Genomic DNA, 72,089 nt, shown 5'->3' with positions numbered 1-72,089 from the left:
ACAATGTATATATATTTATGTATATATTTCCATATTATATGTATATATTAGTAATATGTATGTGTAGAGAATATTATATTCTTTTCTTTGTCTGTCCGTATTCACATTAAGCAAAACATGTTCAGTTATTTAGCATAATAAGCTCTTTAGTCTGATAGGAGATAAGAAATAAGGTATAATAAAGCAGTATTGAATACGGAAGAAGGCCCAAATTTTGACATTGATTTGTAAGAAAACCTTACGTGACAGGGAAAAACGAATTCACTATTCGTAATCAGCTAGGAACAAAGAATTAAGTTCACCTATTAATCAAAAAACAACATAACTTTTTTTTCAATTTGCAGCCCTGTGTAACTTAATAACTCTTGAACTATCCGACCGATCTCAATCAAATTTTCAAGATACACGAGGTTCGGATCTGAAAATTTTGTAATTTTACTTTAACAGTAGATCCTACGGGGAGGAGACGGGAACTTATAAATAAAAACTAATAAAACCCAATAACCTTTGAACCACCCAACAAATCTCGATCAAATTTTCAACATATATGAGGGACCGGCCTTGAATGCTTTTTATACTTTTACTTTGACGAGCCAACGTAGGGGACGGGGGAGAAGATATATATGTAAAAAAAAATAAAATAAAAATGACTGCTTTTGAGATTTCACAATTCTTGAACCATCCGGCCGATCTCAATCAAATTTTCAACATACATGATGTTAGGGGCAGGAATTACTTTAGGATATTCACTTTGACGATGCAACGTAGGGGAGGGGGAGGGGAGAGAAATTTAAAATAAAAAAACGATATTAATTAGTGTTGAATCCATAGTTTTCGGCGTCGATGAGAGAAACAGTGATACTTCTGATGCTGTTCCAATCCAACTTTAGCCCTGATAGTTGGGAGGGGGAGAGTACTACGTAGGGGAGTGGATAAACATTTAAAAATGATTGAAAATGATCAAAATCAGTGTCGAATCCATAGTTTTAGGAGTACCTAAGATTAACAGTGACAATTCTGATGCTGTGTGCCGCAGCAACATTTTGGGGGCGCTATATATAATAATGGTCGAAAATGGCCAATATGAGTGTCTAATCCATAGTTTTCGGGATCATTCAAATGAGCAGTGACATTTCCGATCCAGTTTAGATCCAAAATCAGCTCCGCCACTTGGCGGAGGGCGAGAAAGATATATATATATATATATATATATATATATATATATATATATATATATATATATATATATATATATATATATATATATATATATATATATATATATATATACAGGGTTTGTATGATAAGTAATGAGACCAGGTCTGGAAACATTGTTTTATTGATCTGATCTGTACAGGGACTTAAAAGCTTTCGAAGTACTCTCCTCTTGCGTCGATGCACTTCTGCAATCGATGTTTCCACGCTGCAAACGCCCCCTGGAAGTCAGCAGCCGGCATGTCCTTTAGAAATGTGGTCACGGCTGCTTGGATGGCTGTGACGTCTGCAAAACGGGTTCCTTTCAAGCGTGGCTTCAGCTTCGGGAAGAGGAAGAAGTCGGCCGGGCTCACATCTGGGCTGTAGGGTGGTTGTGGAAGGACTTCCACCCCAATCCGGGTCAAAAAGGAGGTCACTAAGAAGGCGGTGTGGGCAGGGGCATTGTCGTGATGCAACTTCCACCGGCTAGCGATCGCCGGTCTTTTCCGCTTGACGCTCCTGTGCAGTCTCTCAAGGACTTGTTTGTAGAAGGCGGCGTTGACGGCTTGTCCTTGGGGTACAAACTCCTTGTGGACCACCCCCACATTGTCAAAAAAAACAATCAACATTGTTTTCACCTTTGACTTCGACATTCTGGCCTTCTTGGGGCGCGGGGACGCAGGAGTGTGCCACTCCGCGCTTTGACGTTTCGTTTCAGGGTCGTACTGGAACACCCACGACTCGTCACCTGTTATGACGTCATCTTCAAAGTTAGGGTCACTGTTCATGAGGTTCAACAGTTCCTGACAACAATCAACACGTCGTTGCTTTTGTTCGTCAGTCAACACTCGCGGCACCAGTTTCGCACAGATTTTTCTCATTCCCAATTGTTCCGTCACAATCTTGTGCACTGTTGTGTGGTTCATATCGAGTTCATCAGCAATCAATCTCAACGATAATCGACGGTCTGAGTTCAGGAGATCCCTCACTTTTGCCACAGTTTCGTCCGTAGTCACTGTTGTCGGGCGTCCAGCCCTCTCCAGATCCTCAACGCTTTCCCGGCCGTTCCGGAACGCACTGTGCCAACGAAACACCTGGGCTTTGGATAGGGCTTCCTCTTTGTAGGCCTCCGTGATGAGAGAAAGCGTCTGAGTAGCCGTTTTCCCCAGGCGAACGCAAAATTTGATCGCATAACGCTGTTCGATGGAACCCTCCATGTTTGTTGATTTTCCGCCGTGACAAGAATGTTCACAAGGGCTTTGTCCAAGGCTTGTCCGCGCTCCACTAAGGCTCGGAGCCAACTGACGCGCGGTGCGTTGCTTTGCTCGGACCCCCCCCTACATCCTCCATCACCGACAAACCCGCTCCAGCGACACGCGCGCCGCGGCGCGGCGAGTCTCATTACTTATCATACAGACCTTGTATATATATATATATATATATATATTATCAAAAATGGCCACTATCAGTGTCGAATTTATAGTTTTCTGGGTCGCTTAGATAAACAGTAATACTTTTGATCCCGTTTAAATCCAAATTCAAACCGTCAACTTGCGTGATATTAGTGTTGAATCTATAGTTCTTGCGGTCGCCAAGATGAACAGTGACACTAATTGAATTACGGAAGAAGTTAGTTATTTCTGCAGTATTACTACATCATAACGTTCCCAAACATTAACAAAGACTGTGCAATATATATATATATATATATATATATATATATATATATATATATATATATATATATATATATATATATATATATATATATATATATATATATATATATATATATATATGAGTTATTTCGAACTAATTGTAGAAGTGCACTTTATTCAATAGAGGGAAAAGAAAATCAAAATGAAATTAATTATCATATTGGTGCAAGCGACATAGCTCCGGCAAGTTTTCTTGTCTACCAGTTTGTGGATAAAAGAAGTATCACACAGACCATATTCGCTACATATTCCTGAACACAACATATTTGACTGATTTGGCTCCACAAGCTTCATGCTTTTCCTTAAATTCAAATCTCCCCTCAAAGGGGAGTATATTGAGGATATTGAAGCAATTTAAGCGAGTATAACGGTGGTGTTGAACAACATTTCAGTGTACAACAGAACCTCTACTACTGGCGCTCCCAGTGCTTGACGTGTGCCGGGAAGAGGCGCGTGTAGAAATCTAACGTAGTAATAAATTTTCTTGGCATCGTTATATGTATCATCTGAAGATAGTACCGCAACTTATAGAATGCATTGTGCAAGCTAACATTCGGAACTTATCGGAATATGTATTGCTAAGGGAAATTACTGTGCCGATTAAGAATATAGAGACTACTTCTCTTTTTTGTTTTAAATAATACTTTAATATAATTTGGAAAAAATGAAAATGAAATGAAATCTTTGAGTCTTTCGTTCCACGATTATGCCAGCTAGGCTAAAGGAGACGGTAATGATGAAAAATGTATTAAATCGTGGGATAATGGAACTGGGAGGAAACGGGAGAACCCTGAGAAAACCCACGCACACGGTATTTGTCCACTACAAAGTTCACTTGGCTCGAACTGGGATCGAACCAGGGACCCCATGCACCAGAGTTGAACAGCCCTCTATCACTGAGCCACCTTGGCCCTGTTAATATATTTTTGAGTCCTATTTCTTTTCAGCATTTGCAAATCATTGCGTTCAGAATGATACAGTGAGTTGTCATACAAATGATTACACACATGTTCAGAAAAAATCGAAGATGTTCAGTCTGCGAGATAGTGCTTATTTCGAGTAACTTTGGGGGAGGGGATATCAGGCATGTGTTGTTGTTGCCAGATGTTGTCTAGCAATATACCAATGAAGATTTTAATACAAATATAGTTGCCAAATAAATTTTGGAGTGCGACCCCCTAGGATTGATACCCTTGAATAGAGATGGTGGTAACTGCGTGAACTAAAATTTCCTTACAAATACGGTCACTACTGATATTTGAACGTAAAGCATGTGTTATCTTAGAAAGTAAAGAATTGCTATTAATATCATCAGCTGTATCGCAGTAGCTGAACGATAAGCTGTTGTAATTATCAAATTTGTTAGCAAAGCTTATACCATTTAACTTTATTTTTGTATTTCTCCCTTTGACCATCTGTCCGTCTGTTTTATATTACCTCTTGTAAAACTTACTTGATTTTAATGAAACGAAGGTGTATATACCTTCCTTTAAAATGTAGAAATAATAATTTTGCTTGCGATTGCAATCCACTAACAACAGTAAAGTTAAAGGGGTAAAATGAACCCCATGTTACAAGTTTAAACATTTGCATACAAAACAATTTTGCTGGATAATCTACAGAAAAGTTATTAGACTTTGAGAAAACGTGTTGTGCACTTCTTCCTGGAATTTAGATGATCGCCACAGTTTGGTGTTAAAATCTGTCAATAGTGAAAGAGTGAATCCCCTGTACACAAATTTGAGAAATGAGTTCAATGAAAAATAAATTAAAAAGTGTTTAGTGGAATATGCCGAATATTTTCGTTGAGGCTTCCAAATCATCACCTCTAGGTAGATCTGAGATCACGAAAGAGTTAAGGATAGATTATCCACCCCTATCAAATTTATTTTTAATTATTAAATTTTGTTAGAATGTATGGACATTTTCATCAAGACTTTTCCACAGTTTCAGTGCTTATAACTAAAGTCTATGAAGACTGTACAGTGCATTTATCTTCTCTGAAGTAGGGTGGATACCCCCTTTGATCTAAAAGAACAAGTAAGTTCCATAATAACGATCAAATAGATTTTGATTCAACATGACGTATATTTTTATAGGCTTTACAATCATCTCAGCCACTTGGATTTAAAATAAATTAACAACAAGAGAGTGAACTTTTCCCTGACCGATGTAATGTATATGCTTCATAATATCCTACGTATTAGTTATTCCTTTCTGATATAATATGATGTGTATGTTTATTAAAGCGCTCATACAACTAAAGTTTTGGAGTTGAAGTCTGTCAGTAGTATTAGTCTCCCCTCCCCGATCCCCGACACACACACACACACACACTTGTTATGAATTTTATTTTTAAAATTCTACCCTTGCTTTCGTAAAATGAAATCAATCGATTTTCATGAAATGTGGCGATTTTGTTTATGAGAAATCCTAATCTTCTTTGCTTATGAAGTGGAAATGGACCAATAATGAGAGTAGACCAATAATGGACCTCCCACCCCTCTTCCGTTGGTGAATTTTTGTAAATATATTTTTTCTGTGAAAACTTTGTAACGGTACTCCGAGTTCCTGTGAAACATACTGTGTATATGCTTGACATTAGAGGCTTACTCATATAATTCGAAGTTGATATTAGTGAGAAGGGAAAGGAAGAATCGCTTCAATAATGCATAATCTCTGGTTAATCGTTATTTGACAAATTATTATTAGTATGTAGAAATGTAGGAAAAAATCATTCCTTTATTTCTAGATCAAGCTTCACTGGAATATTAAGTGCCAACCTTATTTAAACTATAAATTGATAATGTATCAAGACTTTATATACGTCATCCTTTATACAGCAGCTCTAGTATTGCATATTTTTACATGTTTATAAAAGAAAACTTCCTCTTATTTTATTAAGTTTGCAATAAAATAAGAGCAAGTTTTCTTTCATAAACATGTAAAAATATGCAATACTCAATTACTTAATCAACGTATAAAATAATCTAAAAACTCATTAAAACTATACTTTCCGTTAAAAACTCGTTAAAAAGACTTGACGCTATGTAGATGGAAAAAACTACCTTAGTAATTGGCAGTTGGTTGAATATTTTATGCCACTGCCATTTAGTAACATACGAAAGAAATAGGTTTTAAAAGAGCTCAACAAGACAAGCTAAAAATCCATGTTGAAGACAATCACAACGGAAAAGCCATTTTGAACAAATCACTGGAAAGAATGATTGTCATTTCCCTCGTCTTAACACGTAGTATTTCCAAACCGCAGCCAAGCAGTGATCCAAGTCCTGCTCTTAAAAAAAATATATTTCGCGTTCCACCTTCAAGAAAAAGAACTAATATTTTATTCTTTTGTGTGTAGAGCGCCAAGGCCAAAGTGCCTACCTGTACGTTTAGTGATCCTTGAACGTAATCTTTGAGGAAAGCTTTGGACCAGAAGAAAATGCCTCTGGCGCTTTTCAGAACAAATTGCCCGTATCATGTCTAAGGTGACATGCATTGAGACGCAAAAACGGTAAATGACTCGTGAACAGCCAGCCATAATCAGGTCACTGCATTAGGAACTATTTTTCCTTTACTCTCTTTATACGTTTTTCCTCCTTCTTATGAACAGTTAACGTTGTTAATGATTGTTGCTTTCTTCCAAACATTCCTATGAGAACTGTAGGTAGTGATGATATTAAGATACGAATATTGGTATAGATATTATAATCATCATTATTGGTAGTTCACTTGCCGCAGTTGAGAAACTTCCATGCTACACAGTTTTTCAGCTAAGCTCTTCGTCTTCACGTACCATTTTTCTGTTTTCATATCATCTATTAAATGTAGTCTCCTTCGCCTTCTCCCTTTCTTTCCTGCCACTTTATCCTCTAGCACGTCCCTCATGATACAATTCCTTCTCAGTCAATGTCCCAATCAGTTTCTCTTCCTCTTCTTATTAATATATTGACATTTTCTCCCCTACCATTTGCTCCATAATCTCATTGATTTTCCGCTCGACCCACCTAGTACTCTCTATTCTTGTCCACACCATCACTTCAAAACTTTCCAGTCGCTTTCCATTATTTTTGCGTAATGTCCATTATTCTGCCCCATACAGTACAATACTCCAAACGAAGTATTTTATGAGTCTCTTCCTCAAATCTTTCTTCAAGGACGCACAAAATAGTATTTTCTTCTTGCTAAAGGCTTCTTTTAGCATACCTATCCTTGCTTTTATTTCACTTTCACACTTCATATCATCACTACTAATGCTAATCAGCTATCGGAAACTAGATACTTTTCTATTTTCTCAACTCCTACTTCTATATTTGACACCGACCGCTTCGTTCCTATTGTCTTTCGCACATTTATTTGCATCTCATATTCTTCACAGCACTTCCTAAAGTTTACTAACATTTTGTTGATTTTCTCTTCAGATTCTGCTAAGCCAATATGCATTAAAACACAAAAACTGTACATGACTTCTGAATATCCAGCCATAATCAGGTCACGAAATTAAGAACTATTTTTCTTTACTTTTTTTAAATTCAGTTTTCCCTCATTCTCATAAACAGTTAACGTTGTTAATGACTGTTACTTTCTTCCAAACATCGTAACAATAGATGTTCCAAATTATCATCAATTAGCGATAGATGGTCCCATTATTAAGGATTAAATAATCAATGTTATAACATAAATTGATCTGCAGTGAAAGATATCTACTTATTAGTAATCCTCTATGCCATGTGCATCAAAATTGTTCTTTCTGTATGCGTGTTTCTGGTAAGGAGTATTTATCTGGCTTCAGAGTGCATTTTAAACAATAAGTTCTCACCTCTTATAATTTCAATATTACAAAGTCGTCAAATTCCTGCCAGCCAATCTGCTAATTACTCGAATATCTCAAGTATACCTTTCTGACTATACTTTAAAAAGACACATCTTCAATAATGTAAACAAAGAATTTAATGAAGATGTCTAAGGAAACAAAGATTCTTATTAAAGATGCCATAAAATGTAATACCTCACTTTTAAAATTAATCATCATTAAACAATTCAACATCTGTATGATAGTGTACACTATGTGCGTATACTATATAGGGCAGTTTAGTACAAATTTATAATTTTAGTTACCTCTGTTAGTTGAATATTTTCAGACGAATTCAATGAAATCGTCAAAATGGTTAAACAGATTTCTCTGTATAAAATTTAAAAATACCTCTTTGAAACATACGTATAAGATTTTTTAAAATAAATTTTTCAAACAACATGTAAAAACAGACGACTCAAAGTAGAAAGGTACTTAAATCAGAACTTTATAATACGTACAATTCAGCAAACATCATACGTAAGATAAGAGTAAGAAGCCTACAATGTATGGCACACTTTCTTCATGTGCAAAACTTTATAGTTAGGTAAAACTTTTGGTATACCAAGAAAGGAATGAAATATATTAAACAAAATGATATTAGGAAGTAGGTTAATAACAATTCTAATTGGATAAAGACGTAGTTTCTAGTTACATTCTTGAAAATAAATTTAATAGCTTTTTAATTGCATCTTCTCTTTGGTAGTTTATTCCTAGTCACATAAGGATTTTTAATAAAAACTTTCTCTTCTTCAAATCGTCCTTCATTGTTCTTTGTTTTTAAAAAATCAATTTTCAGAAAGTTATGTGCCTTAAACAAATTCATCTGATCTTCAAATTTAGCATTATGTATCGTTCTTGACGTCATAGTACACGAGCAAAATATTTATTATTGATAGCCATTAAATGAATCATTTATGATATTTGTAATTTATTATTATATATCCGCAGAATTTACAGATAATCTAAATGTTAAGAAGCAATATTTTATTGTAATCAATATCCAATTTCCTGTGAAGATTGTCCACAGAACTGCATCACCTGGTTCGAAAAAGTAGACTTTTACATTATGAAAATTGCCCATGTTGATTAATCATTTGCTGCCTTGTATACTCATAGTAGTTTTGCTGAAAATAAGTGGAGTATGAATTTTTCTCGCTTGCTTTAAACTTATTTTATTTTATTTTAGAACCACGTTAGTGTACTTCAAGTTGAATTCTTAACGAAAATATCTATTTAAGTATAACATTTGCTGCATTAATGCAATTTTAAATGCATGAAATTATCTGTTTTGTAACTTTTTTTTATTTTTTGCTGACGTGTCATCTGAATACTCGTGATGGCTACTATTATTATGTTACTAATATCAACATTAAGGCTGATTGTTATGTTTTGCATATTATTTCAACATAAAATTTATTGTGGCTATTTTCTCAATGGTATAATATTGTCCGTTTGTCTAGCAGATTTAAAGTGAGTCATTAAGCCAGCAAACTAAGGATCAGATTATTATTTTTCTTATAATTGAAAAGTGTAGAATATGTTGCTAAAGTGAAAGAATAGATCGAATTAGAATCAGCTATATCACGAATACGAGTACTGAATAATATTATTTATATTACCCGTTATATGTCTGCACGTGTCAGCTAAAATTTTCATACTATATAAGGCTGTCTGACATCCTATAGTGATCAAGGTAAATTCTTAATAGAAATTCAATATAAAATGATGTAATACTGTATTATTTTCATTCCTAATCCCTAGTGCAGAAATGTTGATTTGGTTTCAAATCGTTTTTTGGCATAAATTATCTTATAATATTTCTTACTCCTTCTCCACATGGGGGCACGGTAGCTCAATGATAGAGCGCTTACGTCTGGTGTGTGGGTTACCTGGTTCGATCCCCGGTCAAGTAAGTTTGTGGTGAAGAAAATCGGGTTCGTTTGTTTCCCAAGTACTCCCGTTTCCTCCCACGTTTTCATTCCACCAATTCTTCCGTCATCATTCACTTACTTTAATCATTGTCTCCCTTAGCCTAACAAGCATAACGTAGGACGTTAAACTCAAAGATTTCATTTTCTCCTTCACCACATTGGTGGCATGTCAAGTATGGGTATTGCAATGCTATCTATAGTATATCAATACTACATCATAGGACTATTAGAAGTGTTGAAATATTTCAGTATTATAAGGAATGTAAAATGTTCAGAAACGTTGCCAGTACTGTCTCTGTTTCTACATTGTATCTTTAATTTTATGGAAATTCTTGTATATTGAAAGAGATAGAAGAATACGTTATTCTACTGGGTTACAAATTATACCATTACGCATCACAGATAGTATCACATGGGCGTCATAGGCAAAGTATAGTTACAAAGAGACGTTTGACATACTGTTGCTGCCACTCTGCCGTAGTCTAGCGCAGGTTTTCGAAATTATATGTTGATTGTGTTTCGTCTTTTAAATGTATGTTTAAAGTCTTTTTTTTTTTTTGTTTGTTTTTGAAAGTAGTGGGTTTTCACTTGAACAAATTGTTACTGAAAAATACATTAAAACACGTATTATTAGGAGACTAAAGAATGTTTACGGCATTCTACCGTGGTTTAACTATGGTCCTCAGAACCGCTGTAATTCAGGGTGTGAACACACAGAAAATGAGCCTCAAAGGATAGTGTAGCTTGTAGGATTTCAAGAATTCGTAGTGATATAACCAGATAAACAAGAAAATCAAATGCACAACATGATATATAGTATTAAAAAGAGTTTCAGTACTGATCCTGTTTTCAAGCTCATTTTGATATTCTTGTGCTTTGCTTGAAAGAACAAGACAACGCTAAACAAGTTAATAATTGCTTCTGGCTATTCTCGAGGTCATAAATTCTTAATTGTACCCCATGTTCATCTTTTGATAAACAATGGTTTCAACTGTCAGGTTATGTGATTGCCAGAAGGTCAGATATTGGTCACAGAATCACTCCACATAGTGCGTGAAGAATATATTTACATTAAGAATATAAGAGTTTGAGTGCTGTGGCAGGAATGTGCATTATTGGTCCTATATTCTTCATATAGTTACTTAATGTCACATATCTGAAGATGTTTGAACTATTCTATCTACAGTGAACTGGAAAGCAATATTGACAAGATTGTGTGAGTGCTAACACATTCAACTTAAGTATTGCTCGTCTTAGTGCAGTTTTCCCTAAACCGAAATCAGCAAAGACCTATGGTATCCTCGATTACCGAACTTTACGACCAGTTATTTTTATTTATTGCCGTATGTCAAATACAACCTTAATGATAATATCTCCTGTACAGTGATCAACGGAAAACATTACAGACTCCAGCTCCAACTTCAGAAGTGATGCCATTCATTTTTGTCCTTCTTACGCTGCTTTCAGTACATCTCAACTTACGAAGACATGTAAGGTACTTGCTTTAACCACTACCATTTTAACAATTTCCTTCAAAATCCAATGAAGTTGAAGAGTACCAGCCTTTTGCCGAAATTTAACACAACTAGAGTAACACAGAGTCACTGTGTTGAATTAACATAACCATTTTTACTGGATACATACAACCCTCGACTTCCATAAATACATTGTTCCAGGGCTCCTAGCTTTCTTCAAATTTTTGCCATAAGATTTGTCGAAATCATATATTTAAAAAATGGAAAATATGCTACTTAATATATAGGATACATAATCTTATATTCTTACAATGCCGATTCTAAAGCAATTAACTAATTCATTACAGATGAACAAAGACAGTTAAGACTGTGTTATGACTTACAATTGAAGCGTTTGGAGGATAAAGGTGTCATGTTGCATTTTTTTGAAACGTTGCATTCTGGTAGTTCATGCACGTGTTATATGTTAATCATGCTACGTAATACACCATTTAGTGAGTCCTCGTCTGGGTGCAGATATTTAGAAACGATGAAGGCAATATGTTAACGGACAAAGTTGTGAAAGTAAATTTTCCCGTCATATTCAATTTGTTGCATAACATCTTTATCCTCCAAACGCTTCAATTCAGACCCAACTTGTGTACAACTTATTCATGCTGTGACACGCAAGTGTATAGACAATTTCATTTCGCTAGCCGTTATGTTATTTACAGTGGTAGGAGAAGAGTGTGGTTGAATTACAGGACAATCAAGATGCCTGCCTAATCTGATTCTTATGCAACCCTTCATACAGAAAAGTTGTTTTGGTTGCATAAGAACAAACAATGCTGTGTGAAAATTTAGAATGATGATCTAAGTTCGAACATGTGGGTTGTATTCCAAACGTAAATATCAAAACACGATTTTAGAATTATTTTCTTTTTATTCCTTTTATTTCTATACATGTACATCGTTTAATAATATTGAAAGTGTTTTATTTGATAATTTAAACAGGGTACACTGTAATTTGGAAGAGTTGTGAAAATATAAACAATAACTGAGAAACTTATATGTATCCATGAATATGATAGAATGTTCAAAACTATTCATTTGGAACTGGATGCTCTATGATGTCATAGCTTCTGATCTGATTCTCAGTAAACCAAGCGGACATATCAAGGAATAGATAAAAGTTCTGCTCTTCATAAAGGCAGTTGACAAACTAACAAAAGCATGAATTACTAGTCAATGAATTTGGAGATACTACTCCTGAATTAATGACTATTCATGCATTGATAACACTTTTTACTTCTTTTATCTCGACCCCTCCTTTTGTCTATCTCATTTTCTCATTGTCTTTCTTCAGAATGTAAAAGATTTCTCCTACTTTGTAACTTAGCCAGTTGGAAATGACTGTATTGAAACAAAAGACAATTGTGTCACTTTGTATTTGCAGTGTTTAATGTGCTATATCAAACTAACATAATTCGATCCATCTAGTAATATCGAGTAAGTGTTGTCCAGTGATCACTTCTGTATATTTTTATCCGACTAAGGGGAAGAAAGTAAAATGTATTTTGTTTAATAAGAAAAAGAAAATACAAGGTATGTACGATGATTCGTCAGACAAAGATGTTTTCTCTTTACTTTATGGTTAATCATGCTCACCTACAGATGTCTTCTTCAAAGTAAAATAAAATAAGATTATAAAACATGAGTGGTTTCCGGCCTGTGAGGTGTGAAGAACTAGCAAGAGGAGCACACGCTACTGATAGAAATAAACTGTGAAATTGTGGATAAAGTGACGCTTTTAATGACAATTTACAATTCAGTTTTTGCAAGCTTCACAGACGATACATGTTCACCACAGGTCTCTTTGTATGTAACTCATAACTTTTCGTTTTTATTTATATATATATATATTTTTTTGGGGGGTAACAATGGCATTGGGTTCTTTTTTATTATTATCATCGCAATGGTTGTCGGTGTTGTTGGAAGTACTGAAGAAGCATAAAAGAACATTTAAACAATTTATAGCATATACAGAAAACCAAGAATGTATACATATAATGACTGGAACAAAACATTATGAAATATGGGCATCCTAAGTGCCTTATCGAAAGTAACCTGTCATAACAATATGCTTGTAGATTCTGCGAATGTGAGTATTGTCGTTATTTGTGACAGTTTGTGGCTGGTAAGATATGCATGCCGATGCAGTATCATTTCATTACAGGGCCGAAGAAGATTGGCAAAAGGGAGTCATTATCTTTGGGCGTGAACAAGGGCACATCTGAGGGAAGTAGCTTGCCCGAGGCCATGGTCAGCACTGTCCATGAAGAGTGGAGAACGTCTGGCAGAAACCAATCCTTTCGGAGCTACAATATCGGGAAACCCATCATGTCCGAGCGTGATGTAGACGTCTTGAAAGATTAGTGACCTCTAAATTGTTCCAAACCTGGCAGCATGCTGTTGCAGGCGTACAATGCAAGACCCAGTCGTCAAGTCTCTGAGCAAACCCTGCCACGAGAACTGAATGATGTAATTATATTCAGTCACATTGCCAGGATACGACCCAAGCTGATTGCTATACATAAGAAAAATCGCCTATCATGAACGAGAGAACACCGCGACTGGAATATAGACCATTTCAACGCATTCTCTGGTCAGGTGATTTCCGGTTCTGCCTCTATTCCAACGCACGGGTGCTCCATGATGACGCAGCAGGCCATAGAAACCTACAAAGCGGAATGTGCACAAAGAGCTGTACAAAAGAGGTGATATTGTCATGTTGGGAGTGAATTCTCCTCAAATACATTAGTTATTAATTTATGTACTTTAAATCAAAACATACATAATTAACTGAGTAGTTATACATCATTGTATTATTAATGTTTGATTACTCGTAATAGTGACACACATTGTACTTGTAATAAATAGTGTAAAATAAAATATTATTAAATTTTCTTATATCGGGATGTACTTCTATGGCGTTCGGTGGCTTTAAAACTAGCTATAACAATGTTTATAGATTTTGTAGTTTATATGAAAGACAGTGACACTGATGATCAATCATTGACAGCTTGTTTGCCAAATTAATTCACATTCATTTCCTCTGTTGACACTTCAAAGAAAATACATAGTGTTCTTTTCAAAATAATAATAATAATAATAATAATAATAATAATAATAATAATAATAATAATAATAATAATAATAATAATAATAATAATCATTATTATTATTATTATTATTATTATTATTATTATTATTATTATTATCCTTTTACTGCAATTTTATATCTCAAACCGTTCTGGAGATATCGTAAACACAGGTAAAGTTTGCAATACTGCTTAAAATTGTGTAATTCTGAGAATTGGTTGTAATTACACCTATCAAAAAGTATTGTTATAATGTTACAGAAAGAAAGTAAATAAAGATGTATTAAAATGTTACCACAAATAATTCATTTTAACACTGGAGTGATCGCATGGAGGAGAATAGTCTTCCAGATAGTTGTTTTCACCATTTCATTTCAGTAAATGCTGTTGTTATTACAATTTATTATTTTTTTATTACCTTAATACATCCTATTTCTTTTTAAAGTAGTTAAATATTCCATTGACATGGAATTAATTTACAATAAACGTTAACTGTATAAAAATTACAATGAAATATGGTTTTAAATGGAGGGCTACGCGACCACTGCAGTGTTAAGAAAATCAAATTTTACCATTTTTCATATCTCCAGAAAAGTCTTAGATATCAAATTGTTGTGTACACCATCATGATCCTTATGAATATTGAAAATCACCTACGTGGTTAAATGTGATGGTTATCTAAATACTATTTTGAAGTAAAGTGATATGAAAGAAATCATTTTTTAAAATTCGTTATAACTTTGCTTTTACTTGTTCGATACAAGTCATATAATAACCGTAATAATCGACACTAACCTACTTAAAGTGGGTATTATTTTGTCCTTCTCACCTGCATTATTACTGTTATAGGACCCTCCAAAATTTAGTTTTTTATGTTTGTGATAATGTAGTGTTCTTCGTATGCAGCACACCAGAACAAGTGTGGTATGTTCAGTTTACATTTTATGTGTAGATTTAAAATATGTAATAACATTACATAGTACTCTTTTAAAAAATAATTTTCTGTTGGTTTGGCAACATTCTTAACCCAAGTGGTTTCATTGAGTATGCCAAACAATGTCCTCCTTATCCCAACTATAAACAGAGAAATTAGTTGGCATCTTTACCGCAGATAAATCAAACCAGATAACCTTGAAAATTCTCACAGCTGTCCAAACTTCGTCATACTGTCCTCTAAAAAGACGTGCCGACCATTTCTCCTAGTCACAGTTATGATACACAAATGATAAAGTTTGTGTCCACCATTTTAGGTGAAATAAAGATTCTTGTTGTGCCTAATTCTTATTTAGCCTAAATCAGCGAACAATTAGAAAATCGCGGAAAAAAACCTGGAGGGAAATTACAAAAGAAAATTCCCTACTATGCGAAGAACTGAGTAATATTGATATTAATATTATATTGACCCCAGGTCAGTATTTTCGATTTTATGGAAAATTTAGCGTAAAGGACAAAGGAAAATCTATTAAGTTTTTTCAAAATGTAACCTAACGTTTATGTTATATAACTTTATGTAAAATGAATTAACGAACAGCAAATTAATTATGCATTAAAAGTAAACAAGTCAATTTACGAAGTAAACAAGTAAACTAAACATCTAATTAATCTTGTTTTCTCACGACCTTGCTTTCTTTCGATTTCTGAGTAACTGGATCACGTGTGTGGAAGCCCTTTTTCACTATACATATTCTTCATTCAGAATTACTGCAGCTTTTCATTCTTCTTTATATTTCCAGTAAGACTGTTCACCTATATCTTGATTAATTACATAATTCCCACAAAATACCATAATACAATTTACCATATTTTTTACTAGAAACAAATAGCATTGATAAGTTTAAACATGTACTAGTGTAATAATCACTTGTAATCACCTGTAGTTACTAATTGGACACTTTCGGTATATATATATATATTCTGTATGTAATCAATTACCCGCTTTGCTGTGTTGAAATAAGAAAAAAAATGGTAATATGTTCCTTTAGTCAGTCTCTCTCTGATATCGGTCCTTTTCTATAATTCTTATATATCTCCCCCTCTCGCAAGTTGCGGGTTTGAATTTGGAAAACAATGGTTATACTCACATTCTGTATATTTGGAGATTCTACCTAGGTACAAGTCATCTGTATATCATTATTTGGAAAAGATAAATGACTATCTTATAGTTGACAGTGTATTTTCCTACATATATAATACATAAAAGAAATTTAAAAAAAACTCTTCCAGCAAAATAAAAACTGTAAATTGTTATCGTCAACGAATAACAGGTTTTAGTACCAAAAAGGTACATTCTTTTTTATTTTTTTTTCGAAAATTACACATATGATAATTTATTAGTAACCCTATGTATTTACAAGTATGTTATTCTGTTCAACACTATGCGATTTATTGACAGGCATGTGTATCATATTTGGACAATATTTTACTTAAACAGAAATTAAAGTTTAAAACTTAATAAAAAAAATTAGGCTATATCTCATTACTCATACTATGTACTGTCGTCTTCCTACAGACATAATAAAGAGCATAATGAGAGTGTATTTCAGTTTCGCTTCAATAACTGGCATATTTCTAGTACAGTGTCAGTTCAGGTTTACAAATTATTCTTTTCTTCTCAATTTTTCTCGAAAACTATTCATGATGCGTGAACTTTTATTCATAATATAATTTTGTTCAGCTCCATAAGGACTATGGATTCATATCTCTCTTACCACATTTATTTTATTTTATTAAGTCCTGATAATATTTTAGAATTTTTTTCATCGCTGTAAATATATTAAGTATTTGAATTTTTTCCCTTGTACTCTTGAAATGTGATCACTATTAATTTAGAATTTTAAAAACACTTATTGGCTGTATGTTTCCGTTATGCTGTAGATAATCTTGTATTGCTTTTGCACTGTAGTGTACGTTTCAGTTTTATATCTCAACGTTTCTGCTCATTAGGTAAGCATATATAATATATTAGTATGTACTCTTACAAGGTTTAAATATAATACTATTTGTTTTATCAGTTCCATTTACAAATTAACTCTTTTTTTATTTGTTGGAGCAATTTCACTTCCATAAAGAGAAAGAAAAAACTACATAGACATGAAAATACTTAAAAAGTCCTCTCTTTTATCTTTTCTTATTGTTTACTTTTCCTCTCGGAGGACAATTTCCTCGTATCCCTACGATAAACACCAGAAGTTAAACTCATGCATCGAAATGGGTTTCTTTACAGTTTCAGAATCTAAAACTTTTGCATCCAGCAACGAGAGTCTAGAATGCGACTGGAAGGATTTTGTTTCTCTCTCTCTCTCTGTTTCTTATGTATGTGTATGTGAGCGAGCAAAATGGGAGGAGGACGAAATAGACCGAGTCGTTTTCCACAAGAGGAAAAACAATTGAATGGAATCTACACATGGCAGGTCATGCCATTTCCGACAGTTGTGCACAGAATGCAAATTCAAAATCCTTATCAATATGTGTAATCACAGTCGAGGTTGGTTGGGAGATCGGGAGGAAAGAGGTAAGTCATTGCTATACATGGAAAATCTGTTGTCCACGTATGTTATCCCTTTTCTTTAGCTTTTAGTCGATAACGTACATGCCAATTACTGATTGTAAGAGACTGCAAGAAAGATGAAGTTATTACTAATTTCAGTCCTGTTTACATTCCCAACTTAAGTAATTCTAAAACCAAATCAAAATATTTTTCTTCTTTAATTTGTAATATATAGAAAAGCAACATTTGTATTTGGCAAACGTGTCTATAATAATATTAGTTTTCTCAAATATATAGTATTTTGTATATTTTTATATTATTATTAATATATTATAATATGAGTTATTATATTTACACTGCAAACCTAACTTCCTAGCAGGCTCGTATCCAAGGGGGTCTACGGGGGAGGCTAAAATTTTCACGGTAGGCTTGTAAATGAACTGTAATATGGTGATGAACTATATAATGTGGTTGGATCGGGCCTCCTACATTCTTCGGCTGGCTATCGGCCTGCTTCCTCGTAGTACACCCTTGATACTGAATTCATTGTAATGCAGGCTAACGAGACTCTGGAGACTAATGACACAAGGATAAACATGTTATAATGAGAGGGGTAGAGATGACGTTTCTTGGGTTCGTTTTGTTTATGGCGGTCCGTTTCTTGTGCAATTGTGTTGATCGTGATGGGAGCAAATGACCTCGATGCAGACGTCCCCAGAAAAAAACGAATAATAACAATAATAATTTGGTATTTACAAATGACATATACAGGTGCTAGACAAAAAACATCTAAAAACACTTCATACAGAACCCGTAAGTTTGGCCCTCCAGTGTACAACACGTGTTGCGGTTGCCGATGTTTTTTGTTTTCAATGTGTCATGTGGACTTTCCTCTTCCGCCAGCAGTAACCAGTTCACCTGTGAGTGTCGTGGTGTGAAAGTGGTGGGGTAAAATGGGCGACCTTACAGACTTCCAAAGAGGCATGATCGTTGGTGCCCGTCTAGTTGGAGCTTCAGTGTCAACAGTGGCGAAGATTGTGGAGGTATCGAGAGATACTGTGTCCAATGTCACGAGGGCATACACAATTCATGGGCAAACGACGTCTGCAAAGCACAACAGTGGTCGAAAGACAATCATGTCAGATATGGACCGGAGGACATTAAAACGGATTGTAGCAGCTAAAAAGAAGACCACTGCATTAAAAATTACGTCTGAACTCAATTTCGGCCTACAGAACCAGGTTTCATCGAAAACAGTGCGACGGGAACTTCATAAAACTAAACTTCATGGTAGGGCCGTTATCGCCAAACCCCTGGTCACAGCAGTAAATGCGAAGAGGCGTATCTAGTGGTGCAGCGACCATAAGGCGTTTACTCATGAGCAGTGGAAACACGTAATGTAGTCCGATGAATCGACTTTCACCTTGTTTCCAACAACCGGTCGTGTTCACGTACGGAGAACACCGTCGCAGGCCTATGATACAGACTGTCTTCTCCCAACTGTAAAGAATGGGGTGCTTCTGTTAGAGTATGGGCAGTGAAATCGTTGTTTTCTGCAGGTCCCATCATAGCTCTGCATGGAATTATGAATGCTAAGGCGTGCAAGGCCATTTTGGGGAACCAGGTCCTACCCATGGCTCAAATATTGTTCCTGATGGTGATGGTATCTACCAAGATGATTTGGCACCCTGTCATGCTGCAAAAACGGTGAAATCACGGTTTGAGGAGCATGACCGGGAGCTATCACACCTCCCCTGGGTCCCACAATCTCTAGATCTGAACCCATTGAGCCATTGTGGTCTGAGTTAGAAATGCGTGTTCGATCTCATTAACCTCCACCAGCATCCCTTAAGGAACTGAAGCATGTTTTGGAGAAACAATGGTACAAATTTCCACACACCACGATTCAGGAGCTGCATTCGTCCATTCCACGTCGGATTCAAGCTATTTTGAACGCAAAAGGAGGCCCCACACCAATCTAGGTATGATTTGCAAATGTTTTTGATTTTTTTTGTCCACCCCTGTATGTCATAACATTGAATTTTATACATGAAATATTTCACAGCATAATTACACCAAACCATGGGAAAATTTCTCTCATGACACCATTATGAAATTACATTCTAGCAAAGTATAAAAGATGTAAATCATCCTAAATTCCACAATATTGTTAGGATTTAACGGGAAGAAATTTGTCCAAAGATGAAATAAATAGCAATAGATAGAATTTATTGAGATGAATAATATTATACACACACACACACACATATATATATATATATATATATATATATATATATATATATATATATATATATATATATATATATATATATATAACATGACTTTGTACAATAATTGCGTCATCTAGTAAGATGAAACTGAAGTATACCCTGACGAAGTTTTTCATTTTCATATTACTAAGATAATAGTATTATTATGTTTAAAAAGAGTAGATGAAAAGTAAGATTATTTCTTAAATTTTAGGATATGTTTGACTGTAAATGTTGTCCAAAAATAACACATACATCTCTCGATAGATCGCATGAATCTAAACGAAACAATATACTTGAAAATTAATTCTAACGCATAGTTCTTGTGAAGCTTGAGATAAATTATTTTTATGTCGTTTGCCACTAGTAATTGTTAGTTTCTATCCTGCTCGAAACGGATTGTTTGTGTTTTTATTTATTTGTTTATTGGCAAGTAGTATGTGCGTCACTGTTAGTAAGTCAGTTCACTGTTAATAATTGATGCAATAGTTCGTATTGATTAACGGTTCGTAATTTCCTTATATAGTTCATAAAATTAGTAATAACAAGCTTTACCACCAGAACAAAAATAAAACTATCATCAACTCAATTAGATTTTGGCAACGAACAGTATGCAATTTCACGCCATAGTTTCTCTCCATTAACTACGCATGATACCTTTAAGTTCAAGTATGTTATTTTGTTCATTACGATGAGTTCTGTCAATTGACATATTAATGGATTTAGTTGGAAAGAGATAATAACCAGTTTTTGATAATGAACTTTTCGTCGGATGATAGGTCTACGTGCCAACGGAAATCCGTACCTAAAGAAACTGAGTACCAACCTGTTTTCTTATAGTTCATAGCCACGTTCAAAGATGGCGTTTGCCATATGATTCTATGGTAAATATAAGAAGTTTTTTTGTTATTATCCGAAATTTTTACATTTGGCACTTAGCTCCTTTCGAACTAAATACCGGTACATTAATGTGTCTCCGTTTTGGACAGTATCATGGTAAAATAAAAAGTTCAAATATAAATCATAAGTTTAGGGATCTACTCTATCTCTTTGTGGTGGACAAACACCATGTGGGTGGGTTTCCTTTGGGTTCTCCCGTTTCCTCCCACTTTCTTCATTCCACCATTTCATTCATTTCTCATCATCACCGTCTCCTTTCGCCTAGCCAGCATAACCTTGGGACGTAAAACTCAAAGATTTCATTTTTAATTTTTATTTCTCACTAACTATACGTTATAAAGTTGTCTTGTTTGAGCCATTATGAAAAGCTTGATTACTGTATACTTCATGCAGTATACTTCATCTCAATATGTAACGTGCTAATCATATAGCATACATTTTTTAGATTTACAAGTAAGAAAGTTGTGTTATCAATTTTCTCGAAAGCTCGACATGAGGATGTACACTCATTAATATCGTTTGTTTCAGTTCAGTGATTTTTTTGTTTGTTAAATACCAATAATATTCTAGCATATTATTCCGTACTTATTGCTTGATCGTTTCATGAATACGGCATTTTGCTTCGCTTTTATATATTTCAAACAGTTAGAAGTATTTAACTACATATTGTAATTTTTCAGAAAATTCATTTGTTCTTTAGAAACTCACTTCATCATTAATTTATCTCGTATATTAGAATCTGAAATCATATGTGTACAGTACAACTTAGAATGATATTGAAGAAAAAAATAGACGGTAAAGCATCTAATTTATCACTTTTATACACAAAACCGTTGTAATGTTTTTGTGGTCGATTACCAGATGAAATAAGATATGAATATTTCATGTGTAACTGTCCTTTTCATTACAGAAGCTTTTCTTTCCTTGTGATGCTACCTCCCAGGTAATATACTATTCTTTCTTCTTGATGTCATAAAGTTTATTTATTAATTTGTATTGAATTGTGTTAAGATATTAAATTCCTACGTTTGTAATTGTTTGGAGTATGTATAGCACTGCTAGCAGTGTCTGTATTGCTATTAGAAGAAGACATGATCTGATATTGAACAGAGCATTTTCTTTTATATAACTACATAAATATAGATATAAACAATCTGTTTCCGCAGAACTATTAATTATTATAGACAATAAACTACATACTTTATAGTGGTAGATAAAGTTCATTTTTTGTCGATTTACTCGGAAACTATGCATCAGAATTTCTTTTTAAGCATGCCGTTTTCTTAACCTTGTTGTGATCTATCAACTGATCTACCTCTCATCTTTGGATAATATTTTACTTAACTAAAAAATAAAGTTTAAGAGTAAATCTTAGTTTTTGTATATGTCTCATTAACTATACTACGTAGAGTCATCTTTACTAGTGTCATTGTGAAGATTATCATAACAGTACAGTTTAATATCAGTCTCATCTCAATAGGTGGGGTGGTTTTAATGGAGCGTCAAGTTTTAAATATAGATAATAATTGGTTTCTTTCTATTTTCTCGAAAACTATACATTGACGCATATCATTTTGTTCTATTCATCAAGATCTAATGATTGACACATATCTCGTCTTTGAACATTTGTTTCCGCTAAGCACAGGGGTAAATGTGAGAGGCAAAGCGAAGGGACACGGTGCACCCACTTCCAGAAAATCTCTATGCGCCCTTCCACCACTTAAAAAATTACAATGGGCAAAGAAAGGTACGGGGCCCATTAAAAGAACATCAGGTATGTATGTCCAGAGGCATAACTAACGGCCCCGCAGACCTTGCCGTGCGAGAGGGCCCACAGGCTCCGAGGCCCATAAAGAGTAAGAGAAAGATGGAAAGAGGGGACCCAAGAATTAGAAAAGCAACTTTCCTAGGGTGCCCAAATACGCGTATTAATGCTTCCCCCCCCCCCAGAAAAAAATCTAAGTTACGGCGTTGGCTGCAGATAATCCTTCAGCAACTGTACCCTGTATGGACTTGCATTATTATTCTTTAAACAAAATTTAGGACCGTATGTACTATGAAACGTCTCAGTTGTTTATGTTCGCTGCTGGAACACATGAAGTAGTATACGGGCCTCTAATATAATGCTTTCCCATACCACGATACCAAGCCTTTCGTACCTGTCTCATTCAACAACATTTTGTTGATAGTAACCTGTTACTAGTATCCTCCATACAAACAGGAAGTGCGAATTACTTTCCAAACTGAATAGTGAATTCACACTGAAGAGTAAACTACCCCACTGTTTTGGGGCTACTGCAGTCTATACACCACTGTAGGCAAGCCTGATACTGCTGCTGTGTGACAGGAATGCGCCTGGTAGGTCGACGTGCATACGATGTGCATTCGTTTAACCGCCAGTATACAGTTTGTTGTAATAGGTGAGTCCAAGAGACAGCTGCAAAGTCTCAAACTAGTGTCCCTGCTGTACTTGTTGATCTTCGTTAGGCATTTAAGACCAGATAATGATCCTCACAAGACATTGTTGCACGTCGAAGACCTCTATCATACTACCTTTCAATCCTTTCCTCATTAGAAAAATGATTCCACAGTTGCGACACAAGACTGCAAAGAACATTCAAGTTTCTAAGCATATCCTGTTTACTTTGTCTTCTTTTTAATTTAAATATAATTCGACTTTGCATTACTTTATTCACATGTATACTCTGGGACACGTTCACTATGACCGATATGCACTGCACACTCAGAAAACCATAACTTACTAATTATATGTTTCTTTCGCTGCAGACATTCTTCGTGTTATCAGAATCATTGAGGGCCCTGTGCTGCCAAACGGATGGTATCTGCGTCATTTCACTCAGGAGTGCCAACCCGATATCTGCAATTCACTGAATGAACATGAGATGAGGATTACTTTTCGAAATTAACATTCTCTTAAGTTTTGGTCAGGAGTGAATTTGAATGTAACATAAGCGAGGGAAGTAAAGCTATTTTGACCGTTATCAAATAGTACAACCAAGTATCTTCGTAAAATTGAGGAAATGGCTATTTATTTCATATATAGTTTCTTGCTTAGAGTTAAACGCAGAACTACGCTTGCCAGGACACAGAAATAGTTGACTATTGTAATGACCGTAACAGTCAATGAAAACCCTTTGATTGCTTCGCTTTCGTACTATATTAAATAGGAAAATATATAATAAATCAAATGTTAAAAAGACTGTGTTGTTTATGTTTTCTCTTGGCTTGAGAAAACCCAAGAGAAAGAAAATATTGTTTTTCTTTTTTTGTGAGAAAGTCAATGTGAATGACGTTGGACATCGTAGGGCGGAAAGAAAGGTTAGAGCTTCTGTAAAGAAGGAGGTCAAGGGAAAAAGCAGTTGTCGTTCAGAGGTCCCCAAAGCCTCTGTAAATCGTTTCTCTTTCCTCTCCATTCACTCTTGAGGTCTCTCGGACGATGTGTTTGTTGGATTTGGACGTCTTTAAAAAGGATAAGAAAAAGTCAAGCAAAAACAATAAGAAACGAAAGGATCAAGAAGGATTTTCTTTCCCTTCGATGGTCAACCATAGGGGGAAAAGTAAGTAGAGAGCATTCGGAAAACCATCAACAAAGAACTAGCTGATTTCAAACACTAATGTTTGGTTGCCTAATTTTCTGCATAAAAGTATGACTTCGTTGCCCACTTGTTACGTTTGTTACTTAACAAACGATGGATCAGATTAGTATTTTTATGCATTTCTTTCTAAGCAAACGTTGCAAAGAGCTTTCAGCCCTTGTTGTTACCAATCTAGCTCGTGGAAAGAGGACTTTTTGAGCACATCTTAATACGAACAATAATTGTGGAATGAGTGGCAATTAGACATGTATAAATAGTTTACCACTGTCTGTTATTCAAATAAATGGCATTATCTTCTAAAATTATTACAGTATTCAACTGCTTAATGTAACTTAATTCACTATCCAATCTGGCTATCTATAATACACTATAATACTATAAATTCACCAATTTTTATCTTAAAATCAGAACTTTCAGACTGAATTCTCTGCTCCGGATTTTGTTCTTTTTTCCCGAAGTCTGTAAAATAGAGAGTTGAAGTATATAGAGAGATGAGAAATAGAATATAAAATAGAGAGATGAGAAATTCTTCGAAACTGCATACTGTAGTTCCCAAAGAGATCACACCCATCCTTTTAGGTCACCGATGATTAGCAAGAAGGAAATGCTGCCGGGAAAATGCAGATGAAACAGGATCTACAGTATTGACATCGACCTCTTTTTCCGGGATCCAGGATGTTTCGTGTATTTGAAGTTCACCAGTGTCGCCGATGCAAAAAAAAAATCTCTGACTGCACACGTGAAGGAGCAGGGACATATCGTTTGTGAACAAGCTTACAAGCATCCTCTTTGGACTTCAAACTTCAGTTTACCCATTTTCAAATTCTTCTTGCTCTAAATTATTGCCAGAGAACGTATAAACTCGAATTCTCCAGAAATATTCAAATCTAAAAATCAAAAGAAAAATTAGTACGAAATGAATATCCGACGAATTAGGTTTTTAATATTTTATTTTGTTCTGCAAATCGTGGATCGTTCCGTCGCAGAAAATATTATTTCAGGAACAAGAGTTTCTTCTATTTCACATGCAAAACCCTTTATAAGAATGAAGTGGGTAATGATTGAAATCAAAAGTTTTAAATAATATTCTCAAAAATAGGGATACGAGTGGGAACGCGAGGACATTTTCAAGTGGTGGTTATATTACTAACACTTACTCCAGAAAATCATGTGCCGTAAATGCAATGCTGTGATAGCCAGAAAACGGAGTTTTGTATTATTGTAATACACTCAGCGTTCGTCACCAGTCTTGCTTTTGTCTAGTAGCACTTCGAATCCCTTCTGCATTATTCAATTTATATAAGCTATATGTTTACAATTTCCCAAAACAATAGAAATATATATTTACTTATTTATTTATAAAAAGAAATGAACTGAATAAAATTATTTGTTTAAAAGACTGCATATAAACCTAAGAATAAAAATAAATTACGAAAAAAAACATGCATTACGTAACGAAGACGTAAACCCCTTCCTTCCCCTTTGCCATACTTCGTAACGCAAGTTCGAAGCCCCTGCCCCCTTTGGCGCGTTACGTAATATGTGGACGACCTCCAAGTTGCACATTAATTTTGTATCATGCACCAACTTGTTTTACTCTTTTTTGAAAAATTGTAACCTTCATACATTATTAAATAATTATAACCTTCACTAGTATTATTGAAAAATTGTTACATTACTAATATAATTGAATAATTCTAATCTTCATATAATATTTAAAAGTTGTAACGTATATTAACCATGTTAATAAGTTATAAGTTTCATATTGTGATACTTTTCTGCACATTTTTAATGTTGAGTTAAAAGTATTTTTTATCATTGTTATGACCATTATTGCTTCTTCATTGTTGCAGATTATTCCGTAACTTGAAATTTTAAAATTTCATTCAATCCTTTCTACAAAGCAAACATACATATAAGTTACCTACATTTGTATTTTAAAAGTGTAAAAGATTTGTTTGTTCGTTCGTTGTTTAGTGATATTCCTTCTTTGTGAAAGGTTGGATACAGTTTCCGGAAAAGAAAGCGTATTTTCAAAAACCTGAGTCTTATATTTCATTGCGATTGTTTTCTATTTTTAAATTAGAATGAAAAATAAGCATAATAATATACCACGGGGAAAAACCAGTGATAAAGTTTTCTTTTCTGTAAGAAGGAGATCAGTAATCGCAGAAAAAAATACCAGAATTTTATATTTACAAATAATATCTATGGGTGTGCCGTGAGAACTGAAGTTACACCCATAGTGTGCCGCAAGTTGAAAAAGGTTGGGAAACGCTGGTCTACTGAGTACACTCTTCACTTGTATTATAAAAGTAGATGAAACTTGACGTAGCAAGGAAAGTGTGCTTTTTATAAATGTGTCTAACTTTTTAATTTATCTTTACAAAAGTAGTAGCATGCTTCATTGAATAGTATAGAATAACAATATTATATACATAATGACGCTTTCCATATTTCAATAGAAAACTGTAATGACATAGACATATTATTTGAATTGAATTATTCTTCACTTAAAAAGCGCATCACTACTTACTGGTGTTCATGAAGCACACCGTAAGGAATGTATTGCGAGAGAAATAAAAAAAGTTAGTCACTTGGAAAAATACGATGTTGCTATTCTAGAGTTTTAAAGCCATGCAAGACGGAACAAAGTTTGTTTGTCGTAAGATTTAATTCAACTTGACAATTCAAAAAGGAAGTTTTACAGCAAGCATTAAATCAACCAAAATCTTCAAGAATAAAATTCATTGCAAACTGTAATTCAAAGTCTACTATTCATAGCAAAGTTCATAAATGTGGTGAACATCCTACCCCAAGCTATCCTAAAACTTTTATCTCTATAGGGAGCTTTTCTTTCTCGGTTCGTAAATGTAAGTCTTACTCGCTCTCTTTCTTTCTTTCTTTCTTAAGAAAATATAAAATCGTTTCACTTGCTCCGGCTGCCATTTGGAAATTACTTTCCTATTGACAGACGATCATCTCTCTTTTAAAGCAATTGCTGTATTTGTATTTCTCATCTCTTTTTACACGAAGCCTCAGTGTTGCTCCCACTTTCTTTCGTTCGTGCCTTTTCGCTTACAGGGATAGTTAGTCGGTCGGTCGTTTACAACAGTCATACTTTTTAGCACTGCTGACGATAAAATTTCCTTCTAACTGAAATGGAGGAAGGGTTGTGTGTGTGTGTGTGTGTGTGTGTGTGTGTGTGTGTTTCCTTTAATTACCTTGTCGTTAGGTCCTAATTTGATGACGATAGTCGTCTACCACCACTAATATCACGATTACGACGACAGATACACACAGAGAGAGACACAAGAGAGGGAGAAACTTTTTGGTCCAGAAATTTTGCATACCTAGCAAAGTGCAAAAAGAAAGTCATAGAAGAGTCAATGAGATAAAAATAACGTTCAAACGAGAAAGGGGGAAGCAAAATACATAAAGAGAATGGGTAGAACGTCTCCTGAGAGGGTTCAGAAAGAAGAAGAAGAAATGGGTATGAGAAATTTAGACATAAAAATCCTGATGAACGAGCTGCTGAAGATTTTTGGAACGCTGGAAAGAAACTCCTAAGAAGAGCCTTGTTTAAGGGGGCGCCAAAGGGAATGAGACTTAAAAGGAAGAAAAATGAAAAACTCAAAACGTTTCTTTTGCGTAGCAGCTAAAAGGAAAAAGAAGTAAGAAGTAAAACAAGAAAGTAGAGAAAGAGAGAAATAGGGAAAAACGCTTACAAACGACTTCAGTGGTTAAGCAAAGAGAGATTTTCGCGGGTAAAGTCGTTAGGCCTAATATTGGGCTTATTGCTTGCCTATGTTTCGTATATGTGAGCATTAGTGAGTGTGTGTGTGTGTGTGTGAGAGAGAGAGAGAGAGAGAGAGAGAAGAAAAAGGAACCAAACACCCTTCTCTACACACAAGAATTAATCTTAAAAGGAAACGTTAACAAAACGTGAAAAAAGAAGGTAAAATGGAGACAAATGGTAAAACTGCAGGATCAATAGTTTCCTTGAATGGACGTGAGAAAAGTCTTCAAGAAAAGGTAATTATCGGTAGTCATTTCTTTTCTCCTCTTCGCTTGACACGGTTTCAACACAAGAAAAATTATGTTTTCTTCTGCTACTTCTACTTCTCATGTGTGTGTATTTTCTTTTTCGAAGTCCCTTTTCTAAACGTCTTTCTCTTTTGAATAATCCAGAATTTCCTTTCCGGTAGTCACGGGCCTTAGTATAGTTCATCTATGCATTGAAAATCACTTAAAGCTGTTTTCCTCCCAGACACAAGGTACGATGAAACTTAATTTACAAATGCAACAGTGATTGTAACAAGAAAGGTAACAATTGCAGCTGTAACAGCGTTTTGTGTTTTATTATGTTCCTGGCCAATCTTATTACTATCAACTTTCCGGTCCTTTCTTAAATGTAAAATGAATACTGCATATGTGAGTTTCAAAATTTATCACTTGTTCTGAAGAATTGATTTACGTACCATATCTAAGTGATATAAGCAAGGAAGAAATACAAGATGAAACAGATAAAGTTTAGCATCTGTATCAAACAAATAAAATTACTATGAGAAATTTACTTTTTGATGTGAAACATTTATCTGTGTATCATATCTAAGCAATATAAACAATGAAGAAATAAGAGATGAGTCGGATAAATCTATGCCAAATTAAAAAAGTACAACTGAAATTTTATTCTTTGATGTAAAACATACATCTATGCAGGCCCGTATCTACGGGGGTATGGAGAGGCCGGGCTCCCTAAATGTTTACTGGCTCCTCTAAAACTTTCACTGTAGGCTTGCAAACGAACTATAATATGGTTGGGATGGCTACGGGCCTGCATCTATGTACTGTACCTAAGCAATACAAGCAATGAGAAAATACAAAATGCAATATTGTATATAACCCATATTAGCAATGAAAAAATAAAGGATGTGTCATGCTAAATTCAGCATATTTGCGTCAAATAAATAAAATTATTGTTGAAATTTTATTGTTTGATGTGAAGCACGTAATGTATATTTATAATATATACATCGTAAATATTATACGTACCTTGTTTTCAAAGTTCCCTGGAGGATAAATATGATTAATGGGTATATCATTGTAACTTAACATATCACGGATGTTGTATAGACTAACTGAGCACTCTTACGTGGAATAGAGAAAAAGTTGACAATAATAATATGCTACCAATTAACAAATTACCTATCCCATAGCAAAGTGTTGCTCATGCTGAACATGTTGCTGGACATCGTGACGAGAAAAATGACCTTATCATCTGTTTACTCCATGCTCATAATTTTGTCTCTTCACGATTAACATTAGGATGGCTTGGTGATTTTTAAATCAAACAATATTGTTTCTATCTTTCTTTAAGATATTATCATAATACAAATAATTCAATAGCAATATCTAATATTGTAATTGAAAATTTCTTGGGGTGCATTGATCTAGACATGAGCTCCCAGTAAACATGGGATGACCTTCATCTCGTAATATTCTGAGCCTGTGCTAAAAAGAAAACATCCTTCAGGTTAGTTTAAAGAACTCAGCTTGTATTTTCATCATTTTACTTGCTCATTTTTTATAATCTTAGTTCAAAAGTGATTTTATCTGCATCTATTGAAATACATGACAAAATGTATAGACTTAACATAAAACATTTGCCTCCTCTCCTACAGAAAACATAGAAGCTTCTAAACTAAAGTATTGCAATAATACACACTTCCTGGTTTTGTATCTTATATCGGAAAATATCATTCTTCCGAAATTTAAAATGCACAAGAAGAATTTCGTGTTGGGCATTCCAATCAAGCATAAACATATCGATCCTTTCATAATGATTTCTTTCTATGGACGTTGAAATAAAATCTAGTTTGACGTCTTTTCGTAAATTATTTCTCGCTGGCTGAGAAAGTGAATGATGGAAGCATTGAAGTTTGGTTTAGAGTTTAACGTCCACTTCAACACCGAGACTGTATGAAATTGAATCTACAGCTTAACGTGGAATTAAAATAACATTAGTTCCACTCGGGTATCCAACTCAGATATCTTAAACCGGATAAACGTATGATTACAATATAGCCAAGAAGGATATCTCGAAAATTATAAAATGGAAATTGTGAAATTCGAGAACCCAGAGAAAAAACACGATATTATATATCACAAATTCGGACAAACTTGAGTCGAACTAGGACCTTTCGCATCAAAGATGAATTCTCCAATAGTGATTCACATTGGTCGATGTAATAATGCTGGTGTCTAGTCAAGAACGATTATATCCTAGACAGGACGTTGGTGATAATCAGAGAAATAGCTAAAGTGCCCATTAGTATGTAAGTTACACAAGAATATACAATAGGGTGTATCGAAAAAACGTTTTTCTCGAAATTTTGTAACACTTAGTGGCCATTTTTGACCAAATGTGGTTAATAAAACAAAAACAAATTTCAGATCGAAACCTCAATTTTTTGAGGTGCCGCCATTGGCTTGAATTTTTTTTTAAATGATAAAATCGTAGACTTTTTGACAGTAGGCAAAATAGTTCCTCATTATTTTATACTATGTTCCCCTTACGTACTAAAAATTGTTCTCCAGACAGTTCCAATATAATGTAAAGAGATTTCAAGACTCTACTTCAAGTTTTTGAGTTACCGCCTTCCCTATCACCTATGGGGGGAAAAGTCTTAATATCTTGTATATTAATGTATATTTGTAAAAATTCCGTAAAAAATATTTAAACATGTTTATGATTTTTCTGTCCGGCATCAGACACAATGGAGTCAAAAATGAATAAAATGAAATGTATTCAACTTTTTATATATTTGGGAAACGTATAACATTTAAAACAATGCAGAAAACTAGCTGAGATACAACATTATAGTTCCTGCACCTCTTAGCTTATTTCCAAGTAAATTTATTACATTCAAAATAACCCAGAACTCACCACGAAGAGGTGGCTTCAGTTCAAGTTCCGCCTTCCACAACTGGACTATCTTTGATTTTGTATTTGCAGATTACTGGTTCTCAAAAGTTGTCTAATATTTACATTCAGTTATTCATTTTTAATTTGTTTTCTGATTTCTTTGTGAACTGTTGTATCCCCTTCCGAGATTTAAAAGTTGCCAAAATAAGTCCAGGACGAGCGTCTGCACCACATACAGAACTAGCTGCTTCTGACACTAATTTTATCATGCGCTCTATTGCTTGAGTGTGGCAAGGAAAACTTGTTATTTCTTCGCTGGCAACTGCGGCAATTTTATGTTATGTTGCAGCTCGACTTTGCTTAGATGCTTTGTTAATGGTGGCTCCATCAAGGAACGCGCCGACAAGTTTATCATATTAATGTAGGTTTTCGCATCTAATTTTACCTCAGGAACTTTGAATTCTTTCACATTAACAGATAAGAATAATGTTCCTGTTTTCAAAATTCTTCTCTAACTGAGCCTTCTTATGTTCGCATCTGTGTCCGATATAATTGCCAGAAGTAAATTGACAGGATGACTATATCACACATTTCGCATTATCACTGGATCCATGATTGATTTAGTATTTGAATCCATAGATCTAGAAAATGACTTAAGTTTCAATAAATGTTTAGCTCCCTGTGCGCATGATGATTCGCTTTTAATATAGAACTATACAGGATCATAAACATTCATTATGTAGAAAATCATAATCTTGAACTCTGTTGACGGATTTTCCGTTCGTTGTAAAGGACAAAATGCTATTAGCAGTTGTCACCCATCTTGCCTCATGTAGCTTTCCAGGATTTTGACTAGTCGAACTTGCAGAACAATGGCCCAACGAAACAGTTTGACAAATATTCAGATAATATTTTGGATTCATGCTTAAATTCAAAGCACTGAAGTTCTGAATCAGGTGAACAGCTACAGGTTTAAAATCAACAAGTGGTAAGGTTTCGCAGTTTTGAAAACTCAGTCCAATTTGTCCGTATAAATTTGGCTCCGTAGTCTTACCATCGATTTCATGGATTAAATGTCTAAGTGGAAGTTAATTTGTATGCAACAGACAATTATTCTTTGAAGTGGCTTTTCTAAATAATTTTCAATATTGGCCATTATTCCAGTTTTTCTTCCAGTATTAACTGGCATTCCATCACAGAATAGTACAACATGTTTTGATGTCAAAATACGTCAAGAAATGGTACTTCTAACTTTGACACTCGTCTTTCTTTTTCACATTTAGAATGAATTAGTTGATCAGCTCATTTACACCAAGCGCAAATAAAGTTTCTCTGGCAAATTTTTGATATTGCATTGTTTTAGTATTACATGTAGGGTTTGATTTTTTCATTGATTTTTAGGAGCTGAGGAACTTTTTCGTGATACTGAAAAATTAATTCTACAATTTGTTGTTGACTTAAAGTAGCTTTTCCACATACAGATGACTTCTTCCAAACTTGAATTATTTTAGAAGTAACTATGTAAGCAATGTTCTTGACTGGCGGATCTTTCCTAGAACTGGAATTCCTCTTCTTTGTTTCCCTTTCCCACAGGAATTGTTTCAGCACACTTTTTATTGCAGACAGTTGAACACAACTGAACTGTTCTGGAGACCCAATAACATTGTGTATAATGTTTTATCGAGTCTTATTCTCCAACTCCATGATGATACAAACAAGAAAATTGCGCACACTCAAACGTATACCGAGCAAACCACAGACTTATGAACATTAGAATCAAGCAAGAAAACAGTATCACGCGTCAACGCTACCAAACTAGCCGAAGCACAACACTCAATTTTTTTTTTTTTTCTCAGATCGCGCCTTTCAGTTTCGGCACCTGAAAGTTTAACCGAAACAGGGCTATCATCATTGCAATCTTCTTTGCTTTATTATTTTTTCATCATTCATTTGTTTTCCTATTTGGACAACACTCAAATGTGATAACTCACATCAAACTGATTGTTGTGTCTGAGTAAGGTCAGTCCATTTGCTTAGATAATTGTGTTGGAGAGGAGGCAGCTGCCACACACAAATATTGTAAGTTTATCATTTTCCCTCTAACTCAAATCGATGGCGGCACATGATAAACAAGAGCTAACGATTTTAAATTTCTTTCCTCATTATATTTGGACTATTTGGAAAGCAATTATTACTAAGAGTAATCTATATATATAAAAGAGAACGTACAAATCCTTTGTGAACTCATCACGCTAATACGGCTGAACCGATTTCTTTCATTTTTGGGGGGTTGTTAGGATTTGGACCCTAGATGGTTTTTATCATATCACTTTAATTTTTAATTACCAGTGTCTTGAGATAATGGACCATTCAAGTCTCCATAGTTCATCATAGGTAAAAATAAACGTATGTATATGCAACCCGCCGAGTGACACGATCATGCGGGTTGCATATAAATACAGGCGCTATAATGACAGGCGCTATAATGTTAACATTTACTGCAATATACTATGGTTTTTATCATATCATTTGAAAGTGAAAAAGTAAAAATTATCTAAGTAACAAAGTTTATTGCGTTCAGGGGTGACCGCAGCGAAGCGGGGCGGGTTAACATAAATGACAGGCGATATAATGTTAACATTTAGTGCAATCTTCTATGGTTTTTATCATATCATTTGAAAGTGAAAAAGTAAAAATTATCTAAGTAACAAAGTTTATTGCGTTCCGGGGTGACCGCAGCGAAGCGGGGTGAACGCTGCTAGTCTTATATATAAAAGAGAACGCACAAATCCTTTGTTCCCTCATCACGCTAATACGGCTGAACCAATTTCTTTCATTTTTGGGGGGTTATTAGGATTTGGACCCTAGATGGTTTTTATCATATCACTTTAATTTTTAATTACCAGTGTCTTGAGATAATTGACCATTCAAGTGTCCATAACGTACAAATCCTTTGTTAGTTCATCATAGGTAAAAATAAACGTATTTATATGCAACCCGCATGACCGTGTCACTCGGCGGGTTAACATAAATGACAGGCGATATAATGTTAACATTTACTGCAATCTTCTATGGTTTTTATCATATGACTTGAAAGCGAAAAAGTAAAAATTATCTAAGTAACAAAGTTTATTGCGTTCCGGGGTGACCGCAGCGAAGCGGGGTGAGCGCTGCTAGTACTGTATAAAGTAATAAATATTTCACTTATTGTTTTAAAAATCTACGATTTCATAATTTTTTTCCAGCTAATGGCGGCACCTCAAAAAATTGAAGTATCGATTTGAAATTTTTCTATGTTATATTAAACACATTTGGCCAAAATGGCCGCTAAGGGTAACAAGATTTCGATAAAACGTTTTTTCGATACATTAATATACAACTACAAGAGGCCATAGTATAACTGATATACGATTAATACATGTTTCATACTTTTCTATGTATTATTATTCTGACATCAAAGAACTTCATATATGTGTGGTTTTAGTTGTAAGACGGTATTAGTAATGCATTCAATTTTCCCGAATATTTTACTTTAGCGGAGCAGCAACGGAGGAGGTCCAATGGGATTCACCTTAATGAGAGAAATTAATTTTAAAAATTAGTTTTAAATATTTGTATTTTTAAAATTTTTATTATTTTTCTGTTATATTCATTATTAATTTAAGTGATCATCTATGAGGTAGTACTTTTTGATTCAACCGGCATTTGGGGCGCTCAGAACACAAAGGAATCAAGTACAATTACCAAAATTATGAGGAAAAAGAGAGATAAATTTTGTTTAGTATGCTTTAGTACATGCTTTTTGTATAGCTATTATATGAGTTATTACGATAGTTGGACGTAAATCTTTTAAGCTCTGAAAATAGCTTCAGATAGAGATGAAATATATATTCAAAGTGACTAAGAATGGGCTTGATTTCCTTAAGCACTGACAGTGCCAATTGTCTATCTATCTGTCCGTCTGTTTGTTAGCCTATTTCACAACTACTTTTGCAAAAAACGGAAAAAACAATTTTAATAAATCTTTGTAAGTGCTTTCCTCTAAAACAGAAATAAACTTATTCCCTGGAGTTGAAATCTCAAAAATGAAAACATAAAAGAAATACAGTTAATTGAAAGTTTCTAAATAAGTTTTAATTAGACATTACGAATAAGATAGAGATTTCTGAAATACGAGTTCTAAGAGTACGGAAAACAAGGATAAACCTATTCGTGGTCTAGGAAGTTGAATTTTTCTAAGACGGGCCTTTAAGTAATTCTTCTCCGAGGCGAACACAGACTTGTTGAAAAGTTTTACATTATTGTTACAAATTTATTTCAAAACGTTAAGGATACAGCCATGAAATGTGTAGGCCTATACTATATATTTTGGTATACAGTATGTGAATATTTCCCACAAGAAGACAATTTGGGTAATTATCGACAAGGGGAAAGGACTTAAGGTTGATTTTTTTTTTTTTTTTTTTTTTTTTGGAAAATTTGTTCCAACGGACATACATTTTGAGTAACGGAGAAAACTTTCCGATTTCGGGAGTAAGAAAGTGATTTTATAACACAACTTTGAAAAATAACCGACTTTAAAAAATAATTTTTGAAATGATGGAACTTTACTTAACATTTTCCTAATGATTTCTAGGGATACGAGTGAATCCACTATTTCTGGATGAGAGAAAATGACTTGACGTAGTGAAAAGTTCTGTAGAAGCAATTCAGTGTGTATTGTGTGTGAGCATAATTTTAGCAAAGCATTGACAAATATTTGAAACCGAAAAAATGTTATATGTAGCTATCAAATATTTTCCATAAACTTTATTCTTTCTGTGCAAAGATTGGTCATTATGCTTGTATTGTATATATATATTTTATTTTATTTCGTAATAATTTCGAGTAATGTATTCAGATTTGTTTTCTCTTTAATGTAATAAAACCTTGAAATAATAAAATCTTTATATGTCATGGATAACAATAAATTTCAAGAGTTTCATTATTTTAACAAAAGAGACACTGACCAAAGCTTAAAACTTTACTTTATTTTAAATTATAATTTGTAACTGTTTCGGATATCTAGCATATCCTTCTTCAGACACGATCGAAATTAATGAAAATACAGACATATATATAAATGTTGTTATAACAGAGTTTAAATTCTTTAACCGTCATATATATATTCATTGTTATAAAAAATTTTTAAATTCTTTTAACAGTCATATATAGAGTCATTGTTGTACTTTTTTATTTTTATTTATTTATTTATTTTTCTTATTTACCGAGGCCTTCAGCACATCCTATAAGTCTTCGTGTTAACTTTCCATTTAATCACTTCCTTTATTTTTGGTTCTTATAATAAATAAGAAAAATAAATAAATAAATAAAAATAAAAAAGTACAACAATGACTCTATATATGACTGTTAAAAGAATTTAAAAATTTTTTATAACAATGAATATATATATGACGGTTAAAGAATTTAAACTCTGTTATAACAACATTTATATATATGTCTGTATTTTCATTAATTTCGATCGTGTCTGAAGAAGGATATGCTAGATATCCGAAACAGTTACAAATTATAATTTTAAATAAAGTAAAGTTTTAAGCTTTGGTCAGTGTCTCTTTTGTTAAAACAATTAATCCAAAGCCATGAATAGTCTTACTATCGGAGTTTCATTACTTTGAAAATAGCAAAGGCAGATAAACTTGGTTGATTGAACGGATACAGAATTAACTGAGATCATCAAGTGATTAGGAAGATTTCTGCAAGAGATTGAGCACGAAATGAGTGGTTAAAAGGAACGCTTTGTGGAAGAAAGAATTTTGTTTTCAAAAAAGGAAAATTACTCAGTCAGAATCACTTTGGTAAATGATGGATGGCTTGACATTTTCGAATTCAATGGCCATTTTTGTTCAGCGTCTCTGCGTTTGAAAACCATTGTTGTTATCAGTTGATTGAATTCGGTTTACCTTCTCTAGCTCTCATGCAGGCAGCAATTCTTGTTCTGTTCCTCGCTGCAGACGACCTCTCCACGCAATAAAAAAAATTCAGATTGTTAAGTGAAACTGAAAAGAAAGAAGAACGGCGTAACCGTTTATCAAACATTGATTTCAAAAGAAAATGATTTATTTTTGTATGCATTAACACAGATTTTTCATTTTAACTTCTTTTCCGCTTTTTACTCTTGAAATATATCATTCAATGAGGATATTCCAACTATTTTTAGTTCGTTTGAAATGATTTGTTATTGAAAAGACAGTTGTGAATTAATGACAATATTGTTATGCTTTATAAAATACTCCAGATGTATTTTTTTAAAAGAAAATAATAACTTTCAATATTTTGAACTATAACACTAAAGCACTTGTCAAAAATTAATTTTGCTTACATCCGGCACTTTTGTGAATAAAATTCAATTTATTTTGCCTTTTCAGTCAGAAAACGAAATTATTGAAGAATTTATTTTTTAAAAAAAACTGTTCTAACATGCTTTGATTGAAAATATAAATGAAATTCATTTAAAATGTCCAGGTGAATTTTAGTTTTAAGCAATTTAGAAAATATTAAATATTCATTCATTAGTATTAAAGTTGGTTTTACCCGGGACACTATTGAGTTTATTAAAAAGAAGTATGTGGCGAACGTTAAATAGCTTATATGCTTAAATCCTGGAGCTTTAGGGCTTAACGTACAACCCTATGTAACATACTGTAGCAAACGTATAACTGAAAACGTAAGTTTTATACGTAATTACCATATAAATGGAACGTTTAAATAAACATACTTTCCGTACGAAAGAAAAAAACCTTTCTTGGATATTTGAGGTATCATATCACAAGTTCTCAGGTCTCGAAATGGTTTTAATTATAAAAATCTACTAAATCGTAATGGCACAGAAACTTAATCATTATGAGTATCGAAAATCCTAAATAGATGTTATACTCACTGGTAGTTGAGCTTTGATTATCTCCAATCGATATCTTTTCACTATGTGATTCGGACGCTTCCTGGTTGTAGCGTAGAGCTTATCCCAGGTCTCCTTACGAAATGCCTTACTTTGTTATTTCCGTATAGGAAAACTTCCTATAACTGTGGTGTGATGTCTACATTATATATTTTTATTTTCTTAAACAAATCATTTGATTATCGCTTCCTTGTTTTACGATAAACAAAATAAAATACCAATATATATGTTTGAATTTTGGGTACATTACATTATATAGACCATGAAAATCTCGCATACATGTAGAGGTATATAACATATGAAGCATACATATACGTATGTAATATACGGAAGAGTGTTAGATGTCAGGCATCCTGCAGCGGTATGATGTAAGCGGAAAGAGGCATACTTATGTCCAGAGTTGGCGTGGGTCAATGAAAACTTGACCCACGACCCACTGACCCACCGTGACCCACGACCCACTGGCCCACCACCCACCGTGACCCATTCTGATCCACGACCCACCGTGACCCACTCTGGCCCACCATGACCCACCACCCACGGTGACCCACTCTGATCCACCACCCACCGTGACCCACTACCCACCATGAACCACTCTCATCCACTGTGACCTATTCTCGCTCACCAAAATCCATCGTCATCAACTCTGAACACGATTCACGGCCTCTTCTGTACTGACTAAAGAGTTTACACTTGTAATAAAACATGAGTGTGAAATTGTCACTAATCGGAATTTGAATTTCTAGTCAATCGCTCAAGCACTGCTCTGTCAGAATAACGGTGGATCTGATCTTTATGATATAAAATGGTAAAGTGTTTGTCAGTGAGGAAATTGAAACAGTTCGAGGTGAGGGGAAATTTGTGTGTGCGTAAAATATACTTGCACTAAGAGAGTATACTTGCAAGTATTAATTTCTCAACGCATTCCAAAAGAAACTTCTATTCGCAGGAAAATACCCCTGTACAATATGGAAAAGGTTATGGTTTCTCAGTTCACAGTATTTTTCTCACAAAAGACTTGAAAAATCAGTTGTTCATAGGGTATAAAGGTGCTCGGGTACCCTATGTGAGAGCATCTCCATAAAGTATGCTCGTAATTGTAATTTGTGTAATCACTAAACACCACGTTAAATTTAAGTTACAAATATGCATAACTGCAATTATTATGAATATTTATTCAAAGTAGTTTACCTAAAGCAAAGAAGAGGGTTACTAAAAAATAGGTACAAAGTTGAATAACACAAATAAGCCATTAGTAATACAAGTATACATTTTCCGTAACTCGTAATTTTCCACCTTAAAACAAATCTGAAATCGGATTTATTTCCTGTTGGTAACTTTTTGGCGGTAAATCATCCGCAGTGGAATGATTTCCATCCTTCAGGCAAGAAATAACTAGCTCGTCTACTTTGAGCTTGTCTAGCGGTGGGCCATTAACATTGATGAACAACAAGTTAGACAATGTTTGAGCACTTAATCTATTTCTAAATCAGTCATCTGTAAATCCATAAGGGGAAATCACCGTTCGCACTCTGTCGTGGAAATTGATAATACTTCTACCCGATTTCTGCAACTTCTCATCGACAATCTACTTGTTAGACTTAAGTCTGATAACGATTTTTCTCGGTCAGTTTTGAAATACTCAGCAATAAGTATAATCTCTCTATCACCATACAAAATCTTTTCCATATCGACCATGTCAGTTAGCAATGTCGACCCATGTAGAACAGAAACTTCATCTACCACGCCTTTGATAGGGAATCTTGTGAATAAATTATCAATTAAAGCCTGATAAACTGATGATTTCTTATTTGTTCCCTCCCCCGTCTAGAAAGCGAAAGGGAAAGAGGTTTCTGGAAAGTATTCAGAGGTGAATGGGAATTTCCCTCCTCCTTCAACTTTAATTACCACACTGCTGTTTGCCATGTGCCAAATTACGAGGAATTTCAATTAAATTATCATATTATAATTATTTCCTTGTTGAATTATCAATACTCTTCAGTGAAAAAAGGATGAAATTTCAAAGTTCCAAATCAAAGTAAGTAGACCAACGTAAAGGGAAAAATGTGCAAAATTTTCCATACAATTATTCGTACAATCCAAACTTCAAATTTCCGTGTAATTAAGCTTACAGTACAAATTATATGCCAATTTTCTCACAACTTGATGGCTTGATTGCCCTGTGATGTGAGCGCTCCATATAATAAACATAGGCTTCAGCAATTACTATAGCAGAAAGCAATGGATATATGAAGCCAAGCACTGTATTTTTTGTTTCTGATTTTTTTCTGAAATAACCGATCGTTTTCGATCATTTTTACAAACCAACTCACTACCAATTTTCCATATATCGAAAGTGCCCCTCCCCCCCCCCTATAAAGGAGAATTTTAAAAAATGCTAGGACACATTCTGTTTATTTCAGCTCCGTAAGTTTAACGGCTTGCTCATTTTTTTTCTGCAAAAATTCGGATCCTCACTACCTCCTTAGGATATTATGCATTATAATAAAAGCAATATAACATCCCAATTTGGATTAAGGCCTAACTATATACCAAAAGTAATTTCACTTGACTTTGCGATTTGACCGTGATGATCAGGCACACATAGTTACATTAAATTTTTTATAAATAATTTATATATTACAATGATTCAAAAATGTATTTTTTCCAGTAGTTAGCTCTAAAAGCCCACAGGTCTCGAAAGCCAAGTTGTAGTGTAAGTCCTATTGCTATTATTATTATTTAAATATTAAAATATCAATATCCAAAAGTGCCCGAAGTTCTTTTTTCACTTGGTTAGATATACTCACCTCAGGTAAGTAGACAAAAAAAAAGTGGAAAAGAAAGGGAAATGAACATCTTGAAAGTAAAACAGAGACAAATTTACCAGTCTTCAGAAGATACTCTCTACAATGTAGTGAGCAGAGAGGGTCGGTAGATTATACTGAGTCGGTGGGTCGCAGTGGGTCATGGTGAGTGGTAGGTCTCAGTGGATCACGGTGGGTGGTGGGTCACAGTAAGTCATTGTGGGTGGTGGGTCACTGTGGGTCACATGCTGTTGACCCACGACTCACTCAGAAAACTTGACCCACTTGACCCACTGACCCACCGACCCACTGACCCACTCCATCTCTGGTGTATACGTGTGGCAGTACGTATGTAGTATATTTATAATGTATTCTCCGTACAAATTTCCGTAGTAAACATAAGGATTCCGTATATTTGTACAATATACCGCTGGCCAGATAACATATGTTTCTCAGTATGCATTGAATTGTTATTTTTAACTTAAATGTGTAGTGTAAAATTCCATTTTTGTAGTAAACCAAATTTGAATAACCTTAATAGTACTATGTTACAACTTCCAATTTCAAAACTATATACTATTAGTATAACATTATTCACTATCTGTGAATGTAACAACAATTAGGTGGATCTAGCAAGAGGGCATGCTGGACCGGCAAGGACCTCTAGATAGGGAATCGGTGTGATAATTTTTAGAGATAATTTTTAATTCTTTTAGAGATAATTTTTAACAGAGTACTCTGGTTGGAATCCAAACTTGGACTTCTTGGTGGTCAGCGACCAGATGAAAATGCTTCAGTATTTTAAGTGGTAAAGCACGTATCGGTAGCAGGCTACCAGGAGTTCGAGATTTAACTCCTAGTCGAGATACTGAAAATTACCCTATGCATTTTCAATAGTAATAAGCACCAAATACTTCATGGTTAGGTTTCAGTTCTTGGGTCTAGTCTAAAATGAGTTGAGCGAATGGAACGAAACTTGCAGGATTCATAGCTTTCCAGCCTACAATAAAAACGCAAAAAAAAAATACAATTTTCATTTGCACATACAAAAGGAGACGGGGGAATGTCCCTCAAAAATTGTTAAATGGCGCAAAACTGACACATTTTAATTCGAGTAATGTTTTGAGAACAGATAATTTTTAAATTTCTCCACTGTTATTAGGAAGGAGCAGAAGGTGCATATTCCACTCTAAAATCCTATTGTTCGGTTCTTGGGTCCAGCATAGAAAGAGGTTAACAAACGGAACGAAACTTGCAGAATTCATAGCTCTTTAACCTACAATAAAAACGCAAAAAAAAATAACATTTTTCATTTGTACATATAAAAGAGGGACAAGGTACATGATCCCCAAAAATTGTCCAAATGGGACAAGAGGTGGACCACAGAATTTTATGGGGGAATATGTTCCCCCTGCTCCCTCCAAATTGGAATTGAAAAAATATATAATATTCCTGCTCTCAGGGCGTTACACATTAAAATATGTAACTTTCTTCCCGTTTGGACAATATTTAAGAGTCATGCTTCCCGTATCCCTTTGTATATGCAAATGGATTTTTTTTGTTTGTTTGTTTTTGTTGTAAGATGAAGAGCTATGAATCCTTAAAGTTTCGTTCCAATCGCTCAACTCCTTCTATGCTAGACCCAAGATTCGAACCATACAATTTAATGGGAGAATATGCATCATTCTGCTCTCACCAAATAGAAATAATAAAAAAATATTAAAAATTATTTATGTTCTCAGACGTTATGCAGATTAAAACTTTTATGTTCTATCTTGTTTGAACAATTTTTTAGGGTAATGTCCCCCGTATCCCTTTGAATGTTCAAATGGAATTTTATTTTCGCATTTTAATTGTAAGATGAAGAGCTATGAATCCTTAAGGTTTCGTTCCCATCGCTCAACTCTTTCTACGCTAGACCCAAGACCTCAACCCTTAGACAAATACATAATTTTGCAGTGAGAAGCTCAAATAATAAAGGGCAAGATTCGAGAAAGTATCATCAGATCCATTTTGCTACCAACCATCCTGGCATTTGGTTGTTAAACAGTGCGAAGAACAGAGTTTTTATCTGCATTCTGCGTGGAAACAATTGCTGTAATTTTTTCGGCCATACGCAGATTCAATCGGGGAAACCAGTGCAGTAGCATGCCCTTGGGGGGCCAGCGGGGCAACGGCCTCGGGCTGCGAAGTGAGGGGGCGCAAACTTCAGGAGGAAAAAAGAAAAGATACATATAAAATTTAAGGAAAAAGTAATAAAAGGTGTCCAAAATCAAAGAAAAGCAGAGTTTATTTTTGAAAATTTTATAGCACCTCGCGCGAAAAATGGTGGTGCTTCGCGGCTGGTCTGTCGACCTGATTCATATGTACAGAGGGGGGGGGGGCGTCGTATACTCTCGGGCGCTAATTTTCCACGGCACTGCACTGAACTAGTGGTTCACCAACAGACTTTCGTTTGAGTAAAACCAGGATAATTATTCAGCACCATTTAATAATTCATCTTTAAACTAAAGGGTATAATGGAGGGCAGTTAATATTTATTTTAATTTAAAGAAGTAAAAAGAAATATACAATGAATTAAAAGAGTCGATTAGGGAAATAAGCTTAAGTGAAAATAATCGTTTTCACGCTCACACTCACCGGCATTAAGTATACAATAGGTGTAATGGAACTAATGAAAGTGTGAAACAAGTAATAGCCGTAAAAATGTGAAAAGATCCTCCTAACACCATCGCCAAGTAGAGAATTTCAGTAGTAAACTGGATATTGTTCAATGCAATTGACAACAAAAGACATACAAACCCTTCAACCAGCGCAGTAACTTAGATTTTTTTCTGGGGAGCAAACATTAATACATGTATTTGGGTCCCCCAGATAAAGTTTTTTCTAATCCTTGGGCCCCTTCTTTCCATCTTTATCTTACTCTTTATGTGCCTACCGGAGCCTGTGGGCCCTCTCGCACGGCCAGCTCTGCGGGGCCTTAGTTACGCACTTGGGCCCGTTCCATACATGACAAATTAATTAAGGGGACAATATTGACAAATCTCAAAGCCATACGAATAAATATTATTTCTAGGGCCCCTAATAGTAGACATTTTTTACTGAAATGGGCCCACGACTCTCTTTTGTTTTACTTACCTTTCGTGTGCTGTTTTGTTTATATAATGTAGTGAATCTGTTTGATGCTTCATTTATATTTTCATGTTGGTATCGTACATGGAGTAAGAAAATTTTGTCTTAAAGTGGGCCGCCCCTAGAAAGGAGATTCCCTGGGGGGCAGTTGATCCCTGCCCCCACAAGTCACGGCCCTGTCTTCAACATACAACAAACAACGAGGATTGCAGAATTGCAACTGATTCTGAAAATACTGATCGACGACCTACTATATAATATTTATCTATTTCATCGCCTTTCATTACACTAGTTAACAAATTTAAACTTTTTGTTTGTTACATGAGAAAAATCACCTGATCTTAAAGGAACTTTTTGCGCTGAATTCGAATATGCACTCGGTTTCTCTCTATCACGTACATTTTTCCCGTAACAGAGGGATTTTCGGGAAATTCCCTCAAAAATTTATTTTTTTCAGATATTTTATTCCCCTAGCTCCTGTCCCCTTACATATAGTAACATAGAAATTATACATAAGTATACCTTGATTTATATTTAATAAACCCTAAAAGTTTCGTAAAAATCGCTTTGTTCTTTCTAGAGAAATAAATATATCTGTATGTATACTGTGTGCACTGTTTATTGCACCTGATAGTAATGCTTTCAGATCTCCTGAGTTCAGATCTACGTCACTTTACTTGCATGGGCCAAAGGGAAACGGAGGTTCATGAAATTTGCTGTACCAATGGTGTGCAGAGAACCCACCAACCATCTGGATGATTGTTATTTTTGTCTCACAGTAGTTAAGGGACATTCTAAAAAAGCAAATACACAATAAGTTATCCCAACGTTAAATCCGCAATTAGACCTATTCCGCACGGGAATGAACTTCCACTTCCCGAGCCCCCTACCAACTGGGAAGAGATATGGCCAAAAGACTCTGATGATGATCATGACCTTGATGAACCATCGACACCAACATGTACATCCAAGGATCCAACGTTCATCCCTGACTGTGTTCGCGAGCCACATTTCATCCGGCAATGTGAACTTAATGACCTAGTCCGTGATTTGCACCTGACAAAACAAGAGGCGGAACTTCTGGGATCAAGGCTCCAGCAGTGGAACTTATTGGATGCAGAAACGAACATATCAGTGTACAGGAAAAGGCATGTTCAATTTTCAAGCTATTTCTCAATGCAAGATAATGTGTGCGTATGTGCGGATATAAATGGGTTGATGGCGGAGCTAGGAATTCCTTACGTTCCAGAAGAATGGAGGTTATTTATCGACGCGTCAAAGATCAGCCGTAAAGCTGTCCTTTTACATAATGGAAATAAAAAAAACCTTCTATACCACTTGCGCACTCAGTGAAGATTAAGGAATCCTATGACACCATGTCAACTTTGCTAAATCTTATAAATTACAAGGACCATTGTTGGCAAATATGTTGTGATCTCAAGGTAGTTGGTATTTTATTAGGACTGCAGTGCGGTTACACCAAGTACCAATGTTTTTTATGTTTATGGGATAGCCGAGCTGATGACAAACATTATGAAGTGAAGGAATGGGAACCTAGAGTGAATTACGTACCTGGAGAATGCAACGTCAAATACGCTCCTTTGGTAGATCCTAATAAGATATTACTACCGCCACTTCATATCAAGTTAGGACTTATGAAAAACTTTGTCAAAGCCATGGACATATCTGGTGAAGGTTTCAAGTATTTGCGAGATAAGTTCCCTAACCTGAGTGATGCTAAGATTTCAGCGGGAGTGTTTATTGGTCCCCAAATTAGGAAATTAATGCTTGATGATAGCTTTGACAGCAAGTTAAACAGTGCTGAGCTAGCTGCCTGGACAGCATTTAAGTATGTCGTGCGCAACTTTCTGGTCAATAACAAAGCTGAGAGTTACACAGAAATCGTACAGGACATGATACAGAAATACAAAGAGTTGGGTTATACGATGTCTTTAAAAATCCACTTTTTGCACTCCCACCTCAGCTTCTTTCCTGCTAACCTAGGTGCTCTCAGCGACGAACAGGGGGAAAGATTCCACCAAGATATAATGGCAATGGAGAAAAAATACCAGGGACGATGGGATCCTTCAATGATGGGGGACTATTGTTGGGGTCTTGTTAGAGAATGCAACATTTCTTACAAAAGAAGGAAGTAGTGTACGTTTTTGTAACCCAATGGAAGTTTCATATATTGTGATAGTTTTGATTGTCTTTTCATGACCTTTTGGTACATTTGCATTATTGTTTATTGTAAATTGTCACACTTTTAAATTATATTGTATTATATTTTATATATGTGTTTGTGGTAATAAAGCAAAACGTTTTACCTCAACTTAAGAGATCTGAAAGCATTACTATAAGGTGCAATAAACAGTACACACAGTATACATACAAACATATTTATTTCTCTAGAAAGAATAAAGCGATTATTACGAAACTTGGAGGGTTTGTTAAATATGAATCAAATTATACTTAGGTATAATTTCTATGTTAGTATATGCAAGGGGACAAGATATTGGGGTGTAAAATAAACGAAAAGAGAAATTTTTGAGAGATTTTCCCGAAAATCCCTCTGTTACGGGAAAATCGTACGTGATGGAGAAAAACCGAGTGCATATTCGAATTCAGCGCAAAAAGTTCCTTTAAGAACAGGTATTTCCTTTTATGTAACAAAACCTTTGTTAACTAGTGTTATTTGGATATCGTCGAAAATTGATTACTCACCTTGCGAATCACACATCGTCTTGTTTTCATATTCTCTTATCAGCATACACTTTCAACCCGACTCATGGCTCGTGTTCCAAGATGGATACAATGAAAAACATGTCGAAAATAAGGTTGACACGTGATCCCATCAGCCAATAAAAATGAACCTTGACTAGGCTGGGGCAGGAATAAAAATTACGCGGCCGGGAGACATGAGGAAATCATAGGAATATCTCTTGTCGAGTGAAAGTAGTGAATAAATGTATTGTTTCCTACCACTTGTGTTCTGGTTTTCTAGAAACAGTTTATTTGCTTTAACTTCAAGTAGCTTACCAACTGCTTCGTAATAAATATCGAAAAATTTGTACTCCATTGTCAATCAAACCCAAAATATTTCCCGTAAAACCCACAATGGAAATTTCTTTACGTAAGTTCCGAAGATTCCTTTTAATGTCAAATAATTCATGACGTACCTGTGGGAAGTTCCATATTATTTCTTAAATTCTGTAGGCTTTTACAAAAGTAAATGAAAGAAAGTAATGATGTTAATTTTACTTTCTTTTAAACACGTTCGAAAATATCATTATAACTCATTAGGTTTCAAATTAATGATTTACAGTTTGATTAATTCCGACTACCAACACCTGATTGGCAACCAAACAAGAGAACAATAAAGTTGAATAAGAATCCAAAACCTCTGCCGAACTACGAAGTTCGTATGAGTGCAAGGATAGACCTAGAGAAACAATTTGAAGGTTATAATTATTATTTATTTCAGTTAGTCATCTACTTACAACCGAATTTGATTCTGACTACCAAATCCTAAGTCGGCCAGGTGGTAGCTTACTTTACAATACAATATAAAGTATAAATTTGATCAACCGTCGGCTTGTTCATAGATAGCTGCCTATTTATTTTTTTCTAATTATGCATATACTGTATATTTATTTATTTTTAAAATCACGATACAAACCTATATTGTTCTCATATACAAAGTTGTTTGCACTTCTATAATCTTAGTAACAGTAGCATTTCTATGCATAATGTTATTATTATTATGTTGTTATTACCATTAGTATTACTATTATTAGTAATTGTATAGGACGCTGATAATAACAAACACCACGTTCCCAACCGCTCGTTAAGTGCTGGTGATTGTAAGGTGACGACTCACTTATGTTATTTTTATTATTTTAATAATTAGCAAGTGCTCCATATTAAGAAGCTATTTCATCCAACTTTTATATTACTTATAACTGTTCATAATGCAGTATCAAGAAATAGAAATCAACAACTGGCTCAGTGATTTATAACATAGCTCATTAGTCTTATCATCATGTCAATCAAAGTTAAACGCTACACAGACTAAAATGGATTTTGTCGCAAACCGCACATTATCAACTTGAGTTCACCTTACATTTTGGACTTCTAATGTTTTTTTTTATTAACACACACACACACACACACTTATTTTGCAACACCCGATATATATATCTAGGTATATATGCCGGGTGTTGCAAAATAAGTGTTACAACTCTTGGGAGATGATTCCTGCCACTGAGACAAGAAAAAGAAGTTCTCTTGAACTTTCTGCTATCAGACATAGTTTCGGATCTACAAGGTGCCGAAAGCGTGGGAAAATGACTTTCGGACGCCAATAGTTGGGAAACTATCCAACATAAAGAAGGCGGGTAAAAAATTCACTGAAGAAGTCATACCTGCTCTATTGAATTTTGCATGTTTCACAATCCTACCATGCATGCGCAAGGGATTCCCCAAAGGAACGTAGGGAGTACCGGATAATCTGCCAAATGAAACTTGGTCTAAATGGATATGAATTGATAGGCTTTCTACCAGGTAACAATAATTCGTTTGTATTAAGTCGATATCTGGAACAAATACAAAATGGCGGACACCTTCATGCCCGTTGTGTGTGGTTGCATAATCGCCAGGTACGGATGCTCACCAACAGTGACGTTCTGAGTACTAAGTGTAGCGAATTTGTACCCAAATGCTCTACAAAGACATCTGGAGTGTCGGTAGATCATAACAGATAAAGCAGGGTGATTCACATGTGTGGAAACACTTAACGAAAAATGCCCAGAAAAGCACTCATACTCAGTAAACGTAAGTTCAAAGCGTCGGAAATGTAATTATTAGCGTCAAGAACATGAAAGCCATTGCAAATTCACCAATAATATTCCTTCAAACTCACTAAGAAACTAGGTAAACTAAAGGAATGTCACTAGTGGGAACGCAAGTAGAACGCAATACTAACCATTAAACCACTGAAGTGAATTGCATTCACTTTGCAATGACATGACCGTTACTGTACAATATAAATGAAAAAATAATATGATGTTATTCGACTTCTGTTTGTAATCATGAATTCTTTTGGAGAACTAACGTGGCTGTTTTGCCCTTTACTTGCAATCTAAAGACATTCAGTTCATAAATAGAATTAGTTTATCTTTCTCCTAATAATATTTTAAACTTAGTGATGAAATAAAATCATATATAACTGTAGGTATGGACAGCTAATGATTGAAATAGGATCAGCACTTACATTTATAATAATCAGTAGGGTCTAGAATAATCATTTAAGAAAATGTCTTTTGGGTTAAGCGGTAGAAATAATAGAATATAATGTGATGAAAAATCTTAGACAAGTTGGTAATAACGATCCAAACTTGGATTGGATTAGCATAGGAATCCAATTATGAATATTTGCCTCTGCTGTATTGAGCCTACGAGTTTCGAAAGACATTTAATAATTCGTGCTTCATTTTCTCTACTCACTCAAGATGTTAAGCTTGACACACTATTGTCAAATACTTTATATGGAAAGAAGTGAACATTTTACTACAAAGAGCAAGTTTTTATTATTTAATGTGATAATAATTTAACTCGATCACAGTGAGAAAATTTTTAAAGAAGAAAAAGAGACACATTTCTGTCTTATAAAATAAAAGCCTTTAAAAATAAATTATGAAACACTTAAAACTTTGTGTTCTCGCTGCATTCTAGTAAGTATATATATTTTTCTTTCTTTCATTTTGCGTTCTCATGATTTCTGTATCTTCACTTTATGCTATGAACACCTGGGAACGCCATACTCCTTGATAGACGAGATGCACTGTTTCCAGAGACGGTTGTTGCATAAAGAAATTCACAGCTCAGAAAGGAGAGAAAACAAAAGGAGAAAAAGCTTTTAAGAAACATTGCAGTCTTTCTCTCGGACACGACAGCTATGTACAGTATTGCCAACTGTGGTAATAGAAAAGAATCAATTTTATTTGTTTCATTCTACTTCTACCTAAGACATAGCCGATCCAGAAGGATTATTTGGAAAGATCGGGTCGAATGTCGATATAAGAAATACAAGTTATAAGTCAAAATAGAATAAAGTAGAATAACAGGGCTTACCAAATAACATAAAAATGATATATATGACTCGTTATAATTTTGTTAATATCTTTTTTGTTTTAAACCGTAAGTTTCAACTTTTCTATATAGCTCTGTTGCTGACGAAGAACATAACGTAATTGTTCTGGCAGAAGTCACCCACTTCTTGAATCTGAGTTTTTGCTCGTTAATACAGGAACGTGAACTACGCAGGAACAGTGAAATTATGTGTAGGAGTAAGAACGTAGCATAAGACTAGAAAGAAGATAAAAATAATTACCACTACTTAATATTGCCAAACTAATTTAACAATGGTTTTCTACATTTGAAACATCAATATATCAAACCTAATAGGCCAATTTTGAATATTAGTTTCTTGTCTTAGAACGACGATGATAATATAAATACAAACCGATCAATTAACCCAAAAACCTCGGATACGGTGAGGGTTTTGAAGGGGTGGAGGACACTTGCCCAGAGAGATTCTTGCTCTGATTCAGTTACCCGGACAGTTGTCCTAGACCCAACGACCTTAGATGAATCACAATTTTCCATGTGACACTTGCCCGGAAAGAGAGTTTCAGCTGACAAATGTTGTTTCCAGGAAACACCACGCACAGGTAGTCTCTCTTCGTCTCCCATATATTTTGTTTTCACTTTCCAAAGCTCATCATTTTTTTCATGCTTCTGGTTCCAGCACAGACTATCTTTTTTTACAGTTTCTTTTTGTTCCAATAGAAACTCGTCCATTTTTATGTGGATTATATATAAATTTACTTTCTTCTTTTTCAGACGTCAACATTGAGAGCTACCCTGTCGTAAGTGTGGCTATGGTATTCAGAGTCTTATCGCAATGTATTCACTAACGAGTACACATTCGGATGAGCCGTTGAAAACAAATTGTTCAACCTCCTGTTCCAACCTTCTGAAATGTTGTTGGTTCGGTGGCGTCTACCAGAACAATTCCACATACATCTTGAAATACTTTTTGTTTTCAAGCCACTGGTCGACGAAATAGTCGTAGAAGCATCGTAAAGTTTAATTTTCTGGTGTTTCTTCTTGGATACATAACCAACCATCGTCAATCAAGTGTAGTGGTACATGGGCTAGTGCAGCACACATTCGAATGTGGGGGCGAACATCTGCACTTTCATTATACTGAATTACTAGACCGAGTTCCTGTACTTTTCTCCACACATTTTGGTTAAAATGATAGTTGCAACCGGATATCGTTGCTGCTGGGAACAAAGATTTGATTGATTGAATGACTGCAATTTCAAAATCCATAACTACAGACTCGGGATTCCAACTAGGTACGTGGCTCTGAGAGCTGCAAAGAGTCTATCGTAGGTCTGACGTTCCTTGTTTGGTACAAGGGCGTAAACAACAGAGATGACATTAGTTTCTTCCACAGAACTTCTCAGATCAGCATAAATGCAGAAAAGTTGTCCGAACTTCTTATTGGAACTGTTAAATGTCCAATCAATAAAAAAAGACGACGATGATGCTAAGGCTTCTCTTCCTTTGGCGCAGGCAAACACAAGTAGCCTATTCTGAGGTCCAAATATTTCATTGTGAAAAAGAAAATTTTCTCCGTCGTTCATTGTCAAGAACTCTTCTGATATACAGATATCTGCTGAGATTTCGGGATCACATATTGTTCCTAAATATTTCCTCCTAACACGATGCAATGACTTTTAATGCATTCTATTGGGGGCCTTTGATTGGTTGCCAGTTTACCAATCAGCGGCCAGCATTCGCTCACGCTAGAAAGCATCAAGAATCTAACGCTTGATAAAATGCAGAGAAATTCAGGGAAAGCCATAAACACTGGCAGGAAAAAGGGAAGCCGGCAGTCAACTTAAATTTTTTCAATAACTTTTCAACTGATGATTTTTAAATAAATGAAAACTATGAAAAAGGGTTTCTTAATATATAAACTTATTTTAACATATTATAAATGTTAACACTTCTTTTCCTAGGTTCTGTGCAAATATCATCATTGGAAATGAAGGAGGCTTACGTCATTGACCTCTCCGGGTAACTGTCACTAAATTCTTCTCCATGCAAATGTCACTCCGGGCAAGTGTCATAAACTCGTTTTTGAAGAGCTGAAAATTGTGCTGCCATTTTTTCCTTTATTTTAATCAAATTGGAAGAAACTGCTAATTTTGTATTTTGGCCTCCGTATTCCATACATATATCATTTTCTATATAATAAGTTAAAATATATATTTTAGTTCAAACAGCCTTAGTCATTTCACCATCCTTCCTGCACTGTTCTTAGAAACGATTAATTACACACACGGTCTTTTGATGCGTATTGTCGTGACCGGCAGAAGAAACTAGGACCAGAAATATCTAGAGTTCAAATTATACACCTACGAAGTAGCATACATTTTGATTAGACTTGTGTCATAGAAACTGGATTGACCAAAAGATGAACTTATTTTTATTTCGTAATTAATAATGTAGCAAGTATAAAAGTAAAAAAAAAGTATCTTTGAGAAGAGATTATATATCAATAATAATAATAATAATAATAATAATAATAATAATAATAATAATAATAATAATAATAATAATGCAGTACTTATACGGTTAAGGTAATGTTGTCAAAAATTTCCATTTAACTAAAAATAGATTTTTCGGTTAAATTACAATGAAAACACTGGTAAATATTTTGTCATAACATGAGTGTTAAATTATAGACTAGCGTATCGCAAAGAACATAAATAATCTTAAAACAATGATAATTTACTATTACGATTAATCATTATTATAATAATGATCACTATTTACACTATCAATTGTATTCGTCACGTCACGGTGAGTTACAATTTTTCAACGATTCTTATGTCGGTGACCGTTTAGAGTGTCTGTGTAAATATTAGGATATTTAGTACCATAGAACTTTATCTTGATCGAGTTTGTCAAAATAATAATATTATCCTCAAGTATGTCATTTTGCTTAATTTGATATGATCATTCGATTTATATGTGTTATCTTTGTACGATATTATAGTTGAATAGAAATTCAAGTTTTAGAGCTAAATGTAATTATGGGGTATATTTTATTAACCATAATATGTATGTGTATTGTTATGTTATTAGCGTCATATTTAAGATGCCAGTAATTTTATAATTCAATATCAGTTTCACTTTAACAGGTGGTACGGTTTGCATAACATCAAATTCTAGGTGACATTTTTTCTTCAATTGTTTTGAAAACTAAGCATGAGGTTATGTATTTACTCATTACCTTTTGTTCGTCTGAATAAGACCTATTGATTGGTTACTTATCATATTTGGATATTTAGTTTTCGTTAAACGCTTAATAAAATTGTAGAATTTGTCTTGATAGAAGTGCACTAATTTTTAAAATGTTTAGAAAGAAATTTAAAACTTTAATACACATACACAAACACTTTTCCAATGTGTTGATTTTAGAGCAGCATCAGCATTGTGTAAACGAGGTGGAAGACGAAACGTGAACATCTGTGATGACAGAATTCTTGGAAACATTTGGTGGTGGATGTTGCTGCTTATTCTCTCTCGTTTGTGAGTTGAAGGTGAATGCTTGTGTCATAAAGAGGTTAACATGAACAAAGAGAGAGAAAGCTAAAAAGCTTGAATTTCTTCTCTATCATGCTTTCATGATAGAGAAGAAATTCAAGCTTTTTTTAGCTACTAAATAGAAAGTAGATTCTTGCATTAACAACAAAAAATAGCTTGTTTACTGCAAAAACAATATTCACAGAATTCTAATGCATAAAACTTCTTCACAATCTTATTTTTCTAGTATTAACGAAATCGAGTTCATCTATTGTGTATGTGAGTAATCCGGTAAAACAAAAATTCTAGGAACACATTCACGAAAAAATATTCTCAGAAATAGTATTTATAGACTGACAAAAGTTTGTGTAATGCTCTCTGCACACACGCATCAACCTTCACTTTCACCTAAACGAACACACACTTAATATTTCCGATGCTTCTGAAATGCTCGTCTGCATTAAGTAATACCGGTAGCAAATTGGTACTGAATTGTGGTGGGTGAACATTCTCGCTTCGTAATTCCGTTCGAATTTTGCGATTGACTTTAATGACAAAAGTTTTGCAGTATTTTTTTTCTTTGAGTGACACATGAACTCATGGACATTACTTTTAACTACAAGGAGATATGATTGAAGTTAACCTAATTAAGTTTCTCTCTCTTTACATTGTGCACGTGGTTTAAAAATTTAGACTTCAGATCGGTGTAGTTCAACCATCTGTCTCCTTTGTCACCTTAAGATATTTAATTAATATAGGGGATTTTTTGTCCCTGAGAAGGGAACCAGATTTTGCACTGACAAAAACTGTGTTCATTCTTTTATAGCTATAGGATACATTACAGTCTTCCAGTTAAATCTTAGTTTTGAAACAAATATATTTAAAATACTTCATAAATTGAGTCAATCAATCCTTTACATCTTGTATCACAACATTCAGGATATAACTTCTTTAAATAATGTCTCGAACAGTTTCTGTCCTCGTTCTAATTATATCCGTTATTATCCTAACTACTTTATCGAATCCTATCTCATTACTTTCCGTTCTACCCAGTTAATTTTCTCAACATTCAATACATATATATATTTCTAAATTGTGGAAGCTCCCTTCATTCAGCTTTGAGATTGTTGAGAAAGAAGGACCATGTACTGAGTACAAATTATTGATATTACTTTTGTTCAACTCATTTTATTTCATCTATTTATTTTTTTAGTTTATTTGGTGCATTGAAAGTGTATTTTATTACGTTCATAAGTTTATACAAAAAGAGCTTCAAAGAAATTTACATCTAATGATTTTTCCATATATTAAAACCTGCAATACTTATGGCAATACTTCATTCATGTTATTGAACCAGTTACGACATTTATTTATTGATATTAAGACTTCAATAAACTTACATAAAGATTTCTTGTACTATATTTTGAATTCTAATCTCAATAATATTACTTTACACCACTATGGTTTTATCACATAGGAATATTTTTAAACAAGAGTAAATTGTTTATTAGTTATGCAATTAAGCGTTATTCAGTCATCCATATGTTATATTTATATTTTCCTCTTCAAACTCCAGTTTTCCTTAGATTATCCGCTTGGTGTCCTCAGTCACAAACATTTCTGTAACTGCGATTCTGTGGATCCATTCTCAATCATTACGCTTACTTATATGTTAAAAGTACAAATTGTATTAAAAGTACAATTTGAACTCTACAGCATACATGCCCTTATGACTCTCTGTGAAGGTCCCATGTTCACTCTGTCCTTACGCAAGTTCACGATGTAACTGAACTGCCACAACCAAGTATTATGTTGGATATATCCACACCAACAACTGACCTTCGCCTTATCTCTATTCGCGTTCGCGGTGTGAGGGCCAATTGAACACAGACCTCCACAAAAAGTGACAGAACTTTCTTGTTACCTTTATAACAATACTTAAATATAAGATACATGAAAATAAAATTTTAAACATTGCTCGTCTATACGTATTGATTTTTTATTTCTTAATTGAGAGTTAAAACGAATGCTGCGTCCGGAATCTATTTTATCAGTTACATTAGCTACAAGTTTCTCTAGTATTTGAAATAAGGTAATGGGATTAAATTCTATACAATACAGTATTCATAGCAAAACAAGTTGTTTAATTTAACCCTTTCTAACCCAGGTGGCCAAAGTGGTAAACACGGATGGGTCACGTTTTAAATCCGCTCCTGTGTGGACACTACTTAAAATATCGGAATAATTTTTGTTGGACCAATATAGTTCGTCCCTAGTTTATCATATTAGTTTCTTTTTCTTCTAGGTGTCGAGTTTCCTTCTCAAATTTCAGTCTAAAGTAAAAAGTTCGAGAATTTTCGAATTTTCTATTTTTCTTTTTCCTTGTAGCTTCCTTCGTTGTAGAGAGATCTCCTTAAAACTTGTCAGGTAGATACCTTGGATAGATACCTAATTATTCACATCAACTGAACCGGCCCGCGCACAGTGTTGCCAACTAGGGAAATTAAAATTTCCCTAAATTTAGGGGCAATTCGAAAGTTTCGAAATTTTTATTTATAATTCCGCACCTATAAGTCAGAGAGCAAGTCAACCTACGCCAGTTGAACATTGGTCATTACTGAACAAAAGTGGGTAGAATGGAGTAATAAGGGGGCTCACGTATCTAGATTCTAACACTTAATTTTTCTAGTTTTTCCCTTCTTTTTGTTTACCGTAAAATATCTTTTTGTAATTAGATGCTTTGTTTCTTAAATATCGCCATGATATTTGTAAGATATATTAGTTGTGTATCAATGTTTATTTTAAGATAGTTTGCGTCTTTTCTTGTAGCAGTGTTGACAGCTACAGAACTTCTCTATTTTAGGGGAAAATTTTTGGAAAAAATCCTTTTTTGTCTCTATTATTTCCCTCTTGTTGGTTACATTCGAACAAACGTACCACTGTCCGAAAGCCTCGTCCTTAGCCTACACAATGCTTCATAAAAAAATTCAATAGGATAATTAGTGAAAGTACAGTTGAGGTTTATAATATACCATGTTTTGTAAATAGAAAATGGTGAATTTGTGAGGTAGAATGAGATATCTTTTTTTAAAAAAATTCATGCTTACTTTGTTAGATATCGCCATGATACTTCTTGGATATATTATTGTGGTACAAGTATTCATTTTAAGATAGTTTGCGTCTGTCTGGTGGCAGTGTTTCCAGCCAAAAAATTAATTCTCGGTTTTAGGTAAAAGATTCGCAAAATTTCCCTTTTTCCCTTCTATCATTTCCCTCCTGCTGGCTACATTGAAACAAACTTACAACTATCTGAAAGTCTCCTCTTTGTTCTACAGAACGCATCACAAAAAGTTTAAATAGGATAATTAGGGAAGCATATCTATTGATTTTTGCTTTTGACGCGTAAAAATTGTCAAAATTTCATGTGTATGATTACAGAATTTTTTTTCTTTCTCTCTTTGTATGGCAGCCACTAACTTCAGGTCTCCGCTGTACCTTGTCAATCCACCAAATGATTTTTTAGGTGACTTGGACTCATGTGACAACAGTGGTGCCAGCTACAAAAAATCTTGAAATTCTGTGGGGCAAATTTTGTAAATTTTACTCCTAATTTCCCTCCGTTTGGCAACACTGCAACGTAACTTACACCAAAAATAGCCATATTCCTCTTCTATAATACAAGGCTTTAAGCTTTAACCACATCAATCAGGTAAATAGGCTTTGAACAATAAGTCGCTAACTTAAAATAGAGGAAAACGCAAAAAATGACCTGGGTCCGAAAGAGTTAAACCACTTTTGAATCATGAAATATATGTAATTGTACACGATTTGTGGAATATGTATTTATTAATTGTATGTGAAATTTGGTAGTTACATTCGCTATAAAGAAACAAAACTTAAATTTCAGTATTCATCAAAGTATTGGAAATACTATATTCATTTGCACAGCTATGCGATAAAAACTAAAAGTAATTTATTCACTTAAATTATGTATATACAAAGAATAAATACAATGTACACTTGCGTTTCTGATTTATTTTTATTCATGTGCACAAAGCACACTTTCATATCTATGAAGAAAAGTAAGAAAGAAAATGTATATGAGTGTTGTATTTACACCACTGGGTGTAACTACTTCATGATGTCAATATGAATAAAAGTCAAACACGACGAAACGATAAAAAATTAGAATATAACATTAAGATGTAAGAAAATGATTCAATGTATGAATTTACTGATGATACAACTGCAAAATGTGCTTTAAGAGATCTACCTATCATTAAATCTATTGAAACTTCAAATCTATGAAAAGTATAATTATTCTGTTTCCGATACAGAAAGCTGTATAGGTCTCTTTAAGCAAATGAACTTCACCATTGTGTGACTATGGTGGTTGGCAATGTGCATGTAGTGTTTTTCTTTTTTACCTTTTTTCATTTTTTTTTCAAAAAAACAGAAAATAAATGGCCTCTCCGCTTTCCCAACGGCATGACCCAACAGATAACCAGAAGAAATTTGTCACATTCAATTGATCATGAGGTTCATCGCAAATAACCAATTATTGAGCACGGCTAAAAGCCAATGGCAATATTGAAATGAAGAATCTTGAGAATATATACTAATACAAATTGGGATTTCTTACCTATTAATAATTAACTCAGAATTTTTAAAAGTTTTAGAAAAAGGATTTTAGTCCTGATGCATTAATTTCCTGTGCATAGATTAAAGTGAATTAATGTATATATTAATGTCAAAACAAAGCGAAAATGCTATATAATGAAATATACTCCGCGGCCTCCTTTAGCCTCTACGCAGAACTGAAAATTTATAATGTGGCAACATTGTATATCAATTTTGGAACATCAGCAGTTAATCTACGAATTCTTTCACATATTTACATCGATTATCGCCAGATGGAGTTATAAGCTGACAGGAGCAGAGTAAATAGAAATTATATTATATACTCCTTAACAGTCATATTGAGAGGGATTATATCGAACATACTGATTGGCTGGTCATCTGTTTCAGCGTTCTTCATTGGCTAATCCTTTCTCGATTGCAGAATATGTTGTCATTACTCGTAATTTTGTTTAGTCTAATATACGTTGATACTAACGCCATCTTTTACAATAAAAGATGGTATTTGTATCAACGTATATCAAACTAAACAAAATTACGAGTAATGACAACATATTCTGCAATCGGGAAAGGATTAGTCAATGAAGAACGCTGAAACAGATGATCAGCCAATAAGTAACAACTGACCTTCGCGTTATCTCTATTCGCATTCAACTCGTGGTGTGAGGGCCAATTGAACACCTACCTCCGTAAAAAAAAATCGGAACTTTCTTGGTTACCTTTATACACACAGAAGAATAAAACATTAAATAACTGCGCATATCATTCTTTTTTGTGTTTAATATTCCACGATTATGCCCCGAGATTAAGAGAGGCAGTGAAAATGATGATAATGAACGATATGTGAATTAACAGAGTGGAAGAAAACGGGAGAACCCATGTACAAAATTCTTTTGGCGCGAGCTGTGATTGAAGCAAGGGTTCTCGCTCATCAAATATATGGCAAATGGAACCTTGGGGGTATGAATGGGATTATGAAATGAGAATTAAAAGTAAATGTATTCTCTATAAAAGAATGAATGATCATAGCTTCAATACACATTCATTTGCACTCGTCACTTTGTAAGGCATTAATTATGTAAAGGAAACATACATTGGATATAGTAAGAAGTGATATTATAGTAACAAGTATTAAAGAAAGACGTAAATTTTCTTTCTCACGAAGATCGTGCGTAGAGAATCGTATCTATAAAGTATACAAATATCCTGCTCGACAGCTTTTAGCTGTATTATATAGAGTCAGGATACGATTCTTTTTGCCGTTGTTTATAGATGTTCAGACTGTAGCTAAGTCTTAAGTTTCACTTCAGTAGATATCCACTTGTCTCAAGATGTTGAGTTAACGCCAAACATTTTGTGATTCACACTGGGAAACGAAGCTAGAAATATGCTTACGTATGACAAACTATAAAAGACTATAATGTAATAGGGTATGCGTAAAAAGAAGTAACAGTGTTATGTGTATATCTCTTGAAGGAGTTGGTTTATATGACGTTATATTTTCTCAATTAATACTGTAACCGGAAATGGTAGTAGATTTATAGGGAGATGTTAGTGCTCTAAGTTATAATATGAGTAGCTACTGTAGTTTATCAAAGCACCCTCGTTTGTGCTTACACCCACCGTAGCTTCGCGCCTCCTCTCTACCGGAAAAATCCCTCAGGTTTCTTCTAGACCTGAAGGGAAATATATACAATGATGTCCAAAACTTAAGCACGATCTACAAAGTGACCTAAGACCTGAATATACCAAGTTGAATGAGTGTTAATTGGTGTTAGAAATACAATACATGAGGTAACATTATAGTCATTGTATTCATGGAGTGTCTAGTACAGAAATAGAGTATCATACATGATGAATATGAAAAGCAGATATATCCAATGTCAAAACTTATGTCCAGAATACACCAAAGAACAGTACAGTAGAGTACTCACGTAGAGACATCAATATGGAGTATACCCACCTCGAAAATAAATACATGACTGACATCGACGTACCATATTAGAAACAAGATTACCAAGCAGTTCTTGTAGCATGACGTACCACTTCTGCTTGAATTCCCTTTGGAGGGTGCTAGGTGGAGATATACGCTCGTCAATATGTCTCCCAAGAGCATCCCAAGCATGCTCCATAGGGTTGAGATCCGGGAATACGCCGGCCACTCTATTTAATGAATATCCTCTTCCTCAGAGAGGGTGACTACGGCAGCTGTATGATGTGGACGAGTACTGTCGTCCATAAAACGAAACTCCGGACCAACAGCTCCACGAAACAAACGAACGTGGCGGAAATGAATATCATTACAATATCTGGCTCCTTCTACAAACTGCAACTCACTGCGTCCGTCCATCATTATGCCGGTCCAGACCATGATTCCACCGACTGATTTGTTCGGTTCCACAATGTTTTCTCTGCCGTACAGAGTGTCAGATATATTGTCGTCCAGAATCAGATGACAGAAAACATTAGCCGATCCCAATCCTCGTCCAACCAGGTAATGTGCTCTTGACATAATCGCAAATGAGCATGTTTGTGACGCAATGAAAATGGGATACAGTTCGCTGGTTTACGAGCATAAAGTAATCATCCTGTTCCAGTTTGGTGCGATACATGTGTCCATGTGCTGGCATGAAGTTGAGTAATAATTTGCCGAGCACTACTGCGGCGGTTTCGGTTTCCATTTAACGCCAAATGACGGCCTTCTCCAGGGCTGGTACATTGTGGACGACTACCTTCAACACATCTAGCACCATTTCCGGTCGTCTGGTACCTCGACCATACCTTTGACACTATGCTGTGGTGAATTCCCAATTCTCATGCCACACTTGTTACACTCCTCAATTCCCGACATTGCGACCACGCTCAAATTCATTCAGATGCTGTCTTTGTGCCATACTACCAATGCACTCCTCCTTACTGTTTCGATGTCCTTCAGAAAGCAGCCGTATCCGATTGCCCTCTAACCATGCACACGCACACCAATTGCACTAACCACCCTCACCGACAATTGCTCAACTCTCATATATCATTCGTGGGCTGATTAGGTGGCTTTGTTATTGCTTTTCTCCGTGTGTGATATTGTTTTGGTCGTAAGTATCGAAATGGTCACATTTGTGGTAAAACCATATCCGTGCTTAAGTTTTGTACATCAGCGTACAATTATTGTATAGTTGACGCATGTTTTTCGCATCAATAATCTTTGTAAGACGTATCAGTTGGCAGGCATATTATTGATCTGTACAATTATTTGGACAGTCACGAAGATAATAACACTGTAGACTCGATTAAGATATTATTTTAAGAAAGGAGAATGAAATAAAATAATATTATAAGGTAGACAACAGCTCGTAAAACTGTACACCATGCTACTTAAGTAGTAATCAAGAACGAATAAATACAAGTTGAAAATTTAGTGTCAGTTTCCTACACTTAAGAATACAAATTGCATGTTATTCTTCCACAAAAGTAATCCACAATAAATGTTACCTGTTGTCAATGCATGTGCTCGTAATTTGTGGGAATTATATTTTAGAAACAAGTTAACGTAAAGTTATCTAAATAACAACATTATATGAATTTATTTTTCTAAATTTTAAAGTACGTTTCAACTACTCCAACAAACATTCCATCAATTCAAAATTTGGAATATCAAATATTCTTTATTACGTAAAATATGTTTAAATTATCTTTCGAAAATATTACTTAATCTTTGCTGACTGAGAACAAAACAACTTTGTTTACCAAAGGCAGTAATGAATGAAAAAGGCTGAAGATAGTCGAATGGATTATGTATAATATACTGTAACATCTGATTTTACAGTTAGCTCGGTAGGCGAGCATGTTAAGACATGTTTCTTTGAAACTTCTTTTCTAAATTTGAGACATCATTTTTACCTGGTTCAAATCTGACTGTGTTCTACTTTTTATTTTTTTCAACTACGATCTAATTCTATAAATAATGTATTAATTTCAAATATCTATATCATTTAATTATGCCTCTTTTAGAAAGAATATTTAAAAATTATGAATAGGCCTCACTAGATTGCTATGAAACCATCTAAACAATGAAGCAGAATTTATTGGAATTTAGCAACTATTTTGATCTGAGTCATTCTCTTTTCAAACAATTGTTTATTTCCGATTCAATACAAAAAATAAAATTACACTGATTTAACTAGAACTTAGGCATTTTTGTAGAAACAATTTTTCTTAACTTGCTTGGTATTCGCTCTTCTATAAGCAAGTGAATTGTGTTTATTCTTGTACCAACGCTAATAGATAATGCTAATATCGGCTTTAACTGCCATGGAAAGAATCGATGTAACTATTTGATGAAATGGTAGATTAACTGCATGCTCCTTTATCTGAAATGTGATATTGACATATAGCAAAAATCGCGTATTCAGACGACCATCAGAAAGATATGCAATTATAGATAGATAGATAGATAGATAGATAGATAGATAGATATATAGATAGATAGATAGATAGATAGATAGATAGATAGATAGATAGATAGATAGATAGATAGATAGATAGATAGATATAGATATAGATATAGATATAGATATAGATATAGATATAGATATAGATATAAAGTCCTGACTGACTAAGTGATTGATCAACGTCCCGGCCAAATCGAATCAGGTAGAAAATTGAAATTTGGACATGGAATAGGATTTGTGATGTAAGATCTCACTAAGGAAGGAATTTTGGAAATTCGATAGAGAAAGGGGAAACAGGAGTGGCAACTTTTTATCTTGTAATGTCCATATCTCGGAATTTCGGAAATAATTTTTTAGTGTGTTTATATATATATACCCTAGAAGGGAAGAAAAGGGTGTGAGAAGGAAAAAAGCATGGACCTACATTTGTTAAAATGAGATGTCCATATCTCGGAAACTTTTTAGGGTAGAGATATGAAATTGAATATTTGAACTTCTCATTTAAAAGAATTAGACACTTGCTTTACGATATTGTGAAATTTAGCCTAGAAGAGAAGAGAAAGGTGGCAAGTAACAGTGTGTGTGTGGTTAGAATTGTTATGATATGATGGCAATATTTCGAAATTCGTTAAGGTTAGACATGTGAATTTTTGTATTTATGCTTTTTTCATTTAAAGTAACTAAGAATGTATTTCGGCGTTTTTAAAATATTTCCTTGCAAGGGTATAAAAAGAGTGGAAATTGCAATTGTTAAAATAAGATGGCCATATCTCGAAATCCCTTTAGAGTATTGATTTATTAATCAAAGACTTGTTTCAGCGTTATTTGATGTTTTCCTTAGAAGAGAAGAAAAATGGCGGGGAGTAGTCCTAAAAGGATGGGGGTTTCAATTGTTATAATAAGATGGCCATACCTCGAAATCCCTTAAGATCAAATATGTTAGGAATATAAGAAGCGTAGGATTGTGACATAAGGTATCACTAAGGAAGGGTTTTCAAAATTCTACTGGGAAGGAGAGTTTGGGGGTGGCAATTATTATATAAAATATCCATATCTCCAAATCTCTGAAAGGTAGAGTCATGAAACTTGGTATACTGACTTCTCATCTAACCCTTTATAGAGTGGTGTGGTATATTAACACACAGCCAGTCATTCCGATAATAACTAATGTGATATATAAACACAACGTCTGGACAGAAAGTACAAGTGCGGCTTAAAAGACACAATTGCTTTTAATTTGTCAAATAAATCACGAAATGCCCAAACATAAGCTTGGCTGGCTTTTAGAAAGTCCATTTCTTTGCTTCCACAAAGACTTAAAATAATTCGACACATTTTGCCGTTTTCTTTATATTTCTTCTACAAGGGAAGCAAAAAACGCTGGAAGGAAAATATTTTGGTTAGAGTTGTTATAGCGGGATGATCATATCTCAAAATCCTTTAAGTTTGCAGACATGAATCACACTTCTCACTTAAAATACTTAAACATGTGTTTTAGCATGTTTTTTATATTCCTCCTACAAGAGGAAAAAGACGGTAAGATAAAGATGGCAGTTATATTTGTTAAAATAAAATACCCTTATCTCGAAATTCCTTAAGAGTAGAGACATGTTAATTAAAGATGTGCCGTTATTTGATGTTTCCCTTAGAGGTGAAGAAAAAAGAATGGTTATTATAGTCTACCACATAGAGCAATGGTTTTGAACCGCCGGTTCGCAATATCGAAAATTTGGAAACTAATGGTATAGAGTATAACTATATAATATCATAAAAAAAGTTTATAAAGTACAATGCAAATGTTTGGCTGTATGCACGAGTAATACTAAAGAAACATTTTTTTAATTGTTTGATTGTACAATTTGCATTCTTTGTCAGCGGTGAGGTTATATAGGATAAGATTTAGAGTTTAAAATTGAATCTGAATCATTGAATTACCTACGATTCTTTTCCACCGGCATTCCAACGCTGAATCTTGTGCATCAAGGGCATGTGCACTACCCAGTAGACCAGAAAGAACGATATTTCTTTTTCTGAAATATCCATTATTCGTATATTATGCAATTATGATACTAAAATTGCCTCATAATGATACTGAAGCATGTCTGTATAATATGCAATGATCAATAATATCGAAATTACAGAGCAGATCATGTATCTTGATATCCCTTATAACTTTTAAACTAATGGAGGAAAATCATAGGAATTTTGCACCATGCACATATTGATAGGAAGACATTGTTTGAGATACCTGTACCCTACGATACCATCAAATTTACAATGTTGCCAACCAAACATAAAGATATATTTTTTTCAAATGGTACTACGTCAGATTATTATACAAATAAAATCGACGTATTAAACAAAAATTTATAATTTCACATTTGTTATTCTGTGTTGCAAACTAATAACACCACAATATCACAAACATTCAAATTTTGGTGAATTCTTCAGCAATGATAACATAAGTAAGACGGACGGAGAAATACACATCTAAAGTACTTTAGTACCTGATATTGTGAACAGGAACATAATAGGACTAAACTTACAAGGGATTTAAAATTTGACTTTTTCAAAAGTCTTTATTTCGAAAAACTAAAGTATCTCATCCAATCAAAGAGTTGTATTTGAATATATGTTGAAATCATAAAGCTCTTTACAGCAATTTGTTATTTCAAATCGTTTTGAAGATGACAAACAATGGCAAAATTTGCAATCTGCCAAAATTATGTAATTGCGAGTACTTGTGTGGCCCCGCGTAGCGTAGTCGCTAACGCTCTCGCCTTCGGTGCGAGCGGTCCCGGGCTCGATTCCCGGTGGGGTCACTCGGTCGAAAAAGTGTAACAGCTTTTTCCGGCCAGCCACCCTGAATGAGGTTTTCCTGGGTTTTCCTCATTCACACCAGGCAAATGCCGGGGTGGTACCTAACTTATAGGTGTCCCAGGCCGCTTCCTTCCTTCCCCAATCCTTTCTTCCTTCCCTTTCCCCGGATTGTGTGCTCGCCGAGGGACGTCATCCCTCAAATCGTGAAGGGCTAAATGGCCTTAGATGCCGAAAGCCCAGAAATCCAAAAAAAAAAAACAAAAAAAAAGCGAGTACTTGTAACTACATCATCAAAAAACTATTGTTGGGGTGTTATAAAAGCAAAGGAAAGCAACAACGGGTTTTAAAAAACTTCCCACATGTAAGCCATTTTAAGTATTTTAACAGTTTCTACCATTTTTTCCTTTCATATCTCAAGAATGGTTTGAGATTTCAAATTGTTATAAACAGTAGTATATTTAGTATATTTTTATCTATTCAAAACCATCTACGTAATTGGATTCATATTTATTTAAGTATTTTTTTTTTAATCAAGTCCTTTGAAGAAAGTCGAATTATCAATTTCTTATAACTTTGTTTTTATTTGTTCGAAATGCGTCATATAATTGCAATAGTATTCGGCACTAAGGTACTTTAGATATGAATTGCAACGTTGCGTTATTAATTGCAGAAGCCTCCAAAATTTAGTTGTCTTTTTGATGTTTGTTATACTGCGTGCATGCGTCCTTAGTTTATAACACTGCAAAATCAGTGTGCTATTGTAAGTTTTCATTTAATATGTGTATTTGAAATATGAGTAGTTTCATAAAGTGCCATTTGAAAAAAATAGAACTTTATATTGGGTTGACACAACTGGAAATCTGATTGCATTTCAATGTATATCAAACGATGACCCTTTATTGACATTTACATTGTACAAAATTTCAGAGTTTTTTTACTATTAGTTTAAAAGTTACAAGGGTGTATCAAAAATTAAAGGTCCACTCTATATCGTACGTTACATCATCCACATCATCATACGTATTCTTCCATTATTGGTAGATCACTTGCTACAACTGAAAAGCTTCCATGCTCCATGATCTTCCGCTAACCTCTTCGTCTTCACGTACAATTTCTGTTTTGATATCGTCCATTAAGTGTAGTTTTCTTCGTCCCCCATCTCTTTCCTGCCACCATACACTCTAAGAAAAAATTATACAGTTCCTTCTTAGCCAATGTCCCAACCAGTTTCTCTTCCTCTTCTTAATAATATATAAAGTTGTTCCTTTCTCCTCTACCATTTCTAATACCTTCTGATTCTTTTTCCTCTCGAACCACCTAATTCTCTCCATTTTTGTTCACACTCACATTTCAAAAGCTTTCACTCGTATTTTTGCGTTATGTCTATGTTTCTGACCCATACAGTAGATCACTCTATACGTAGCACTTTATGAGTCATTTCTCAACTTTTGTTCAAATTTGATGACAGCTAAAAGAGAACAAATATATTACGTAAAATTTTACAATATTATTAGTATTCAACGTTGAAAGTTTCCAAAAATGAGACTTTTATTATTCGATAGCTTCCCTTGAGCTAAAAAGAATAATATGCGTAAGTATAAATTATCATGCATAGTTTTCGAGAAAATTGAGTGAACCGATTCTTTTGGTAAATCTAAAAATTGATTATGTACGATAAACACTCTACCTATTAAGGTTAAACTAATACTGAAGTATATATTAATCAATATTTTCATTCCAACATACGAAGATGACAGTAAATTGTGTGGTTACACGATCTAGTCTAACTTTTTGTTCATCTATAATATTGTCGAGAGATTATATACAAGGTGTTTTGAAACAACACCGACAACGTTTAGTTGGTGATTCCTGACACCAAGATAAGACCAAAAGTATAGAAAAACATGGGTACACAAATGCTTTCTTTCGAAATTATAGGCTGCCGAAAACATGAAAAAATAAACTTTAAAGGTCCATAGCTCCAACACTATGGGACTTACCGTAGTCGAGTTAAGACTTCACTTAGGAACTAATAATGCCATATCCAAAAATCCAAGTTTTAGAATAATGTGGTACTTCCGCAACAAGTTTTATAGAGGTAGTTGGTGAACATCAAATTATATGCCCGTTACCAAATTCCCTCTACAAAAATTGTTGGAATTCTGAAACATAAATTTTTGGATAGGGCACATTTTAGCTCCTAAGTGAAGTCTTGACCCGACTGCGGTAGGTTTGATAATTTTGGAGCTATGGGCCTTTAAAACTCATTTCTTCATGTTTTCGGCACCATATAACTCCGAAAGAAAGCATTTGTGCACCCAAGTTGGTCTATACTTTTTGTCTTATCTTGGTGTCAGGAATCACCTTCCAAACCTTGTCGGTGTTGTTTCGAAACACCTGTATATATATATATATATATATATATATATATATATATATATATATATATATATATATATATATATATATATATATATATATATATGGACGTCCCGTGCATCATCTCAACGCGCAGAGCGAGGATATTGGCCATGGTAATGTTTGATCAAGATTATTTAGGTCTGCTGTTGTTTAATATGTACTATGTATAATTTGAGTTGTCTATGTGAGCGTGTTATTGTAATATTCTTTTTGTTCTGGCGTTAAGTACTTGGAGACTAGTGTTACGTATGGGACTTTAAAGTACAAAGCACATTTCATTATCCACAAACTTCTATTGCTGATAGACATTCTATATTCTGATCTGAGGATATTGATATAGTTCTTTTGATACCTTTATATATTGAAACAATACAAAGATGAGGCCAGGTTTATGAAAAAGGGACAGGATTATGTAATGAATTAGAACTTAGGCGTGAGAATAGATAAGCAATGGTAATGTTTTTTTTATCCTGTATATTTTCACCATATGTTGTATTTATAATAGGGGAGGGGGATGGACCTACACGAAAACAGAGAAGTGGATTCACAGTGTGTGTTTGTCAACTTTTTCTTGAATGTGATTGGTTCTTGATTCTCCTAGCAACCAATCAGCATTGTTTATATCTTGGGAATATTGTATATAATTTGTATGCTTTTTGATGAGTGATCATTAACGAGGTGTCTGTTTCGACAGTAACTTAACATTAAAGAACATTTATTATAGTAATAGTTGAATCATATCCGTGTCATTTCTGGTTAGCAACAAAGGTATGTAACTATTGTGTTATGAGAACTCTACTATGTATCGTAAATAGTAAAATAAATCATACTGGAAGTGTGATCAAGGATATAAAGTTACAATTATAGGCTGTAGAAATGAAGTGGTTTCTCAGTCTGGAATACACATGAATCAACCTACTCCTGGGAAGATTAAAGAATAGGCGGATGTTTAATAAATGAAAATTAGAACTAGTGTATCGCAACAGCTTTAACATGGCCTCTGTCAAGATGGCGGATATTCTTTTTATAACTTTTAACAGATCATATCTACCGTCTCGTATCCATGTACGCTCATTTCCTGTCGTTACAATGATTAGTTTTTAAAAAAACGTGCATTTTCTTACCATATCCTTAATGTCCTGACGTTTCTCATTTGATCTTTCTCGACCCCTAGTGTCGCAGCGTCTTAGATACTGAAGCTACAATTTTGGCTGTGCAAGTTCCCCGAGGTACTTTCCCTATATACAAAGTTTCATGAAAATCGGGCTCTGATAGATACCTAGAGTTCCTTGTTAGATGTACTCTGCGAAGAACTAAGCCGATTGGCCCAGTGTATATCGCAATCCTCGTGACAGAATAAGAAAATCTAGGTATGCGGTAGAAACATGGGTTAATGTAAAAAGAAATAGATCATAATGTGAGGCAAATGCTCAAGAATACATGAGGTAACATATTTTTATTAACAAGTAATAGTTGTAATTACTAGAAGCAAAGCCGAAGCTCGGAGGGGGGAGGTTGAGCCCCGGCCGCTGATAGCAAGAGGGCACCAAACGAGCAAGAAGAAAGAAAAAGTGCTCGAAATGAGTAAACGACGCGTCGCCCCTAAAATGTATTGGCGCCTTATTAAATCAATATCGTTATCGGTTTGCAAAAAAATAGTTTATTAAAAATTTTCTTGCTCGCTCCGCTCGCAATCCATATATTTCAATAAGTCGTAAAAAGGTTTTTTACTTATTACTTAAAGAAAGTTATTATATATGATTTGTTGATGACGATGTGATATATAAGGTGCCAAGTAATGACTTATAGTGACGCAGGATCGTTTTCAAAATCAGAAATGGTCAAAGTCTGAAATATGTGTTAGGCATTTTGATGGTGGTGAGTTTGTTTAGTTAATCACACTTTTCTACCTAATCGGATGAGAATGAAGGTATGAAAATGAGATGTGTTAATAGACATAATTTGCTGTTTGCGCGGGAATATTAAAAATGAAGTTAACAGGGGAATGATGACATTTTCGCATGTGAAGCAGTTATAGAATAGAGGCTGAAGGGGTAAGAACTTAATCCAACGAATTTCTCCTTTTCAAAGACTGATCACTGCCAGTGATTTTTTTTATTCCATTGACATATGAAAGGAATTTATTGGGAACATTTCTCCATCAAGTATTTGTATTGGCAGGATATTTTTTTGCATACGTATCTAGTTGTGTGGTAATTTTATCTACAAAACATATATGCACATTATATACATTAATATAAATATGTGTGTATGTGTGTTAGTGTATTTTAATATGTAAATAATAAGTAACCTTAAATTCAAAACTTCATTCATTTAAGAAATTAAGTAATTATAATAATTTCAAACATATATATTAGCCAAACTATATTTTGAATTTTAAATACAAATATTAAACATATTCTTCACCTCCATCAATCAATATTGAGAAATTCGCAAAGAGATTCCTTCTGAATTTAGGTTACATTCCAGAAAATATTTTTTACCGTAAAAGAACCGAAATTAAAATGCTATTTGTGTGGTCACATACAGAATAAAATGACAAAAGTTTACAATACTGGAAATTAATGTTGTCACCCATTTCGAACATTTTAAAAGAACATAGTTTCTAATGTATTGAAATTTCATTTCTTATCGTTAGTACGAAACATTGTAAAAAGTTGTAAATTTCCATAACTATCTATTCTCCAAGTGGATTGTATTCAACCAAAGGTATTTTTGTCTTTTATTTGTAAAAGAATGCGTAAAGATCGCTTTTGGTCCTTGCAATGGTCTTTCCAAGCAGCTTGATAAAAACTTACCTTAGCATAACAATAAAAGTTGCTTCTCTTTATGTAAAAAAAGAAGAAGAAAAGAAAAAGTTTGCTAAGGTGACTACAGGGAGCGCCGAATTCTACGTCGCCCCGGACACCGAAGTCTCTAGCTACGACTCTGACTATAAGTGATCCTCAAGAAAATACTATGGCAATGTATATTATGTTTCAAAATTAAAACTACAATGATAAACATGGATTGAATAAATTACTGAAACAAAACATGGAAAATTATAGTTTCCAAAACTAAAAGAATGAACATAGATTGAGTGGAAGTTTATACATGAACCTCGAATATATGATTCCAAATATAACTTTTGAACCTTCCATGTCCTGTGTTCCGTCTGTTTTGGATCTTAAAATGGAGAATCTAAAGACTCAATCCAAAATCTGATTCACACAATCCAAATGTGGCAACAGAAATAAGGATTGTTACTATTGGTATACAAATGGATATAGTTTAGTGCGCTATTGTTACAAAGGCTTAGGAGTATGATAACCCTAAGTTTCTGAAATCAGGAAGTTTCTGAAATCTTGGTGTGTTGATGTTCTTTTTCCGTTGAGAAAACGAAATAGAATTATTTCTTTTTTAACGTAAGTTGAATTATTTCACAATTTTCCCTGAAAACTAAGATTTGCAGTGCAAAAGGAATTTATTAATACTAGGTCTATTCTTAGAAAGATAATTCTTAGAAGTCACTAATGACCGTTCTTTTTCACTAATTAGATCAAAACTCTTACCTACTTCTCAAGAGTGCTAGTGAAGAAATTTCTATTCACTAGATCATTTCAAGAGTGCAGAGGTGGCAGGAAGACTCCATTGATAGAGTTTGACCATTATATACTATTGATA

The sequence above is a fragment of the Thermobia domestica genome, chromosome 2 (genome assembly GCF_964235325.1).
Source record: "Thermobia domestica chromosome 2, izTheDome1.hap1.1, whole genome shotgun sequence".
NCBI lineage: Eukaryota > Metazoa > Arthropoda > Insecta > Zygentoma > Lepismatidae > Thermobia > Thermobia domestica.
This window is presented reverse-complemented; position numbering follows the sequence as displayed.